This window comes from Lactuca saligna, chromosome 1 (genome assembly GCF_052625555.1).
Source record: "Lactuca saligna cultivar CGN05327 chromosome 1, ASM5262555v1, whole genome shotgun sequence".
Taxonomy (NCBI): Eukaryota; Viridiplantae; Streptophyta; class Magnoliopsida; order Asterales; family Asteraceae; genus Lactuca; species Lactuca saligna.
In genome coordinates this window covers 181501595-181573683 of record NC_136417.1, presented here as the reverse complement: position 1 = coordinate 181573683, position 72089 = coordinate 181501595, and the positions used below count along the sequence as shown (strand labels likewise).

The 72089-nt window shown below is 37.2% G+C and overlaps 3 protein-coding genes across 4 annotated transcripts; 1 reads left to right on the top strand and 2 right to left on the bottom strand.

Moving 5' to 3' along the window:
• Positions 1–17246: 17246 nt before the first annotated feature.
• LOC145014236 (uncharacterized) lies at positions 17247–17681 on the bottom strand. Its single transcript, XM_078972616.1, has one exon. The coding sequence runs from the start codon at positions 17679–17681 to the stop codon at positions 17247–17249; it is 435 nt and encodes a 144-aa protein (XP_078828742.1).
• A 598-nt stretch (positions 17682–18279) lies between these two features.
• Positions 18280–19218, bottom strand: LOC145014226 (uncharacterized). The gene has a single exon (XM_078972605.1). It carries the CDS (start codon positions 19216–19218, stop codon positions 18280–18282), a length of 939 nt encoding a protein of 312 aa, XP_078828731.1.
• Positions 19219–33148: 13930 nt separating this feature from the next.
• Positions 33149–36001, top strand: LOC145046488 (cysteine-rich receptor-like protein kinase 10). 2 transcript variants are annotated; one of them, XM_078994775.1, is made up of 7 exons: positions 33149–34150; positions 34258–34368; positions 34445–34587; positions 34675–34885; positions 34990–35230; positions 35316–35466; positions 35599–36001. In XM_078994775.1, the coding sequence occupies exons 1-7, from the start codon at positions 33343–33345 to the stop codon at positions 35890–35892; spliced, it is 1959 nt and encodes a 652-aa protein (XP_078850901.1). In that variant the 5' UTR covers positions 33149–33342; the 3' UTR covers positions 35893–36001. The 2 variants fall into 2 exon arrangements, with proteins under 2 accessions (XP_078850901.1, XP_078850908.1); XM_078994782.1 differs by having other exon boundaries at positions 33150–34150; positions 34993–35230.
• The last annotated feature ends 36088 nt before the right edge of the window (positions 36002–72089 follow it).

The window sequence follows — 72089 nt, the reverse complement described above, 5'->3', positions numbered from 1 at the left end:
AGTTGTCATAATGCTGCGACGCCTGAAGAACGTCGTTACAGGCATATTATGTTTAGTATGGTTATAAAACTCATCGGATATACAATTATTATGGTATTATGCTTTGATGAACGAGTGGCTATTAGAACTATTCTTCATCTAACAAACGCGATCTTGGTATAGCTTTATTATATAAAACTATGACACAACTTTTAAGAACGTCGTTTTCTTGCGATTTTCGGTCTTAGAGACTGCCAGTCATGTTAGGAAAATAAGGGTTTTTCCTGTATACAAACCAAACAACTAATAGGAAGATAAGGGATTTTCCTGGTGCAATTATTTACAACTTAAGACACGAACATTCATATGCATTCCATACTTTTATAAGAAAATAAGGGTTTTCTGGGAAGACACAACAAATCATATCTCAACCATTAGGGAAAATATGGGATTTTCTGGATCTAATAAATTCATTTTCAACACAACAAGTCATAACTCTTCACACTTGAAACACTGAGTTTTCTGGAAAACATACGCCCATTTTGGAATGGCATCCAATTTTTCTAAACTACTTATGAACTCACCAACTTAATTGTTGACACTTTTTCTTTGAATTAACTTGTATTCTCAGGGAACCGCTAAGCAGGTTTGGGAATCAACTTTTGGGATTAACGCACTAGCGTTAATTACTTCTTTTGAATGATGCTTATGTATTTAACTTTTGAACATGTAATGAATACAATTATGTAAACATCTTGGAAACTTTAATATATATATATATATATATATATATATATATATATATATATATATATATATATATATATATATATATATGGTGGTGTGTACCTTCCTTTCTATGAACTGTTATGATACTGAATATGATGTCCTCCGCCCCCGAACGTTTCCGCCGTTCTGGTTTGGGGGTGTGACAAGGCCCTAGGAGCTTGCTTCAGTCCATATACAGGTTTATCCAATCTGTACACATAGTTAGCGTGCTCTTTGTCTTCAAAGCCTGGGGGCTGTTTGAGAAACACTTCTTCTTCTAATACACCATGAAGAAATGTTATTATGACATCCATCTGGTAGACAATGAAGTTCATGTATGAAGCATATGCAAGGAACAGTCTTATTGCTTCAATGCGGGAAAATGGAGCAAAATTCTGCCCGTAATCAATAGATTCAATTTGAGTGAACCCCTGAGCAACAAGTCTTGCTTTGTTGCGGGTAATAACACCATCTTTATCAACCTTGTTTCGATAGACCCAACGTGTTCATGTGATGGTCTTTCCTGATGGTCTGGGAACAAGAGTCCAAACCTTGTGCATTTTGAACTCATTCAGCTCGTCTTGCATGGCTTTAATCCAGTCAGCATGTTGAAGTGTTGAGTTTATCTTGTCAGGTAAGATCATTGAGATAAAGTTAACATACATGCAAAAATTATTAGATACACGAGATCTGGTTTGGACACCATCATGAAGATTTCCAATAATTTGATCAACAGGGAGTTCTCGATGTTCTGGAGCTGATTCAAATGAGTTTGATGCTGAAGAGTTATCAATGAAAGGAACATCAGTTACAGGAGAGTCTTCAAATTCAAGGGTTTCATCGGCATCTGACAAAAAATTTGTTGTGCTGACTGCAGTGCCTTGTTTGATAGGACTTAAGTCTGGAACGATGAGATCAGGAATGACAGCTTCTTCTTCAGTATGTGAGACTTCATCAGATGGACAGGAGAGAAGCTCATGAAAAATAGAAGGGGAATGAGCTACTTTTTCATCAGTGTAGGATTCTTCATCAAACTTTACATGAATGGATTCCTCAATGCATTGCCTGTTCACATGAAAAACACGAAAAGCCTTTGAAATAGATGAATATCCAACAAAAATACCTTTGTCAGCCTTAGTCTCAAATTTTGATCTGGGGTCGCGCTGATTAAGAATATAACAAATGCATCCAAACACGTGAAAGAAGGATACGTCCGGCTTTCAACCTTTCAGCATCTCATATGGTGTCTTCTTGTGAACCCTGTGAATTAGAGAGCAATTCTGGGTATAACATGTTGTATTCACAGCTTCAGCCCAGAACGACATATGAAGACCAGCATGAATGATTAAGGTCCTTCCTGCCTTAATCAGTGTTCGATTTCTTCGTTCAACAACTCCATTTTGTTGAGGCGTGCGAGGAGCTGAAAAATTCTGCCCAATATCTTTAAAATCACAAAAGTCTTCAAGAGTCGAATTTCGGAACTCAGTGCCATGATCACTCCTTAGCTACTTAACTTTGAGACCAGTCAGCGTCTGGTTTTGTCGAATCAGTGAGATAATTTCATGTGCAGCTTGACCTCTCTTCTTCAAGAAAGCCACCCACGTAAATCGGGTAAACTCAACCACAACCACCAACGTATACTTATTTCCTCCTTGGGAACGAACAGGAATAGGTCCAAACAAGTCCATGTGTAGTAAATGAAGAGGAACAGATATGCTAGAACATGACTTGGGTTTAAATGATGACTTGGTTTGCTTTCCTTGTTCACACGCGGAGCACATCTTGTCTTTGACAAAGCTGAGTTTTGGGAGACCTCTAACTAAATCTTGATTGGATATTTTAGATAGATTCTTAAAGTTCAAGTGAGAGAACCTTTTGTGCCAAATCCAGCTGAGATTGGTTTGAGACTTGGTAAAGAAACATTGCATCAGTGCCTTGTCGCTTGAGAACATGTCAAGAACATATATATCATCTTTTCTACTTGCTGAGAGTACAATGTTCTTGTCAGTGTTGATGACTCTTCGTTCCTTCTTTGTAAAATGAACTTCATAATCAGCATCACACAATTGGATGATTGAGATAAGATTGTGTTTGAGACCCTTTACATATGAAACATTCTCAAACACCACATTATTGCACTTGATGTTCCCATATCCTTTATTAAACCCCTTTCCATTGTCTCCCTGTGTTATTGGAGGACCAGTTTTCTTGACATAGTCTTCCAGGAGAGACTTGGATCTTGTCATATGTCTTGAGCAACCGCTGTCTAAGTACCAAAGATGCTCTTGACCCTGCAGTGCTGAGAAACTAGTTAGAACACACTGACCCATTGTAAGATGGGTCATTCACAAAGTTATTTGACAATATATTATAATACTCTTTAGGAAGACAGTTCAAAGAATTTGATTTAAGAGTCCATGTTTCATTTCAAATTTTGATGTTGTCAGCTCTTAACGATGTTTTATCAAACTTGCATTCACTGATATTGTGAGAGGTGTCACCACATCTGTAACAAACTCTAGTACCAAAGTTTTTCTTGGTGAGCAGATTTCTAGATTTAACACATTTGGATTTGAAAGATTCACCAAGTGAACTTTGAGTCCTTTTATTTGACACTGAATTACAACTGACTTCAGTGTCAGAAGAGCTATAATCAGTGATGGATAAGGAGCTGACATCCGTATCAGATTTAGACCTATGCACTGAAACACTGCAATCAGGATAATATTTAAGTTGTTCATTAACAGCATGAAACACTCCATTTGAGATAGGAAATGCGATAATATTTTCAGTGAGAGGAGTTGGTCTCTCAAGATGTCAAGGGTAAGAAGTAGGATCAATTTCGGTAATTTCAATATTAGACTCAGTAACACCATTAGAATCAGTAACACAGTATTTATCAATGAGACTCTGATTAACAAAAGTGTTGCTGATAAATTTGTTTTTGCAACTATCTTTCAATTCATTCATGGAATAAAATTCAGATTCTTTTTCTTGAGATTTAAAAACTTTTTTAGCATTAGCAAAATTTCACCCAAGGATTTTCTCACATGAATGAGGTATTTGAGCAGAAATGACATAATTAGCATTTTTTTGAGATTTAGCCCAAATTTTTAGCACAGTTTGTTCTTTGTTCAAGAGGTCTTTAACTTTATCGATTTCAGTAGATAGCGAGGACTTTGATAAACTAGTAACTCTTATATTTTCCTGTGACAACTGCCAATTCAGGTCATTCTTGGACTCATGCATCTTTATAATAACCATTCATGCACAACATTCCATGACCTAGTAGTATAAATTAGGTCAAAAATCTTGCATAAACTAGGATCCAACTAAGGTCTAGGACTAATATACTTGATACTTACAATTCTAGTAAGTTGCTTAGCTATAATAGGAAATGCCAATACTATAATTAGAATAAAGCTTCAAGCTTTGTTATAATTGAAATAGGGTATAAAACTCTAAAAATAAATTAAAACATTCTAATTATACTTCAACATGTTGTTGAATATCAAACAATATTCCAAAAACCCTAAAGAGCCAAAAATCCAAAGTTATAAATTATAAAGCTTAAAAACTTTATAAAATTTGGCTATAAACTTCCTAATATCAAATTTTATTAATCAGATTATGGATTATACCAATGAACTAGAAATATAAATTACAAGTATTAATCATAAATTATTTGTTGAAAACAAGATTTTTAAATAAATCAAATTGCTTAATAAACATTTTATAAAAATGAATGTTTTTATATAAAATATAGGAGGGAAGTATATAAAGTTTAAAATTTAGGAGAGAGGAGGCCAAAATGCATGCAAAAACCGGCCATCACCTCTCCCCATGCCCTCTCTCTTCCCCAAAACACAATCATTAAGCTTAAATCCTTACTCCACCTCTTCCCTCTTCACTCTCTCACTTCACTCTCTTCACACACTTCACTCTCTTCTTCCCTCTCTCTAAACTCACGAAAATCCTCTCATTTCTCTGCAAAATTTCGAGATTGTGAAGCCCTTGAAGTGTTCTTACTTCTCTCAAGGTCAAAACCAAGGTAAACAACAACATCTTCTTCCATAGTTTCATGGTTAAACCTCTTTTTCTTCTTAGTCTTCTCTACTTTTCGGATTCTATGCCTTTCCATGGCTAGAAATCTTTATTCTCCCCTTGTGGTTTGTAGATTCTCACCATAACACAATGCATGTGTTAGAGATGGTGAAAATCCGGGATCAAACCCATGCAAGGAGTGGAAAAGATGCACATATGATCATGTGACATCAAAACCTAATATTTCATGTTCTTCTCCATTTCTTTTGTGTTCATGCATGAGCAAAAGCATTTAAACCATTTCTAGTACATCTTGGATGCTCATTCATTCCATGCATGTGTTAGAAATCGGGCCTTACCAAAGACATGCATGATGTTCTTGTTGAAATACCCTAATAATGCACACAAGCAAACATGCAATCTGCCAGATTACTTTGTTCGACTTTGAACAGTCATAACTCATTCATTTCTTAACCAAATTGTGATATTCTTTTTGTATTGGTTAGTTCCACGAGTTGCCTTTCAAAGCCAACTGGTCTCACTGTAAAATATTAAATATCCGATTTTTAGCAGATTTTACAAAAAGGTTGCGCATACAGCTCTTTTTCTGTGATCACTATTTTTATCTTGCTTAAACAATGGCCTTAAACCCAACCATAAATCTGAGGAAAAATACCTTAGAAACTTAACATATCTAGTGAATTATGGTTGAAATTTCGTGGCTTAAAACCTCACTGAATGGGCTACACAAATTCATGAACTTCAGCCACATTTACACTTCATGCATTATTGCATGCAACTTTTCTTAAATTGTTTGAAATCATTATCCTCATTTCTCTTCTAAATACATTTTTTTTACATTTTTACTTTTGAAAGCCCTTGCATGCATGAGATAATCTGGAAAATTTCAAGAGCTTTTGTTATTTTTTTGATTTATTAGAATTATTGCTAAAACCAAGGGCATAAATCATATAAAATACTTCCAGAGGTCAATAAATCCTAAATAAATTCATTGATGATCCTTTTGGGAAATAATGACCCCTCACCAAATTCCAGCAATTTTTGTTACTGTTTCATATGATTTCTAATTTTCTTTTATTGACGACATGATAAATTACAAAACCACTTTATAGGATGTGAAAATTATATCTAACAATTTTCGCATACCTTACCTGTGATGGGTGACTCCATAAAATAATTTCAAGATTTTCTATCATGTTTTACTATTTTTCCCAATTATTGGTAATTATAATGGTCTAAAAATGGGAGAAATAGTTATGATTATCCAAAATTCATGAAAATTTACCTGGATATAATACTATAGAGTAGGAGGTTATATAAAAATTTTGAATATTTTTCTGTACTGTAAACTATTTTTCTCTTATTTTCTAAAGTTAATTGCACTAAAATACACTTAAATATACATAAATACCCAAAACCAGTTTATACATTATGAAAACCACTTTTGATATTTTTCCCAGGATATTTATACTGTAAATGATTTTACAAAAATTTATGGTGATTTATTTTAACTATTTAATATTATTTCTTTAATTAATGACTATTTAAAGGAATAAAGCAAGGAAAAATAGAAATACCCACTGAAAAATATCTTTTATATTTTTCCCAGCTTATTTATGTATAATAACAATTAAATAAAAAGTTTGGGTAATTTTGGAAACTGTTTTCTATTTATTTCAAGTTTTATTGAAATAAATGCTCAAAAATCATAAAATATAATTAAACAGCTTGGAAATCCATTTTTATAATTTCCCAGCTTAGTATTGTTTAATAACAGTTAAATAAAAAGTTTGAGAATTTTTATCCCTCGAATGCTATTTTCGTGAATTTATGTTATAATAAGGACTTAAAAATTTGGAAAGTTTATATTCCAAGGTTGTAATTAATCGCCCGATATATAGAATTTCATTACTTCAGAAAAACTGTAACTAATTGATATAAAATCCAATACTAAAACATAAATTGGCATTTCCCTATATGTAGAGTTTAGTATATTAGCATTAGATATCGACATGGAAACTCACTAGTGCGTGTGTTTGATGTCGTAGGATCCCGGTAGTAAGACGTTGGTGCATCCCGAAGTACCGCTTGTGTCTACACAAAACATCGTGAGTATTCACGCACTCCCCTATTTTCAGTTTTTATGTTTTGGGGTGGAAAAGCATGTCCAGAAAAACTACTGTTTGCATGTTGTATTTAAATTGAATTGTATCAAACATGATTGCTATTGTATTGCTATGTTTCTTTATGTATGTCTATGCAACACGGAACATGAGAACTTATCGTACTAAGGCCCTTCCCTTATCTCTAACCATTAACTCTTTGAGCCAATGGTCGTTATGTATAGCGCTATTAGGAATTGACAACTCCTCACTCGCGCAAATCGCTGGAGTGCATGATACCATATTCATCTATGGAACGATAAGCATAGATCTCGATAGGGCTTCAGTCATAGGTTTGGTTGAGACTCATTGTTTGCTCATACACATACAAACGCGTTTCCCGTTCTAGCAATAAACTTGTATACCTTAATAGCAATCAACTTTGTTTTATCATTAAAGCAATGTACTTGTACTTACGAAAAGCATTATTGTACCCTCGATTTATAAACTTGTGATACTCATCAACTATTTTCATAGTTGACGCTCGTTTTACATGCTTTTTCAGGAAGTAATTAGTAAGTGGATGTAAAGATTCATCATCATAGAGCATGCTGCATCGTGTTGAAGCTATTATGAAGCTATATTTTGAATAATGTTATTTTGAAAAACTTGTATTTTGTTTCTTTTGAAGCTATGGGTTGTAAACTTTTAAATACTGCTATGGTGATGTATCTTTATCTTTTGCATTGAAACCGTTATCGCTATCATACCATGCGTTTCCGCTTTAGCGGGGTGTGACAGAAGTGGTATCAGAGCTAAAGTTATAGAGAACATCGGTTTTTCTTTAAGAAACACAACCTATAACTAAAACTTACAAAGAAATTCTTTTTACATCAAACATATTACTAGTATAATTAGGTCGGGAGTTGTATTATTGGACCTTGATTAAACATAGCCTGATCACCTATGTTTAATTAAGAAAAGATTTATACAAAGCTTGAGCTAATTATAATGGGAATATGTTCAACAAAAATATTTGAGAAAACTTTATTTCAAAATTTCAAAAGGTTAATTTTGGTGTGTGTAAGAATTGCATATTATAGGCATGCATTGTCATTTATTTCATATCTCATTGAAACTATGTCACAGTCCACTATGTCAACATCGTCATCTTCCCGCGCTACCGCCTCAGCCGATGAATCCGGCTACGTCACTGTTATCCCTCGACGTAATCCCCCCGCCTCGGTAGAAGAAGACCCATCAGAGGATACGGAAGATACTGGGAACTCAGTGGAGATCAGCAATGACAACGCCCCGAGTCAACGACGCGAGGCATCACCGACATCGGTGTTGCCACAGCCACCGCTCTATGGACTTCGCATTCGGAGGACAGCGAGGAAGAGTGTTCCCATTCCAGGAAGGATACCCGCCAGCACAGCAGGACATGGCACGACAGGACCTAGCGGAGAAGAACCCAGCGATGCAGGACCGAGAGCACCCTCACCTCAGCAAGTCATAGGGATACCTGTCAGACAGCTAGGTATGACCCCAGAGGAGTCCCAGAGGATGCATTTGATGGCAGCGGATCTGTGCCACAGCCTCGCTGTAATAGCCAGGAAACAGGAGGTATTGAACGAACTGATGACAGGGATGGAAATCTTGTATCAGCATTCGATGGAGACTGCTAATAGTGCTAGTGCTGCTAGACGAGAGGCAGGTCATGCGATGACATCATATTATGTGCTTGGTGGGCTATTACTGATTGTGATGTGATAAGGATGGGAGCATCGACAAAGGAAAGCTCTAGTAGCAAGAGGAAGCCAACAGATCAGGGAGAGAAGAAGTATGGAGGCAAGTCAGGGAGGAAGCAGAAAGTCTCAAGAAACTTTATGGTAAGAGCCCAGGAGCAAGAACCAATGAAAACTCAAGGACAAGAAGTGCAGGAGCAAAAGCAGTACTCAGGGCCGCTTCCGAAGTGCAATAAGTGTAACTTCCATCACAAGGGAGCTTGCCCGGTGTGCCAAAACTGTAACCAAACAGGCCACTACTCGAAGTATTGTAAGGTGAATAAGGAGGGAAAAAGGACATGTTACGAGTGCGGGAGTAATGATCATCTCCGTAGAGCATGTCCTAAACTGAACAATGGACCTGGTAACAATGGACAAGGCCAAGCCAGGCAAAACTTTCAAGGAAATCAAGTTGGACAGCCAAGAGGTGTAGCCTTTGTGATTGGTGCAGAAGAAGCTCGTCAGAACCCTGAAGTGATAACAGGTACGTTCCTCCTGAACAACCATTTTGCATCAGTAATATTCGATGCGGGAGCAGATAGGAGTTTTGTTTCTTTAGCATTTAGACCGTTAATTGGCTTGAAATCGGTAAAGATGAGGAATGCTTATGCTATTGAACTTGCTGATGGGTATGAAATTAGGGCTAGTGATATAATTCCTGGTTGTACTTTGAATTTAGCTGATAAACTCTTTAGCATTGAGCTAATTCCTATAGAGCTAGGTAGTTTTGATGTGATAGTAGGGATGGATTGGTTATCCAAAAATAGAGCGGGCATTGGTTGTTATGAGAAAGTCATCAGAGTGCCTCTCCCTAATGGAGAAACCCTTATCATACACGGTGAGAAGCCAGGAAGAAGTTTAAACACAGTATCAAGCATGAAGGTTCACAAGTACCTGAAGAAGAATTGTATTGCATTCATGGCCCACGTGCTAGAAAGAGAACCTGAAGCTAAGCAACTCAAGGAGATTCCAGTGGTTCAAAACTATCCCGAAGTATTTCCGGAGGAATTGCCCGGTCTACCCCCTTATAGACAGGTCGAATTTCGGATAGACTTAATTCCCGGAGCGGCACCGGTAGCAAAAGCACCATATCGCCTTGCACCATCCGAGATGCAAGAACTATCCAGACAACTTCAAGAACTTCTAGACAAAGGGTTTATTCGACCAAGTTCTTCACCGTGGGGAGCCCCAGTGTTATTCGTCAAAAAGAAAGATGGTTCGTTCCGAATGTGCATTGATTACAGAGAATTGAACAAGTTGACAATCAAGAATCGATATCCCCTCCCTAGAATAGATGACTTGTTCGATCAGTTGCAGGGCGCTTCCTACTTCTCAAAAATCGACCTTCGGTCAGGGTATCATCAGCTAAGAATTCACAAAGAGGACATTCACAAAACAGCATTTAGAACCCGTTATGGACATTATGAGTTCTTAGTCATGCCTTTTGGACTAACGAACGCACCCGCTGTATTCATGGATTTGATGAATAGGGTCTGTAGACCATACCTAGACAGGTTTGTAATCGTATTTATCGATGACATACTTGTTTACTCGCGGACCAAAGAAGATCACAATAGACATCTAAAGCTAGTGTTGGAGCTGTTGAAGGAACAAAAATTGTATGCCAAGTTCACTAAGTGTGAATTTTGGATTCGGGAAGTACATTTTCTTGGTCATGTGATCGGTGAAAGAGGAATCCATGTAGATCCAGCTAAGATAGAGGCAATCAAGTAATGGGAGGCCCCCAAAACCCCGACAGAAATACGACAATTCCTAGGATTAGTTGGGTACTACAGACGCTTCATTGAGAATTTCTCTAGGATTGCTCAACCATTAACATCTTTGACCCAAAAGGATAGAAAATTTCTCGGGGAAGAGAAACACGAAGAGGCGTTTCAAATCCTGAAAAACAAACTGTGCAATGCACCAATTCTGGCTTTACCAGAAGGATTAGAGAACTTTGTGGTGTATTGTGATGCGTCTCATCAAGGATTAGGATGTGTGCTAATGCAAAGAGATAAGGTCATTGCATATGCTTCCAGACAACTCAAACCGCACGAGAAGAATTATACCACCCATGATCTAGAACTAGGAGCAATAGTTTTCGCCCTTAAGATATGGAGGCATTATTTGTACGGAACCAAGTGCACCATTTATACCGATCACAAAAGCCTTCAACATATCCTGGATCAGAAAATGTTAAACATGCAGCAAAGAAGATGGGTAGAGTTGTTTAGTGATTATGATTGTGAGATACGATATCACCCAGGGAAGGCTAACGTAGTAGCCGATGCTCTTAGTAGGAAAGAAAGAGTGAAACCTTCCCATGTGAGAGCTTTGGGAATGGTAATTCAGACAAGCTTGAAATCTCAAATCATTAATGCCCAGGAGAAAGCGTTATGCAAGGAAAATCTTCCAGGCGAAACTTTACATGGTTTGGAAGAAAGATTTGAAACCAAACCTGATGGAGTTCGTTATTTTAAAGACAGGGTCTGGATTCCAAGGGTTAACAACCTGAGAGACATGGTACTAGAGGAGTCTCATCGATCTAAATACTCCATCCACCCTGGAGCAGATAAGATGTACAAGGATCTTAAAGAGTACTATTGGTGGCCTGGAATGAAAAAGGATATTGCCTTGTACGTTGGGAAGTGTTTGACATGCTCAATAGTCAAAGCTGAACATCAGAAACCATCCGGGTTGTTGCAACAACCTGAAATTCCCCAATGGAAATGGGAGCAAATATCTATGGACTTTGTTACCAAACTTCCTAGAACTGCTAAAGGTCATGACTCAATTTGGGTCATAGTGGATCGACTGACGAAATCTGCACACTTTCTCCCCATTCGAGAAGATTTCAAGATGGAAAAATTGGCCCAAATCTACATCGACAAAATTGTTTCTCTGCATGGTGTACCCTTATCTATCATTTCTGATAGAGATAGTCGTTTTACATCTCGATTTTGGTGGATGTTACAGAGGGCACTAGGAACCAAGATAGATTTGAGCACAGCTTACCACCCTCAGACAGATGGGCAAACAGAAAGAACAATACAAACATTGGAAGACATGCTACGAGCGTGTGTCATTGAGTTCAAAGGAAATTGGGATACTCATTTACCCTAATTGAGTTTTCCTACAATAACAGTTACCACACGAGTATCCAATGTGCTCCATATGAAGCATTGTATGGACGCAAGTGTCGTTCGCCCTTATGCTGGACAGAAATCGGAGACAGACAGTTGACTAGAGTCGAACTTATCCAGGAAACATCCGACAAGATTGCTATCATCAAGGATAAGCTTAAAGCTGCTAGAGATCGTTAGAAAAGTTAAGCGGATAATCGTCGAAAACCATTAGAATTCCAAGTAGGAGACAAGGTACTTTTAAAAGTGTCGCCTTGGAAAGGGCATGTGCGTTTTGGTAAGAAAGGAAAACTAAGCCCGAGATATGTTGGACCCTTTGAAATCCTTGAAAGGATTGGTCCAGTAGCGTATAAACTCCAATTGCCCCAAGAGTTAAGCGCCATTCACGACACATTCCACGTCTCCAACCTTAAGAAATGTCTAACCGACGAAACATTGATAGTACCCCTGGAGGAAATTAAGATCAATGATAAGCTGAGCTTCATTGAGGAACCGATAGAAATCCTTGACAGGGAGGTAAAACAACTTAAGCGGAGTAAGATCCCGATTGTGAAAGTTCGATGGAACTCAAAACGCGGGCCGGAGTACACCTGGGAGTGCGAGGACTTCATAAAGGAAAAGTATTCGCAACTTTTCCCTTGCGATGACAAGCGATGACATAGAATGAATTTCGGGACGAAATTCTTTTTAAGTGGGGGATACTGTGACAACTGCCAATTCAGGTCATTCTTGGACTCATGCATCTTTATAATAACCATTCATGCACAACATTCCATGACCTAGTAGTATAAATTAGGTCAAAAATCTTGCATAAACTAGGATCCAACTAAGGTCTAGGACTAATATACTTGATACTTACAATTCTAGTAAGTTGCTTAGCTACAATAGGAAATGCCAAAACTATAATTAGAATAAAGCTTCAAGCTTTGTTATAATTGAAATAGGGTATAAAACTCTAAAAATAAATTAAAACATTCTAATTATACTTCAACATGTTGTTGAATATCAAACAATATTCCAAAAACCCTAAAGAGCCAAAAATCCAAAGTTATAAATTATAAAGCTTAAAAACTTTATAAAATTTGGCTATAAACTTCCTAATATCAAATTTTATTAATCAGATTATGGATTATACCAATGAACTAGAAATATAAATTACAAGTATTAATCATAAATTATTTGTTGAAAACAAGATTTTTAAATAAATCAAATTGCTTAATAAACATTTTATAAAAATGAATGTTTTTATATAAAATATAGGAGGGAAGTATATAAAGTTTAAAATTTAGGAGAGAGGAGGCCAAAATGCATGCAAAAACCGGCCATCACCTCTCCCCATGCCCTCTCTCTTCCCCAAAACACAATCATTAAGCTTAAATCCTTACTCCACCTCTTCCCTCTTCACTCTCTCACTTCACTCTCTTCACACACTTCACTCTCTTCTTCCCTCTCTCTAAACTCACGAAAATCCTCTCATTTCTCTGCAAAATTTCGAGATTGTGAAGCCCTTGAAGTGTTCTTACTTCTCTCAAGGTCAAAACCAAGGTAAACAACAACATCTTCTTCCATAGTTTCATGGTTAAACCTCTTTTTCTTCTTAGTCTTCTCTACTTTTCGGATTCTATGCCTTTCCATGGCTAGAAATCTTTATTCTCCCCTTGTGGTTTGTAGATTCTCACCATAACACAATGCATGTGTTAGAGATGGTGAAAATCCGGGATCAAACCCATGCAAGGAGTGGAAAAGATGCACATATGATCATGTGACATCAAAACCTAATATTTCATGTTCTTCTCCATTTCTTTTGTGTTCATGCATGAGCAAAAGCATTTAAACCATTTCTAGTACATCTTGGATGCTCATTCATTCCATGCATGTGTTAGAAATCGGGCCTTACCAAAGACATGCATGATGTTCTTGTTGAAATACCCTAATAATGCACACAAGCAAACATGCAATCTGCCAGATTACTTTGTTCGACTTTGAACAGTCATAACTCATTCATTTCTTAACCAAATTGTGATATTCTTTTTGTATTGGTTAGTTCCACGAGTTGCCTTTCAAAGCCAACTGGTCTCACTGTAAAATATTAAATATCCGATTTTTAGCAGATTTTACAAAAAGGTTGCGCATACAGCTCTTTTTCTGTGATCACTATTTTTATCTTGCTTAAACAATGGCCTTAAACCCAACCATAAATCTGAGGAAAAATACCTTAGAAACTTAACATATCTAGCAAATTATGGTTGAAATTTCGTGGCTTAAAACCTCACTGAATGGGCTACAAAAATTCATGAACTTCAGCCACATTTACACTTCATGCATTATTGCATGCAACTTTTCTTAAATTGTTTGAAATCATTATCCTCATTTCTCTTCTGAATACATTTTTTTACATTTTTCCTTTTGAAAGCCCTTGCATGCATGAGATAATCTAGAAAATTTCAAGAGCTTTTGTTATTTCTTTGATTTATTAGAATTATTGCTAAAACCAAGGGTATAAATCATATAAAATACTTCCAGAGGTCAATAAATCCTAAATAAATTCATGGATGATCCTTATGGGAAATAATGACCCCTCACCAAATTCCAGCAATTTTTGTTACTGTTTCATATGATTTCTAATTTTCTTTTATTGACGACATGATAAATTACAAAACCACTTTATAGGATGTGAAAATTGTATCTAACAATTTTCGCATACCTTACCTGTGATGGGTGACTCCAAAAAATAATTTCAAGATTTTCCATCATGTTTTACTATTTTTCCCAATTTTTGGTAATTATAATGGTCTAAAAATGGGAGAAATATTTCTGATTATCCAAAATTCATGAAAATTTACCAGGATGTAATATTATAGAGTAGGAGGTTACATAAAAATTTTGAATATTTTTCTCTACTGTAAACTATTTTTCTCTTATTTTCTAAAGTTAATTGCACTAAAATACACTTAAATATACATAAATACCCAAAACTAGTTTATACATTATGAAAACCACTTTTGATATTTTTCCCAGGATATTTATACTGTAAATGATGTTACAAAGATTTATGGTGATTTATTTTAACTGTTTAATATTATTTCTTTAATTAATGACTATTTAAAGGAATAAAGCAAGGAAAAATAGAAATACCCACTGAAAAATATCTTTTATATTCTTCCCAGCCTATTTATGTATAATAACAATTAAATAAAAAGTTTGGGTAATTTTGGAAACTATTTTCTATTTATTTCAATTTTTATTGAAATAAATGCTCAAAAATCATAAAATATAATTAAATAGCTTGGAAATCCATTTTTATAATTTTCCCAGCTTAGTATTGTGTAATAACAGTTAAATAAAAAGTTTGAGAATTTTTATCCCTCGAATGCTATTTTCGTGAATTTATGTTGTAATAAGGACTTAAAAATTTGGAAAGTTTATATTCCAAGGTTGTAATTAATCGCCCGATATATAGAATTTCATTACTTCAGAAAAAGTGTAACTAATTGATATAAAATCCAATACTAAAACATAAATTGGCATTTCCCTATATGTAGAGTTTAGTATATTAGCATTAGATATCGACATGGAAACTCACTAGTGCGTGTGTTTGATGTCGTAGGATCCCGATAGTAAGACGTTGGTGCATCCCGAAGTACCGCTTGTGTCTACACAAAACATCGTGAGTATTCACGCACTCCCCTATTTTCGATTTTTATGTTTTGGGGTGGAAAAGCATGTCCAGAAAAAACTACTGTTTGCATGTTGTATTTAAATTGAATTGTATCAAACATGATTGCTATTGTATTGCTATGTTTCTTTATGTATGTCTATGCAACATGGAACATGAGAACTTATCGTACTAAGGCCCTTCCCTTATCTCTAACCATTAACTCTTTGAGCCAATGGTTGTTATGGATAGCGCTATTAGGAATTGACAACTCCTCACTCGCCCGAATCGCTGGAGTACATGATACCATATTCATCTATGGAACGATAAGCATAGATCTCGATAGGGCTTCAGTCATAGGTTTGGTTGAGACTCATTGTTTGCTCATACACATACAAACGCGTTTCCCGTTCTAGCAATAAACTTGTATACCTTAATAGCAATCAACTTTGTTTTATCATTAAAGCAATGTACTTGTACTTACGAAAAGCATTATTGTACCCTCGATTTATAAACTTGTGATACTCACCAACTATTTTCATAGTTGACGCTCGTTTTACATGCTTTTTCAGGAAGTAATTAGTAAGTGGATGTAAAGATTCATCATCATAGAGCATGCTGCATCGTGTTGAAGCTATTATGAAGCTATATTTTGAACAATGTTATTTTAAAAAACTTGTATTTTGTTTCTTTTGAAGCTATGGGTTGTAAACTTTTAAATACTGCTATGGTGATGTATCTTTATCTTTTGCATTGAAACCGTTATCGCTGTCATACCTTGCGTTTCCGCTTTAGCGGGGTGTGACATTTCCTGAGTGGTGTCAATAATGTTATTTTTCAAGGATAGTTCAGTTTTAAGAAGATCAATTTGATTCTGCATATCTCTTACGATTTGATTCTTCTTAGAATTAAGAACACCTAAACACTCAAACATTTGGATTTTTTCATTCATTGAATAGGAAACAAAATTTTAAACCGGATACATTGAAGGGGAATCAGTGTTGTGCTTCCTGGATTTTTCAACTGCATCAGACATATCAGCATCAAACGAACTTTTGTTGACTTCACATTCATCATTATCTTCTATCATAGCCATCAGACATTTAACTTCATCATCTGATGACTCCTCATCAGTCTTCCAGTTTTCTTCTTCACCGACAAGAACTTTATGTTCCAAGTTTTCTGCTTTCAACTTCTCAACCAACTTGTTGTACTTCTGCTTCCAGTATTCCTCCGAGCTTTAGGTTCTTCTTTGCTTGCATTATTTTGAAAAATGATCAGTGCTACCATAGTTAAAGCACTGAGCATTGCCTTTCTTTTCGGTAACATGTTTCTTGATGGCATCTAATTTTTTATAAGATTTCCCATCCATCCTCTTCTGAAACTTTGAGAAATTACGCCCTGATTTCTCAAAAGTCTTCACAATGAAAGCAACACTAGCAACTACCTTTTCCATATCATCAGTCTCACTTTTAGAAGAATCAGTGTCTGAATGGTTTTCAGTGTCTGACTCTGACACTTGCTTTTTGTTTGAAAATAATGCCACTGATGACTCACGCTGAGCATCCTTCATCACCTCCTTTCTCTAGAGCATGGATTCCTCATAGTATCGAAGGTTTCCATAGAGACTTTGTAAATCCATTGTGCTGATCTTCTCACTATTTTTCAGCACATCAACATAATTCTCCCAACCTGCACCCAGAGAATCCAAAAACTTCTGCACTAGAACAGTTCGATGCTTCAACTAATCTAGTCTCCGCAGATCATTAACAAGAGTATTAAACCTATTGAAGGTTTGAGTCAGGGTTTCACCTTTCTTTGCAAAGAAATGTTCATACCTTCTGTTTAGATCATTTATCTGAGTGGCCTTGACTTCCTCGGTGCCTTCAAAAGGCACAGTCAGCATGTCCATCATTTCTTTTGCTGAGATGTAGTTCTGAACCAGCCCAAAGACATTATATGGCAAAGCATAGCTGATTGCAGCCCAAGCACGTACATCTAAACCACTATTTCTTTTATCATCTGTTGTCCATTTCTCCCTAGGTGTCTTCTTCATGTCACCCTCAGGAGCATTGTTTTTCAAGGGTTGATACATCGGAACATATGGACAATCATTCACGATATCCAACATGTCTTCATCTATAGATTCCAATGCATAGAGAGCTTTGATTTTCCACATAGCAAAATTGGTTTCATCAAATGGAGGAATTTTAGCAGAAGAATGATTTGATGAATTTAAAGAAGAAGACGATGAAGCCATTTGTTTGATAAGAGAACACTTCTTTGATACCAATTTATAGTTCCTAAGATCAAACAAATTATCAACCAATGACTATAAACAAGAACAAGGAGGAGTCACAAAGATAAACTTTCACTAAGAATGATAATCTCACAAAGAGATTATCGAATGCACAAAGCGGCTATTAGGGTTTGTGAAAGATGCCCTTTTACAAACTTGTACAAAAGGTTATATAGAACTAGTCTAGGCAGTCCCTACAAATCAGGGATATACCAACTAACTAATAGACGAAAACTATGGGAAGTAGATAAGTACCAAATCTGTTACAAAAATTCTGAATATGAAACTATATACTGAGTAATTAATACGCTGATGCTGACGCTGAGTCATACGCTGACGCTGAGTGATCACTCTCAAACATCATCATATTATAAGGTTCGACCTTACATTTTGCGAAATGATTCTTGCCTCCACAGTAATAGCAGTCGAATCCTGAGTCTCCTCCAACTTACACTTCCTTCTTTGACTCTTTATATTTTCACCCCATCTTCGGTTCCTCCTTGATCTTTTCGGTGCTGTAACTACCCTGCCAGTTTCGGTTCTTGTTGGCTGGGAATTTCTTCTTAATAAATTTTCTGGGGTTAAACACCATCACAGCATATTCCTCACCAGTAAGATCATAATTTCCAAAATCATATCCCTCTTCTTCTTCAACCGAACTGTTTCCTTTAGAGACAAGAGCTAAAGAACCCATAATAGAAACCACATTCGTTTTCTTATACAATACACTCTCATGGGATTTCAAAATACCCACTAGTTTTGCCAGAGAATATGACTTGAACTGTTCATGAGCTTTAACTGTTGATACAACAGCCATCCATTCGGGTCTTAGGCCATTCATGAAAGTAACATTTGGTTCAATAACTTTGCTTTCAATCGCATGCTTTATCATTTTACTTAAAAGATGATTGAAGTGATCAAAAGTTTGAACAAGTTTCTCTTCAGGCTTCTGCTTAAAGTCACCAAATTCAGACAGCATGAGAGTTTGGATTGAATGTTCCAAATCTTCATCAGTGGAATACAATTCTTTTAATCTATCCCATATCTCTTTAGCTGTGGCACAAGAACTTACCAAACGAAACGTATCCGACTGCAGCGCAAACCTTATCATTCTCAGGGCTTTGATGTTGCATTGAAACTTTTCCTTCTCATCCTGAGGAATATCTTTGACATCGTTGACAAGCTGATTGTACTCTTTCTGTGTTTTGACAATCTTAGAGGTGCTTGAGTGAGCGAATGGGCCTATAGTAATCTCTTCCCAGATCAGGTATCCATTATCCTCCAATCCAATAACGTAATCTTCATAGTTATGCATCCAAACTTCATAGTCCTGTGTATACACGATTGGTATCCTTGTCGTAGAACCAATGCTATTGGAGATGTTGATCGGATTGCTTTGTGAATAATCCATGGACATTGTATTGACTTTAGATCGATAACCTATAAAAGATCAGACTTGTAATATATCGTTAGGGTTAGATCAACAATTAATGAGATACGTCAATATGGAGTGACGACTCAATTAATATTAATCTATGCGGAATATAAAACCGTAATAACTTCATCGACAGAAGAGATATGTATGAATTACACAGTCTCCTACTCTGATACCAATTGATAAGAATTAAAGTCTAGATCGATTAGATCTTTCACAGGTATGATTATGGAAATCAAACAAGTCAATAGCAGTAGAAGAATGAACACAAAACAGAATCAAATGTATGCTTATGATTCAAAACAAAGTCACGCCTCAGCAGAGCTCGATGAAGAACTTCCGCTGTAGAGGTGAGCTAGGGTTTACAAATCTTAGAGAAAATAAACAATGAAAGCGATAACATCTAAGACTGGATGCATGCAGCTTATATACTAAACCCTAGTACAAAAACATGCACGATTGGACAGGCCCAATACCGGCAATCAAAATTGGGCTAAGGATCGAGCCCATGACGCAGTCAATTAATCTCTACAGGGGCTTCGGGGGATGTGGGGTGAAAAGTAGCAAAATTTCTAACAAAAATTGGGATATCTCTTAGGCCTTATATAGGGCCAAGGTTCGGATCCGAAGCAAGGAGGGAGAGGCAGGTGGCAGCGAAGTTGCGACGCTCGGTACACGCGACAGCTGGAGCGAGGGGTCTTAGATGTCGCCTAGGACGCCGAAAGGCGCGTCGGATGCCTAATTGACATCGGCTTTGGACTAATCAGCGACGAACACGAGTGGGACAGCTGTGCGAGGGTGAGTCACTGCATCGGACACGGGGTGAGCTCGCATGAAGGGTGATGTGGCCGAACCTTATCCATGCAAAATTCTCGAAAATTGTGCCTAAATCTTCGAAAATCCATAACATTTGCATACGGGCTCCATTTTTGACGTTCTTTATATGCACGTGTAGCTAAAATTATGTTCTACAACTTGCGTTTAGACTTCGTCGGATAATTTTGAATTTAATTTTAATATTATTATTTTTAACAGACAAGGACGGGAAAATCCGTTAAAAATTCATAACTTCTTCATCCGACATCGGTTTTTGTCAGAATTTTTACCGTTGTACTACTAATGACAAGGACTTCAATTATCGTTTAGGTTGTGTTGGCTAAAGATCACTCAATCTAAAATTCGAGTTTTTAGCTGTCTACTATTATGTTGAAATTTAGAAATATCATAACTTCCTCATACAAAGTCAGATTTTGGCGTTCTTTTTATCGAACTTCTCAGTTTAACCAATACCACGACATTCATTTAGATTACCATGGCTAAAAAGTAGTTTATCAAAAACTCACTTTTTACGTCATTCGGCGTCGTGCCGGTTTTGTCGCGGATCTTTGATTGCTTATAACATATTCGTTATAACTCGGATTTCGATGAGGTTTTCGCCTAAATGTTTCTAACGAGAGTATCTACAACTTTAAATATGATGTCAGGTCTACTGGTTGTAAGATACATCAAAGACCCAATCATTTGACGATAGAGTGTCACATCAGCTTCTGGTTTCTCCAATGAGGGTATAAGTTTAGTTCCAAAGGCCATAGGCACTTTCACTTTGGAGTCTCCCATCATCCCAAATTTAGCTAATAGTGTCTTGGTGTATGCCTCATGATTAATAAAAATGCCTTTGGGTCCCTATCTAATGTTCAATCCAAGAAAAAAGTTAATTAGACCAATTGAGCTCATCTCAAATTTACTTTCCATCAACTTTCTGAATTCAGCTGTTAAGCTAGGATTCATGGAGCCAAAGATGATGTCATCAACATAAATTTGGACTATCATAAGGTGGTTACCTTCTCGCTTATGAAAGAAGGTTGGGTCAACCAAACCTTGTTTGAATTTCGACATTTTTGAGAAACAAGTGAGAGTTTCATACCATGCTCTTGGAGCCTGTTTGAGGCCATATACAGTGATGTCAAGGACATAACAATGATCTGGATACTTCTCATTCACGAAGCCTGGCGGTTCGTCAACATATATAGTTTCTTCATGTTCACCGTTGAGGAAGGCACATTTGACGTCCATCTGATAGACTTCAAAGTTCTTTTGAGTTGCATATGCAAGAAAGATACGAACAGACTCTAATCTTGCAACTGGAGCGAATATCTCTTCATAATCAATTCCCTCTTTCTGACAATATCCTTTGACCACCAGCCTCACTTTGTTACGAATGACATTCCCCTCCTTGTCCATCTTGTTCCAAAAAACCCATTTGAGACCGACAACCGAAGAATCCTTTGGAGTTGGAATAAGACACCATAATTTGTTTCTTTCAAACTCATTTAATTCATCTTGCATGGCTTGAACCCAGTCTGAATGATCAAGTGCAGAGTTAACAGTCTTCGGTTCAACTTTGGAAACAAAGGAGTTGAACATGAAAAACTCGACTTTAGAAAAGAGTGCAACCTGTTTTGTTTTGATTTGAGAACGAGTTAACACTTTTTCTGAAGATTCCCCAATAATTTGAGTTTGACGGTGATCTTTGGACCATTTGATAAGTGGAGGAAAATTTGGATCATAGATAGGATCAAATTTAACATTTATTTCTTCCTCTAGCTCAGATGGAATGTCATCATCACCAACATTGGTGTTCTCCCCCTCGAAGAATAACTCCTGTTCACGACCAGGATTGTTATCCCCTTCTTTGGTTGGAATTTCAATAGAGCTTGAAGAATATGTTGATGAGTTCTCCCCCTGGAGATTGATGAGTATGAACTTGTTGATGAGGTAATTGATGAGTATGAACTTGTTGATGTTGTGTACTAGTTGATGAGGAAATTGATGAGTATGAACTTGTTGAAATTGTAGATATCTTAACACCAATGGAGAAGTCAAAGTTTTGGAAAGATATGGTAAGTTCTCCTTCACCCTACTTTATATGATTTACTAATTATGTTTGTATTTTATTCATTTGTTTAGATTAATTCATTATTACTTGCTCTTTTTCAGAAATCTAGCAAATGGTTGGAGTGGAATAATGTTGTTGAGGATTGTCCCTGGTGATTTTATAGAAGTATGTTGTGCACTTAAGAAGGTATTATGAACAACTATGTTTTGATCCAATTAAATAAATTATTTAGGTTGCTTATATTTTCCGATTACGGTTCTACATTGACTATTCCTATCATACTGGAACAACCATCCATCAATCCATTACAACTAACACAATAGAAGGCCGAACGAAGAGAAATTGTAGCTGCAACAAGTAAAAAAGAAAAGCAACACCAATTTATATTGGTATAACTTCCAACTACGACTGAAAAAAATAAAACCAAAAAAAATTTCAAATATATTTTAGGAAAACAACTATATTACATTATCTAAACCTTTTATTGTTGAATCTTAATCCCTAAAAGATCTAGAGAAGAAGAGAGGAGGGTTTTAATATCATGAAGCTTTCACCCATGAAAAAATCAAGTGCGATACTTGTGTAAATTTTATCAGGAGCAAGATATTTGAGTTCCATGATAATTAACATCTTCAAATATCAAATATGAAGAGTTTAATTACCTTTTTTTTTTATCAAAAATAAAATAGATTGAACGCAATAAACAAGGTTCTTAGAGTTAACATCATGTAGCCTTTCCTACTCTAGCTAGCAATGATATGTTCATTTCATTCGTCTCTCTCCACTCTGTGTATTATGTGGTGGGTTCCTAATGATGCGTTTTGGGTAAGAAACAAAGGGTATAAATATTGGAATTTCATAAGATAAAGAATGTAACATTCAATACTAGCTTCGATGTATAAATTGCAGACATACATATAATGAAAAACATGAAAAATAGTCATGAATCATAAAGAATCGGAATATTACCTAACACCTATAGACCAGTACAAGCCAATGAACTATGAACCCTACTTGATGCTTACAAAAGTTTTTCCTTCCAACTGTCTCAACTGCATTTTTATTAACCAACTACCAAAAAACAATATATTTTAAGGATTGGAGAATAATAAAGGTTAAAGGAGTGCAATGTATCAACATACAAATCAATTCAACTCCACCATATGTATTAGAAGAGAAGCAACATATACATCAAAGAGAAGAAATAAACTTAGTAACTTATTCATTTAAGGCTGCAAACTAGAAGCAAAGGAATTTTATGATAGACAAGAAAGGGTAATTTGGTAATTTGGTCTACAAGCATAATATAAATTCTATTACAAACAGGGTTAATCTTGTCTCTTGTGTAAACATTTTGGTTATATACTCTAAAACTTTTCATTGTGGAAGGATTTAGAAGTAAGAGTTAGGGTTTGTGCCTGCTCAATTATGTATCCATAATCCATGGAGAGCAATGTCCTGTAGAAAAAACAAATTATGCACTTGTAGAATGACCATTATGCCCCTATATTGTATATTTTTAGTGATCTGTGTTGTTTCTTCTCTTTTGGGACTTACACAAATACATAGTTGCACGTGATACTTTCCTTGGACAGATGGGTACAGCATTGTGGGGCTCAATGGCAACATCATATCACCTTCCATTGTTGATGGGCCTTTCCATCACTATGAGAAAATATCCTTCCAATTATTTTTCATCTCACAAGAGGTAAAAAATTAAAAATATTTTAATTACATGAAAACATATCCATACAACTACATAAGAAAAAATCAATGAAAATACATTGATATTATAATATTAATGCTATGAATTAATCCATATTTTTTGTTCTCCATATACAGAAAGTGAGGCATATCAAGTATTTATAGTGGATATTAAAGAAAAAAATATAGTCTATTGATAAACCTTGAGATATGGGCACATGTGCAACACATATTAACCCAAGATCCACTGGATGTATGTGACATATTTAGAAAACTTGCATGATTTCTTTGTTTTCTAAACCAATTCTTTTTCCATGCATTATGTTCATGTTATCAAGTCATTATGAAGTTTATATTTTTATTTATAAAGCTGAACACATTTAGAGGACTCACCTTAAAAGGATCTCCAAAATCTGCTAAAATATATGGTGGGCAGTGATGGGATAGGTATGCATATCTCTATGTTTCTATTTGGATTTGCTAGCATTACACATAGTTTTTGGTAATTATGATAATATATGATTATACAACTTTTTTAGTATTTGATTGGCTAGCATTACACATACTTTGCTTCAAATGTTGGATGATGGAAGGTTGACTTATGGTGATCACTTAGAGAGAGGTATTGAATAATACTATTATTTCCAACTTATTCTTAATATTGTCTCCATGCTGTCAAAGATCAGGCACCTGCTCTCTCTAGGCTCACTTTCAATTTTTTTTAATAATTCAATCAATTTCCATTACACTGAATCATTAGTCACTTCAAATGTTATTCTTTTACAGGTTTTTTGAATTGGACCTAAACTTGCATGCAGATAAAGGAATAGTGGATGCTCCAAATGTAGGAAAAACATGTTTTATGTGTTATTAGTGTTGACATGTACTATTGTTTGACATGTAATGTGACGTAACTTGATTGACATTTAAATGAAATTCAATGTTTTTGTATATATTTCCTTTTCTAATATGTGTATTGTAAATGTACGCCTTAAATGTTTATCATCACTAGCATCTGAAGTTTATGACACACAAATTTGTGTCATCTTCATTTATGACATAGAATTTAATGATACACAATACGAGTCGTAAACTCGCATCGTAAGGTTACGACATACAAATGCATGTCTTCCATTATGACAACAGCTTCATTGACACGCATTGTGTGTCATAAAGGAACGTCGTAAATGTGTGTCATAAATTCACGTTGTAAGTTTACGGCACGCAAAAGCCTATCGTCTTTCATTATGATACGGCGTTCCCTGACGTGCATTTGCGTGTCGTCTGAGAATTTTATGACATGTATTGTGTGTCGTTAAATGGTATTTTTGTAGTAGTGTATGGTTATATAATCTTATAGATATAAATTTAACTTTATATGTTTATTTACTGAAATATCAGATAATATATGGATTATGTATTTTAATAATGACATTCAATTTTCCATCCATCCCGGGGCCACTATGTTGTATTTTCCATCCATCCCGGGGCCACTAAGTTCTATTTGGATCCGAAAAGAAACTATTGGTGGCCTTGTATGAAGAGAGACATAGAGTGGGTAGTAGAGAAGTGCCTGACCTGTCGTTGAGTCAAGGTAGTGCACCAGCATCCTGATGGTCCATTCCAGTCTTTGGAGATTCCCCAGTGGAAGTGGGAGCAAATCTCGATGGACTTTATCACCAAATTGCCGAGGACGGCGCACGGAGTTGACGCGATCTGGGTGATTATGGATCGGTTGACGAAGAGCGCTCACTTCGTTGCTATTAGTGAGTGCTCTTCTACTGAGAGACTAGCAGAGATTTATATGTGAGAGGTGGTAACTCGGCATTTGGTGCCGACATCCATAGTTTCAGATCGAGATGTGCGTTTTACTTCCAGATTCTAGAAGAAGTCCCATGAGGAGTTAGGAACACGATTGCATTTTAGTACCGCCTACCATCCACAAACAGACAGACAGAGTGAACGTACGATTCGGACACTTGAGGGCATGCTTCAGGCATGCGTTATGGATTTTAGTGGGAGTTGGAACTCGTACCTACCTTTGGCTGAGTTTTCCTATAGGAACAACCACCACTCGAGCATCGATATGCCACTCTTTGAGCTTCTTTACGGGAGGAGGTGTTGTAATCCCATATGATAGGGAGAGGTGGGGCAGAGAGTTATGGGTGGAATAGAGATTGTGTCAAAGATGATCAAGCAGATTCAGCAGGTCAGACAGAGGTTGCAAATGGCTCAAAGTCGTCAGAAGACTTACGCGGACAGACGACAATCCGAGCTTGAGTTCCAAGTTGAAGACTCTATGCTTCTAAAAGATTCCCCATCGAAAGAAGTGATCCGGTTTAGGAAGTGGGGCAAGTTGGGGACTTGATATATAGCACCTTTAAGGGTGATTTCCAGGGTTGGCAAGGTAGCATATCAGTTGGAGCTGCCTGAGAAGTTGAGCCAGATCTATAGCACCTTCCACGTGTCCCAGTTGTAGAACTGTGTGGCTGATTAGATGGTGGTAGTACCATTAGAGTACATTTAAGTGGATCATGTGTGCCTGAATTACATCGAGAGACTGAGGAACAAGGAAGTGCCTCTTGTTCAGGACCAGTGGTAGTACCGTAAGGGGTCTGATTTGACTTGGGAACCAAATTCGGAGATGCGGGAGTAGTATCCCGAGTTATTTGCGAAGCAAGACTTCGAGGGTGAATTGAAACATCCCAAAATTCAGGTATATTCCTTTGATCCTTTTCTTTCCTCAAGTTGTCAAAATTTTTCCTTGAAAGAAAAGTGTGGTTTTTGAGTACGTTGGGCGTAAGGGAGAGTACGATGCACGTACTCATGAGTGTGTTCTTGAGGCGGAGTCTACCCAGTACATTGGGTGTACCATAGTGTATGCTGGGCGTGCTAGGTCCAGATGGAAACCCTAATTATGGGGGTGAGCTCTATATAAGAAAAGTTTTGGCCTCACTTTTAGAAACCATTTCCAGAGAGAGAGAGAGCCCTAAGTGTGACGAACCCTCGTTCTAGACCTTGTGTGTGTGTGTTTGAGCTTGATAGTGTTCTTCTGTGCCTTTAAAGAGAATAACGTGTCATTAAAGAAGATAGAGTTGGTGTGTAAGCCTTAGATCTATGCTTTTTAGAGGTTGGAGCATGAGTTGGAGGTAAAAAGCTCAAAACTTTCTCAATCTTTTTAATTTGTGCATTATGGGTCATTTCTAGGGTTTTTGTCCCAAAGGTGGAGACTTTATGAGAAAATGGAGTTCCATATACCTTGATCTGTCCTTATTCAGTGTATTAAGTTTTATACATCCATAAAAATTTGATCTTGGACGTTAAGAGTGAACCATGTAGGAGATATGATCTCTATAGTGAAGAAAGTGGTGTGTTTTGGTTGATGATGACCTTTACATCCATGAAAAGGCGTAAAGTCCTCAACTTTATGGATTAGGAGGCTATTAGGGGTGCAAATCTATATTTTGAGCCAAGGCCTTAACTGATTAAGACCCTAAATGAGTTAATAGTGAAACGGGGACATATGTTGAGCGTAAATCCCAATACGTGGGGCGTAGGGTGAAATTAGTCGTTATCTGCATAGTGGTCGAGTACGCCCAGCGTAGGGATCGAGTACACGTCGCATACTCCATAGGGTTAAATTTCGTTGACTTTTAGAGTTTAGTCAACAAGTGGACTTTTGGACCATTGGAGGGGTCGAATGGTCTTTTACCCTTCTAAGAGAGCATAGAAGGGATTAATCTAGCCTTTGAGAGCCATTATTTATTAGAGATAATTTATGTGTATGATTAGGCGGAGGCTAGATCAATTTTTTGAGTTCAAGATCATTCGAGTTTACTGAGATTAGTCTTCTCACTATACATTACCCAGGGTTGTATCTATATGTGTACCGGAAGGCCATTGTTTGAGATTATGTGTATATATACATATATATATATATATATATATATATATATATATATATATATATATATATATATATATATATATGCTATGTGCCATTCAGACCGGACCAGAGGGTCCAACGAGCTAGATCGGGCCACATGGTCCAACGAGCTACGAGACTGGGGGTCCTACAGAGACACACTGACCAAAGGGTCGTACAAAGTATAGTGTCGAGTGGCGAATTGTTGTATGTGGTAATTTGGGGAACTCACTAAGCATTCGTGCTTACCGTGTTATGTGTTAAGTGTTTCAGGTACCCCGGATGATCGCATGAAGGCACCGGTGTGATTGTACACACACTCGGGATTTGGAGTTATATTTATGGATCTTAGATTTGAACAATGTTTTTGAAAACTTATATTGAGTTTTTGAGAATTAGTGTTGAGACATGTGTTCTTATTAATATTAAAAATGAAAATTTTGGTTTGAAAAATCATGTTGTTACAAGAGGTTTCACTAGAACCATTCTTTTTTCACAAGGGTTATCCTCATTAATCCTATAAATCATAAAATCCATGAAAGATATTTTAGTTTTTATATTTATTGAGAAATTCATCTGGCAGGAGAAACGGCTTGTGGTCTTCCTCTTGATGATGTGGTTGTTGAAGCATGACATTTATGTGGAGTTGTTGGAATAGTGGGTGTGGCACTCTTGGTTTATATGTTTCCAGGTCAGCCAAAATCAAATTGTTTGGGTCCAAAAACAATAGAGCTTGGTATTGAAATTGTAAGTAGATTGGTTTATCTACTACATACTGCATTTGTGAGCTTGGATTTTCTTTTTAAAGTTCAGTAGGTTGCATTTGTTTCAGCATGGCAAAGTTGGTGTAGTTGTACTCAACATCCAACTTCTGGATTTGGTGGTATCCTATGTGTTGAATTGTATAATCTTTTCCATTAAACTATAAATGTTTTCTGTAACAGGCAATAGATTTTGAAGTTTATAAAATTGTATTGAATTATGTAGAACTAAATTTAGGTAATTTGAACTCTATGAATCATGATTTTTTTTTTTTTTTTGCTTTTGTGTTTCTAAAGAGAGATGCTGCTTCTTATATGCCTTTTGTGTATCCCTGGCCAATTTATTTTCTCTATTACTACTGCAAGTACTATTGGATTAGCATCTAAGCCCGTAAATATATTGGGTATGTACTTGGCCCAGTTGTGCATGGTCCTTTTAGGTTGCATTCACCAAAGCAACTTGATAGGATGATTTATGGAGGGAGAGAGAGAGAGAGAGGGAGAGAGAGAGGTTATTATGGTATATTAATATATTATAGGAATAATATATTAAAGGAGAAATCATATAGTTTAATTAATATTAGTCAATAATTATTTAAGAATTGATTTTGTGACTAAAAGAGATTAATTAAACAAAGGGGACTGAAATTGTCAATTGTGTGATATTTGGTTTTGGGTTGTGAACTCTCTTGGATATAAGGGTGACGAAATTAGGAGTGGAAGCCCACTCAAATTTCATCCAAGGAGGCCTTAATCCAAAAGGTTCTCAAGCTGCTTTGGGCCTAAGTCATCCAATTCGGATTTTGACTAAAACCCTAGCAGCACAAGTATATAAGGACCCTTATGGCTAGAAAAATCGGCCACTTGATCCCTTGGAAGCTTGGAGCCGATTTTTATCCTTTCTCCCTCTCTCCTAAACATCATCCTCTTTGCTTTGGTGTTTGTAAGCCATTAGAGGTGTTACACTTGTGACACTAAGCTTCTTGAAGATCAAGGATTCTTGAAACTATTGAAATGTATCATCTAAACTTGTTTTGTTGTATGTTTCAATTTTAATGTATGCTAGAATAGGGTATTCAAGTCTTGGATGAATTGCATGTACAATAGAGAAAGCTGGATTCATGTTTAGGGTTTTGCAAGAGCACATATGATTGTTCTTTTGTATAAAACCCATAAAGTACCACATATAGAATTAACTCAAGAAAATGAACTTCAAAACTCCAAGAAGCGTAAAAAGAGTTTGACACGAGAAATGCCATTGTCAAAAAATAGAAGGAGCACTATGAATAAGATAAACCAGTTCTAGTTTTTGGTTTCTAACTTTTTTGTTTTCATTAGCATAATTTGTAGATTTGTTTTGATTGCATGGATTTTTTAGTATTTAATTGGGGAACATATGTATGGATTACTATGGTTTGATTTATTATTTGTATAAATATCCTTTTATCATAACACATTGTCGATATATGATAACTATAGTTAGAAAAATTGTGTCTTTAAAATACTTTTGGCTACGGTTTAAATAATTGTCTATGATCATAGTACAAACAATAGTCACCCTTTACAATGTTTGTGTGTCTAAACGATAAAATAGGTACACTAATAATAAAAATTTGTAGTAATAAATTGAAGACAAAACTATAAAATTGGTCCTCGTGGTTTGCGAAAAACTTTGGATAAGGTCCAAAATGTTTTCAACCTGCATGGAAGGTCGAAAATCAAAAACTTACTTTGATTTTGGTCCAAAAAATCTAAAAAAAACTATTATGCCCTTTTGTTTTGTTTTTTTACATTTCTTTTAATTTCTTTCTTATTTTATTAATATTAAAAATAATATAAACTGCCTCCACACCACACCACACACACACACACACTCACACACTCTCTCTCTCTCTCTCTCTCTCTCTCTCGTCTTGTTACTTCTTGTAGAAAATCAAACAATTACTCCCGATACCCAACTACACTTCAGTAAATGACCACGATACCCAACTACACTTCAGTAAAACGATTACCCATGCAATCGATCCTCCAGGTGTGTGTGAACATCGTTATCTGAAAGAATTAGGTCATTTCTTTTCTTCTCACTCTAAGTCGATCGCATGTTTTGATGGGTTTAAAAAAGTTGTGAAGAACAAAGGATTATGGGTGTAAATCATTGAAGGGTATTCTCTCTTTTTTTATCTAGAGTTTCAGGTGAAGATGGTGAAGAATAAAGGTATAAATGGTGATTCTTATCTGGTAGGGGATCAGCTTAGATGTGTAGCTTTGGAACACCAAACGTCCAAATCATCATCAGTCTAGCATAAAGAATGAGGGATGAGTTCAACTGTTTGGGGATTTCAACATATATTTCAAATTTTTGAATATAAGCTTTCATTCCCATCCATGATTGTTTGTTCTTGATGGTGGGCAAAAAAATTCAACACCAAGTTTTTTTGGGGGTCTCTTTGTGCGTACAATCTGGTTGGAAAGAAGATAGGGATAAATCGGTTACAGTTTTTTTTTTTTTTTGGATCATTCATTCTCACAGGTAGAAGCCACGAAACACTCTCCCCCTCCCCCTTTTATTCGTTATTTTTTTTTATTATTTTGAGAACTCATTGGGTTATTGGCTTACTCCTCCGATATCACTTGAATACGGAGAGCTGTAGCCTTAACCTTGCACCAAATTGTTAGTGAATCTAATGGAAACTATGTTTGCGAACTGATTGAAACTTCATGTTTTCCTTATAGGTTTTGAGGAGATTCAACGATATATATATATATATATATATATATATATATATATATATATATATATATATATATATATATATATATATATATATATAAGAGAGAGAGAGAGAGATAGAGAGAGAGATGGTGAGTGAGAGAGAGAGAGAGAGAAAGTGTGTGTGTCTTGTGTGGGGGTTTATATTATTTTTAATATTAATTAAGTAAAAAGAAATGATAAAAAAAAAACAAAAGGGCATAATAGTCTTTTCAAGATTTTTTGGACCAAAATTCCAAGAAGTTTTTGATTTTGAATCTTCCATGCAGGTTGAAAACGTTTTGGACCCTATCTAAAGTTTTTTGCAAACCACAAGGACTAATTTAGTAGTTTTGTCTAAATTGAATATTGATCAAAATTACAAACATCATTGTGTCTATAAATCAATTATGATTATATTTTTAATTGATTTATATGTCAAAATGATATAAAATAGTCATAGTTATAAATTTTTATGTGTTTGAATGATAGCATCGGTGATAATAAGTAATATAAATATGGTCGTAAGCTAATATTAAATAGATAATTATAATAAAATATTTGTCTTTATAGTATTTATGATTATGTTTCACTTAATTGTCTATTTATATACGATAGATTCTTTTTGTGACTAATTATTAGCAAATCATCACTTATAAAATTAATTACACGTGACCATTTAGTAACATGGTCATGTTTACCGTAACTGCATGTCAGCAAAATATACACAATAGTTTTTAATAAACTTACAATTGTGTGACAACTTCTTAGCAAAACGCCAAATTGAAACAACATGTATGTAGCCGGTTGGTGATATACAGTCACTATAATTATTAAATAAATGTGTCTACTGACAGTTTAACGCCACAATATTGGATAAAATGATTTATTTTAACAAAACAATTTTTTACCCAATAGCCACACTTATAAAATACGGTCACATTTTTCCATATTATACGGACACTATATTTTAAAGTGACCATAAAATTTATACGATAACGTCACCTTCCATTACTCTTTCTGTGAAAAAATAAAATATCACTATATGCATATGATCATACTTTTTATGATGTGTCTCTGTATGTCATTTTTGTTTTGTACTAGTATGCAATAACATAAATATTTTGATAATACAAAAGCTTAATTAAATCATTCATCAGAGGTGTTTAAATAGAGGAGAAGAAAAGTTAGTAAAAGGAAACAAAAGATAAAGACTAACCAGGTACTTATAAACTAGGGATACCTGGAGGATAGGGAGACTCGGACCACATACAAGAAAGGTCGGTTTTCTTTAATTTTTTTCATAATTCCTTAATTAGTGACATTTTGTTTGTCTCTAACAATAAATATCTATTGACCACTTTGTTGGTCACTATAGTCACTATTTACGTAACCAAAATCAGTAAAATTTTGTTGTCACTTAAATATTCACGTCGCTAATTGTATAAAATAACGACAACATCCATTGATAATTACTGGCTACATTTAGTTTCGAAATATGACCAATATATTTTAGTCACCAATCTAGTTTTATCCAACTCCGTACTTTAGAATTATGTTTGTATCTCATGTAACTAATGGTCATATTGTTACATATCCCTAAATTTTATTAAGCAAAATTGCGCTCCCTTTTTCTTAATTAATGTTTTGTTCAAATTTAATATATTAATGTAATAGCAAATCTAATATTTTCAAAGTTATTAATACAAAAGGCTAGTATTCTGCGGTATGATTAAAGTGTAAATGGACCACGTCTTTTTTTGTTTGTCCTTGCATTGGCGTTGGTTTTAATGGTGGTGTAGCTACGTTAAATGATATATAGGTTGACTACCAGGTCTGATTTGAAGGCTTCCGCTCCACTCCTTTTCTCTCATTGTCCTCCACATTTTTGTTTCATCTCTACAGTTGCATACAAATCACGTAATATCGCCATGAGGGGATCACACATTTACTTCATCGACTTCCTACACTTTGAATTTTCAACGTTACTTATGATTCAGAAGTCAAAGTTGTTGACAAATGAGTTGCCTTTTATACAGCTACACACATTATTTCCCACAAACAAACACTAATGGCTTCCATGAATTGGGTATTAGCTATAACTGAGTTTTTCATTCTTGCAAATCTTTCTCGTCTCACCATTACCCATGCAGATTCACTGTGCGGAAAGCAGGGAAACTTTACCCTAAATAGTGCGTATGAAAAGAACCTCAATGATGCGTTATTGGCTTTAGCAGAAGCACCCACCGGAAATGGTGTCTTTTCAAGATTTTCAAATTCAACACAAGACAATGAGTCGAACTCGAACACAGCTTATGCCCTCGCAATATGCCCCGGGATCTTTCAAAATGACACGTGTCTTGGCTGTGTGAGAGCTGCACCCAACCGGCTAAAACTGGAATGTCCAAACCAAAAGAAAGCCACAGCTTGGTTTTTCCGTACCTGTATTCTCAGCTACTCTAATAGCAGCTTAAACACAGTTGATGGCGATGATGAAGACGTTATATCATTTCCAGAAAATTATATCCCGAATTGGGATTTTGTCGTTGAGACCCTAATGAACTTGTTGAAAAAGTTACGGGTTACAGCAGTTACTGATGGTTACATTCAAACGTTTTACACTGGAAGTGAGAATTTACCGAGTTCTAGGGGGGATATTAAAGCGACTATGCAATGCATTCCCACTATATCTCATAATAAATGTGAAGAGTGCTTGGGTAACGCTACTGAGTATCTACTAGCATCGTATAATGGAAGTACTGACGGATTAGTTTACTACCGATACTCATGTTTGATAAGATACATAATATATATTGTTAACGTAGTGGATGTATCACCACCAATGCCACCAACAAATTCTCCACGAATTCCACCAACAGGTTCATTTTAACTTTTATTGTTACTATTTTTTTTTAAAAGAAGTTTTAGATATTAGTTATTGATGAGCAAAAGGTTGGTTATTGGTATTTGATATAAATCCATGAAGGGAAAAAGAGATCAAAGGTCATTATTCCAGTAGTAGCAGTGGCAGCTGTCACATTGGCTATCTCGACTTTCTTTATCTGCCTTAAGGTTCGCAGGATCGGGAGTAGAAAAGGTAAATAAGATTTAACTAGTAGAATATCATTATATAGAATCACCCATCAAGGAGTCCAATAACAATCTTTGTGTAGAGGAAGAGGAAGAACTGTTTGAAGGATCAGATGATGACACTGGCGAAATTATTTACTTCAGACTAAACACAATTCAAGCAGCTACTCGTAATTTCTCGGATGCAAATAAACTTGGAGAAGGTGGTTTTGGTTCTGTTTATTGGGTAATAACCACAAATATATCAATACACATTGGTCTCTTTTTTTTTTTGTTACTTTACATTTCTCAATCATTTTTTTTTTTGTCTCAGGGAACGCTCTCCGATGGCAAAAAGATAGCTGTGAAAAGACTTTCACAAAACTCAAGTCAAGGAATGAAGGAATTCAAAACAGAAGTAAAACTAATAATAACGCTACAACATAAAAATTTGGTGAAGCTTTTGGGTTGCTGTATGAAAGGGAAGGAAAGGCTCCTTGTTTATGAATACATGTCTAACAGTAGCCTTGATAAGTATCTTTTTGGTTTGTTATCCAACCCTTTCGGCATTTCTCTATTTTTTTCTTATAAACCTTGTTAACGTTATGTATTTAATTATGAGTAACTTATTAGCGTACTTGTATGATAGAAGATCCTAAAAAAGCAAAAGAACTGGATTGGGCTAAGCGTGTCAACATAGTGAATGGAATAGCAAAGGGTCTTCGGTATCTTCATGAGGACTCTCGCCTCAAGATCATACATAGAGACCTCAAAGCTAGCAATGTTCTATTAGATGACGATATTAACCCAAAAATATCAGATTTTGGCACTGCGAGAATTTTTGGATCTAATCAAATGGAAGCTAACACTAACAGAGTTGTTGGAACCTAGTAAGCCAGATATACAGTTTATAGAAATTAATATATTCAGTTATTTAGGTTAACTGTATTAAAGTTTGTTGTGAACCTTGGACAGTGGATACATGGCACCTGAGTATGCAATGGAGGGGTTGTTCTCAATTAAATCTGATGTGTATAGTTTTGGTGTACTTCTGCTTGAAATTATTTCTGGGAAAAGGAACTGCAGGTTGTTTTATGAAGAACATGATCAAAACCTTCTCTACTATGTAAGCCAAAATTTTCTCATTAATGTCTTCAATTTTTCATTTCAGTTAGATCATTTTCTATTTAAAAATTCTCACTTGTTCAAGAATTGGCTAATTTCTAACGATTAGACCATGTTACTTTGACAATTGAAGGCATGGATGTTATGGGAAGAAGGAAAAGGAGAGCAACTGATAGATGAAAATCTGAATGATGATTGTCCTGTCGATGAGGGTCTCAAATGGATGCGTATTGCTCTACTATGCGTTGAAGAAGATCCAAACGATCGTCCCACCATGTCTTCGGTTGCATTTATGCTTGAAGGTGAATGGAAATCCCTCTCTGATCCTAAACCTCCCATGTCTTTCAGCCAACTTATCACCTTTGATAACTTTTCTTCAACTTGGAATGGCGATGAATTTGGCTTTTATTCAGCTAATGAAACTTAGGCAGGGAAAGCTTCAGAAAGTAGAGGCATCGGTGATCGGGTTGTGTAATGAATATATTGCCCTTTTATTCTTTTGTGTAGATATAGAATGTTGTGTGTTCAGCATGCATTACATAGATTCATCTCATACCAAAAAAAATAAAAATAAAAAAAAAAATAAAAAAAAAAAAAACAAAAATACTCCTGAACTAATGTCCTAGCTATAGGTATAGATTTGTATTTCAATTATTGTATCCTACTTTGTCCATAGTATCTATTGGGCCACATTTGTCTCTGTTAAGCCACGTGTCCAATTGGTTACAATTATTTGGATCATAACAACTACAACATTTTTGTTAGTTTTCTGCCACAAAATTAGTATGTAACATCCATAAATTTTACAAAAATTTTAAACTTTTTCAAAAATCCAAAAAATCGTTATTTATTAAAGAAATGTTTTCAAAATAGTTTCATATCAGAGTATCTTAGAAATCAAAATCATAAAATGTGTAGAGGTAAACGATCAAGCATTCGTCTTCCTGCGATTATCCGAAGTACCTGAAAAAAAATCCAAAACTCTAAGCCCAAAACTTAGTAAGTTCCCCAAAATACCAATATCGTACAAACCATAACCATATCACACTACAAGAAAAATATCATTTTATGACGTGCAAACCACGACAGTCATTGATTTATGTTACCCAAAATAGAGTGACATTAAAAACAGTGTCACCTCTTAAAAATATTTATGAATTTAGGCCACACATTATTGTGTGCCCTTAAATTAGTGTCATAAGAAAAAAAAAATGAAAAACACGGAGGGCACTGTATGTTAAATGCTTGTCCTCTAGAAGTGTACATTTATAATTTTAATGAACACGCATTTAGTGGATAGGGGAAAACGAAATCCCCCAAAAAAATTAAAACCCCGCCTGTTGCGTCTCCTCCTTTCTCCTTCTCCTTCGTGTGTTCTCCTCCTTCTTCGTGTGTTTTCCCTTTTGTTTATCTCAAACCCTGCTTGAATTTCACCATAAGATTTGTCCTTTCCACCAGTTGATGACCTTCACTCTCTCTTTCTCCTTTTCTCTACAAACCCCAATCCGCCTCCACCAATACTAAGTCCATTTTGTTTATCCTTAAGGAAAAACGCAACCAAGCTCGTATCTCAGATCAAGTACTCCGGCGTGGAGTTAACCACGACATGTCGGATACAGCTCGATATTCTCTCCAGAGCTCTCCGCAACGGCTTTGAACTTGCTGGAAGATCCCTCGTCTCCAGCCGTTGGAACTTCTACAAGAACTTATAGTTGTCGCGGAAGATGGAGAAGGTCTAGAAGAAGATATTGAGGTTCTTACGAATCCATCTTCGGGCTCAAGTCCTTGCTGGCGTGTATCACGTCAGATTCGAGACAACCGAGTGGTTTGATTGACTTGAGGGCTCCGCTCGGAGGTTGGAGTAGCGGATTGGGTCCATGAAAATCGGAGGAGGTGGTGAAGGATGGTGGGTGGAGGAGGCGATGAATAAGATGAACTACGAGGAGGAATATGAGGGTGGTTTGGAAAAGGTTGGAGTGGAGCTCTTGATGAGATCCTAGATGCAGATACATGTATGATAGTATAAAAGACAAGGTATTCTTGTATTCTCTTAATTTTGATTGCTTTTTGTCTCATGATTATGGTTACATCACTAACTTTAATGTTTTTTTGGAAGTTTTGTTTAATTATCTTGAAGATAAAATCATGAATTATTCAAAAGCCATGGTTGAATCTCTGCTTTATGAGGAACCTATTGATCTATCGATTGCTTCCCAAGTAATTCCTATATATATTTTATTAGAATTATTCTTTTCTTTTTTATCATCTTTGAAGAGCTTCAACAACATAAATTACATCTCATATTTCCCTATCAGAAAAGTATTTTTGATGTTGGCATGATTTGCTGTGAAGAAGAAGGGCATTTAAAGGAAAAACCAATCATGCTTCAAAGCAGGTAATATTTGTTGAATCTTTATGCTCTTTTCAAACATGTTTTCCCTTACTGTTGTCCTATATTACTTATTTGAACAGTGTTGAGCATTCTGGAGGTCAACGTGTACACCTTGACTTAAAGAAACTGGATCGGTTTTCCCTTTTCCCAGGCCAGGTAGATAGTTAAAATGGAAACTGACAAAAAAAACATTTAACTTAAACATAATCCGACAAGTGATAGGTATTGAAGGACAGAATCAAAGTGGGCACTATTTAATCGCAACAAAAATTGTTGATTATGTACCGTTATCTGTCCTTGATGATGAAAATATTCGTCAAAAGAATAGACAAGTTATGGATGAAGATAAAAAGCCTGCTGATTTATCTGATATAGCATCAGATTTATCATTGGTGTGTAAAGCTTGTTCTTTATTTTACTAAAGTACCCCTTTAAGTTTAGTATCTGGTTTCTCTCTGATTCTATCCATGTCATGTTTGAGCATATTATTGCTTCAGGCCCTTACACCACGACTGATAACTTATTCTTTGAGCCACTATCTGATCTTCTTGCATATGCAAAAAGAAAGTAGCCTAAGTTGCTTATACTGGTGAGAATTTACAATTTTAACCATGTAACTGTTCAAAAACCAAAATCACTCTAAAATAACAATCATTGTATTTAACTCGTTAACAATTAGGGCCTTTCATTGATTCGGAGCACCCCGAGATCAAGAAAGGAGCTTTAAACAGGACTTATGATGATTTATTCCGTCTTGAAATCCCTAGGAGGGTATAATCTTCTAAACTGTTCCTTTATTTTTTCCTGTAACACTTTTACGAAAACCTTAGATGACAAAAATTGAAGAAATCGTCTATATAAAGGGAACAAAAGTGTAAATTACTCTAAGCATTGTATGAATAAGAAGTTTTAGAACTGTATCTTTTGATTGTGCAGCCTGCTTTTGTCACACCCCAAAACCAAGAACGGCAGAAACGTTCTGGGGCGGAGGACGTCATGTACAGTATCACAACAATGAAAAGTAGTAAACAAGCAACAACATCATCCATTGCATTAATAATATAATTATTATACAAGTGTTCTGTCAAATTTTGATAAACACTAAAGCATAAATCAAAATGAAAGATGAGTCTTGAATGAGCTCCATCTTCCTTTCTCCTTGCATCGGTACCTGTCTATAATGACCTGAGGATACAAGTAATTTTGAAAGCGAGTATCAGCTTTGAAGCTGGTGAGATCATAAGTATTTTAGTGTCTTAATTTGTATGTAAGAAGTTGTAAGTTTATAAACCGTAAGTATAAAAATGTTTGTAAAACAACTGTAAACGTTTGAAAAACTCGAGAAATCCCTATGATTCCTACTATTATATAAGGGTGCTTCTACCAAGACTTAACTGTTCTCAATATAGTCTTCTACTAAGACTTAACTGTTCTAAATGTTCATTTCATGTAAAAGTGTGTAATTTTCCCAAGTGTAACTATCATTTAATAAAATATAGTTTTTACATTTAAAGTTTATGTGAAAAGATCACTAAATATATGTATAGGGAAAATTAATGTAGTACTAAAATGTAACGCTATAAGAACTACTGTTGTACTAACTACCTTAAACCAGATTTATATTATGGTATTATGTGATTAATTTCACCATATTATTGACTGGTAACAACGACACACGAATGGTCGTAAAAACGGAATGACGTTTGGCACCCGCAGACCTGCAGGTCCGGCTGTAACTAGCAGCAAGGTGTAGGATAGTTAATCCAGTATAGATCTATACGCAAACTCACGCTCTCCCTCCAAGAGACTTTGGCTGCAACTCGGGCCATGACATTTAAGGCATGCTTCGATAGAGTGGATCACAATTTTGTTAACGTATTCATGTATATGTACTTATGTAAGCGTAATCATGTAAAAGTATATGAACATAGGCCTTTGCTACCCAAAGGCACTGAACTGACTGAAAGGAACTAGTAAGTCCATATATGTATACATGATATATAACCAATGTTTAAACGACCTTTGGATGGTACTCAATATCCCACCATACCATATCTCAAGCGCGAAAAGGAAATAGGGTGGATAGCCTTCCTAAGTCCTTTAAACATTGCTTATATAATTATACATATATAGGCATGCTTATAACATGATCTCTATGTAAACGTATCAATGTAAATGTAAAGTAATGTACTGAAATGTTCTCTGTGTGCTAGCTGCAATGTACGTGCTCTCTACCTAGCAAGTATAGACTCATGAATGAACTGACTCATTGTAAGATATCGTGTTCTAGTAATGGTTCCAGTATCTTCCTAAACTACCAATATGGGAGTTTACTAGTAATGTAATTGGGACGTATGAACATGGATGTGTACCCTTGCTACTCAAGGGAATTGAATGAACTGGAAGAACCTTTACGACTATATATGTACATATGATATATAACTAATATTTAAATGACCTTCGGACGGGTACCCGATATCCCACCAGACCACATCTCAATCGCGAAAAGGAAATATGGTGGATAGCCTTCCTAAGTCTTTTAAACATTCATCATATAAATATACATATATAGGCATGCAATTTATAATATAAAAGCATAAAATAAGTTTTGTAAAAACCTTTGAACATAAATATTTTCTAAGAAAAGATCAACTTGATGTCGATCTATATAAGGGTATTGAAGACATGGGTTTCATAAAACGGTTTAGTATAAAGAAACATTTGTTTGAAACACAATTGTAAATAAGTTTGAAATGTAATATACAGAGTAAAATGTACAGTGTAATAAGGAGTTTTAAACATATAAAGTGTGTATGAAAATCATTTGAAGGAAACTGTTTGGTAAAATAGCTAATGAGTAGCCAATCATTTGAATGTTGCTTACTAATCACATGTGATTGATATAGTAACTAGCATAATTATACTTGTATCCCCCCATAAAACATTTAAAAACAGTTAAAACATTGATTAAGGGGTATGAACTCACCTGTAGTAAGTGGATCGGAAGGAAGTGTCGGATAAGTGCTTGGTGTCAAGTGAAGAATTAGACACGCACAAAGACCCTAATAACATATAAGGATATATGTATATACACAATTAGTCTTTAAACAACTAATAAACAAAGTTAAGACACTCTATGACATGGTAAACACTTTATACAAGTGTTATAAGTCTCAAAGGTTGCATGTAAGTGTTGTAGGGAAAGGACCTCATTTGAGGAGTTTACGGCCTCATGGATTTTTCCTTTTGGGTTGAAAAACTATAAATGCATATGGAAGGGTGTATGGCCATGATTTCAAGTCCCTAACACAATTAGGTAAGTGTATGTGCTAGTTTATAAGCCTAAGGAAGGAAAATAACGCATATGGACATACTTTTCAGTGTTTACGGTTTTGGGAGATCCCCAAACCGTAAACACTTATATTTGTGGGTATTTGATGTTTTTCAAGGCTTGAAAACAACAAAGGAAGGATTAAACATGTCAAGCAGGGTTTATACATCAAACTAGGGATTAGATAAGGACTTAGGCACACTTTGGTGCATTTTATGGTGTTTACGGCCCAAGCAACTTCTTGGACCATGAACACCGTTAAACATGTGTTCTTGGCATAAATTCTTGATGTTTAAATGTAATACTAGATTAAAATCACTCAAGGATGGAAGCACTTACTAGTAGAAGGCTTGATTTGAGCTAAAAGGCCAAGAACACTTAGTGTGTGTTCTTGGTGTTCTTGGTGTTTTGGAAAATCTAAATAAAAACCGGAAATGAATGGATGAATAGATGCACAAACACTAGATTAAGTTTTTTACTAACTTGAAATGGTTAGAACACCTACAAGTTTGAAGATTTGGAATTAAATCTTGGATGATACCGGAGAGAGTCATACATAGGGGAGTAAACACAAATAACTAACTTTTTCGGGAGTAAAGTCATACATAGGTATGAGTTCACGTTTTTTGGGTGATTTTTCAACCCAAACATAAAAGTTTGGTCGGGAATTTCTAAGACGCAAAGTGTTTGCGGTTTTTAAAATTCAAAACCCAAGACGACACTTTCTTTCACCCGTTTGTTTAAAAATAGTATTAAAATAATCAAACGAACCTTATATTTCTTGAAAATAAGAAATAATGACTTTAACATATGATACGAAGTGGTTGACTTTTAGGGTTTGACTGAATGGAAATTTTGGGTTGTCACATCATCCCCCCTGTTGAAGGGAATTTCATCCCAAAATTAGAATTTAGGTAAGGAAGTAGGTATGAATGATTGAGTCGTGAGGAGGAAACTTCCTAATCGATTGGTTCTAGCGCACCTAAGTGAAATCGGGTTCTTGGTTGGCATTCCAACGAACCTTCAGTAACTGGCGACGACGTTGCTTTGTCCGCTTGACCTCTCGGTCGAGGGTCACGACGGTTCTAATACGAAGGCGACGATCTCGATGAGTGGACTTACAAGATTCCTAACGGAAAGGTATGGTTTCACGATCGAGACGCGAAGAATAGAATGTACGTTACTGAGTTTGCGGAGTAGGTCTAGTCTGTGAGATATAGGACCGATTCTGGTAAGAATCTCGGAAGTCTTGTCTACCTTGGATTTAGCTTTCAACGCTTTACGAAGCGTATTACGCCATTCCTGGAGTGGGACTTCCTAAAGAACTTGGTCACTCACTTGGAATCCCCAAGGTTTCTTTTTCTTATTTAACTTTGCAGTCAAGGGCCACCCCTTGTTGGGTCAGAGTCGTAAAGGTTTCTGAAATTTGTGAGGGGTTCTGAATGAACTATGACAGTAGGTCGGTAAGACCTAGAATTTGGTGAATTTTTGTCGGTGTCTCCGGTGTCGACAATTGCTCAACGGTTTTTACAATTTGTAAGAGTACTCGAAATTTCCCACATCACTAACAGTGTGTCATAGAAATTTGACTCTTCAATTTCAAACTCGTGCCTAGAGAACTTCGCGAAAAGATCCTCTGAAGGTAATATTTCCAGGGGCTCCTTCTTACTACGAGGGTAGATAAGTAAGTCATTATATGGAGAAATGACAAACCGATCCAAGTAAGGAAGACGTACCCTATTCATTTAGCTCATGAAAACTATGGGCGTATTGGTCCTATCCGAAGGGTATCACTACGGACTCGAAGTGTCCGCATCGAGTTTGGAAGGTAGTCTTACGGACATCCTTCCCCAACACTCGAACTGGCGATATTCAGATCTCAGATCCATTCCTGGAAGTAGTTTCTTTCCTTGCGTTTGCTTAACCATTTCATCTACGCGAGGCAGAGATAACGATTTCTAATGAAAATATTGACGGAGTCCTCGATATCCGAGGCACATATGATGCAATCCGTCGTTCTCTGGGAGAATAAGATTGGGGTTCTCCAGGGTGACAAGCCTAGTGTTCTAGTTCTCTTTATGTGTAGTTCGTTAAGTTGTCTGTACTGTGTTGGTATCTCCGTAGGTGTTTAGACTATAAGGAGATCTGTTTACAAGGGTCCTACTGGGTTCTAATTTTGTTCACATGACGTTGTGCTTACTCGTAGAATTAGGCAGTTCTCCATCCTGAAGTTCATATTAGAATTCATACATGGTTTCACAATCACAATTTCGTGTATACGAGTCGTATGTAATTAAGATTGAAAAGGTAGTCAAATAACTGATTCTTCTTTAAGCTCACATCCCATCGGGGAAAAGAAGTTAAATTGGAATCATCAATACTAAACCTGTAGAACCTTGATTATATATTACTCTTATGCATACATTCCTCAGTGATATATCAACCGCATGAATCCCTGGATTAAACTTGATGTACTGCAGGAGTGGTACTTCGGGGGTTTGTTTGGAAGGAAAGGAACTATGAGGTACTCCTGGCATGAGTACTTCGGTGTTCTGATATGACGGTTTCGCTAAAAAGACGTTCACTGATAAGGAGACGTACGTATGAAGCTGTTTTTGTGAGGGATTCTGGTTGACCCTAGATGTACTTCGATTGCTTAAGAAAAGAGTAAGAGTATGTTCTCGAAAGGTTGAACTACATCCCTATGATGCAGTCCTAGTACAAAATGGAGGTGAGTTTGTAGAATGGTATCAAGACGTTTGTCGTTCAAGCCGAGGTATCGTGGGTTGGTGAATAACAAGATCCAACCACTGAAAGAGACTTGGACATGTCTCCGGAGCTAAATTACTACAGTCCAATGACTTGACTAAAGCATGATTCTGATAGACTCGAATGAAAGTATGATAAAAGTACTTGAATGAAGAATGACTCAGAAGTTAGCCGACTGTCAAAATCTTTGATATTCATGACATAAAAGTTCGGGAAAAATGACCTTGTAAAGGTCTTACATCATATTCAGAGAAGATAGTTCTTGACAACATAAGGACGTAACCAAAAGTACTTACAGTACAAGATAATTTCATAGAAAATGCCACATCGGGCATAGATAGAAAACGATTCCTTTTAATAAGGAAAATAAAGTAAAGCGTTTACTACTGGCAATGGTCATCCCTCTGTTGAACTCTCAGTTCAGCCAGTTGATGTTCCACATCAAGTAAGTGTCTTTCGTACACCCTTTGGCGTACTCGAAGCTCTATGACTTCGGCTCGTGATTCATCCAGTGCTTGCAACAGGGTTTCATGGTTTCTCTCTGATCTCTCACGAGCATATTCTAGACAAATGGTGTGGAGGGTATGCATTCTAGCATCGGTGACAACTTTGGTAATCTGGTATAGGGCTGTCCTGCCTTGAGTCTCATTTCGGGCCACCCTGCGGACCATGATTGGCAAGATTCTGTATGTTGAGCCCCCATTTCTCAGGTCGTAAAACCTTCGGTCGCCATTAAATGGCATGGGCTGATCTTGTCCTTGGCTCCATGTTTCCAGGCATTCCACCCACTCTGGGGTTGGGCCATGAAAAGCCGGACGGGGGTTAGGAATTGGAACGGGAGCTGCCTGGGGTAGGTTCTCAACTTCGGGTTTGAAGTTAGCATCGTCCGAAAGATCTTCATCATGGTGATCATTCACAGGGATTGGATGATCATTCTCTGGTTCTTCTTCAAACCATCCAGTAATGACTACGTTCGAAAGGTACTGGTTGTCGTGGGGATGGAGTCCAACCATGTTATCTACGTGAGAATTGGGGTAAGAAAATAATTATTAGATGAACTATCTAGATAATTATTTAGAAAATCTTCATTAGTTACATCGCTATTTGTGAAGTGCATACCAGTTATATTTAATCGAAACAGGATAGGCCTTTGAATAAGTAACCTTAACTCCAAATTCACACAGAATCGGAGTAAAGTAAAATTTTCACAGATTCTAAGTCTATAACATCCTAATTACATATAGCTTTAGTGTATCCACTTAGAAACTATCAACTTGGTAATGAAGATCCCATTTTAGTTCTCAAGTATAAAGTACTTATAGTAACACCAAATACTCTTATACTATTTTAAATTTAATGTTATGTTCTATTGTTCTCATTGTGGTAGGGTTGGTAAGATTTTAGACTTATTGCAACCACACAACTACACTTAGGCATATGCTAGTCAACCCTCGGATAATATAGTTGATCAAGCTATATCTTCGCAGTTTTGATTATATGTCTCTAAGTCCACCTATGTTGCCCAACAATCGTAATTCTTTTGTATTGTCCTAGTGACACTGATTTTAGCATGAATGCAGGCACGTATACTTAATTAAATATTTTATTATTTAAAGTATAAACTCTTGGTAAGAGTATTTTTAAACCCTTATGTATTTATAGTTAGTATATCTATTATGGGTTGATATACTTAATTCACTATAAACAATGCTCTCATACCAATCTGTCACACCCCAAAACCAAGAACGGCGGAAACGTTATGGGGCGGAGGACTTCATATACAGTATCACAACAATGAAAAGTTGTAAAAAAGCAACAACATCATCCATTGCATTAATAATGTAATTATTATAAAAGTGTTCTTTCAAATTTTGATAAACAATAAAGCAGAAATCAAAATGAAAGATGAGTCTTGAACGAGCTCCATCTTCCTTTCTCCTTGCATCGGTACCTGTCTATAATGACCTGAGGATACAAGTAATTTTGAAAGCAAGTATCAACTTTGAAGCTGGTGAGATCATAAGTATTTCAGTGTCTTAATTTGTATGTAAGAAGTTGTAAGTTTATGAACCGTAAGTATAAAAATGTTTGTAAAACAACTGAAACGTTTGAAAAACTCTAGAAATCCCTATGATTCCTACTATTATATAAGGGTATCTTCTACCAAGACTTAACTGTTCTTAATGTAGCCTTCTACCGAGACTTAACTGTTCTAAAATTTCATTTTCATGTAAAAGTGTGTAATTTTCCCAAGTGTAACTATCATTTAATAAAATACAGTTTTTACATTCAAAGTTTAAGTGAAAAGATCACTAAATATATGTACAGGGAAAATTAATTTAGTACTAAAATGTAGCACTATAGGAACTACTGCTGTACTAACTACCTTAAACCGGATTTATATTAAGGTATTATGTGATTAATTGCACCATACTATTGACTAGTAAGAACGACATACGAATGGTCATAAAAACGGAATGACGTTTGGCAGCTGCAGACTTGCACGTCCGGCTGTAGCTAGCAGCAAGGTGTAGGATAGTCAATCCAGTGTACATCTATACTAAACTCACGCTCTCCCTCCAAGAGAATCTAGCTACAACACGGGACATGACCATTAAGGCGTGCTCTGATACAGTGGATCACAATTTTGTTAATGTATTCATGTATATGTACTTATGTAAGCGTAATCATGTAAAAGTATATGAACGTATGCCTTTGCTACCCAAAGGCAATGAACTGACTGAAAGAAACTATTATGTCCATATATGTATACATGATATATAGCCTTCCTAAGTCCTTTAAACGTTGCTTATATAATTATACATATATAGGCATGCTTATAACAAGATCTGTATGTAAATGTATCAATGTAAATATAAAGTAATGTACTGAAATGTTCTGCGTGTGCTAGCTGTAATGTACATTCTCTCTACCTAGCAAGTATAGACTCATGAATGAACTGACTCATTGTAAGATATCGCGTTCTAGTAATGGTTCTAGTATCTTCCTAAACTACCCATATGGTAGTTTACTAGTAATCTAATTGGGACGTATGAACATGCATGTATACACTTGCTACTCAAGGGCATTGAATGAACTGGAAGAACCTTTATGACTATATATGTACATATGATATATAACTAATATTTAAATGACCTTCGGACGGGTAGCCGATATCCCACCAGACCACATCTCAAGCACGAAAAGGAAATAGGGTGGATATCCTTCCTAAGTCTTTTAAACATTCATCATATAAATATACATATATAGGCATGCAATTTATAATATAAAAGCATAAAATAAGTTTTGTAAAAACCTTTGAACATAAATATTTTCTAAGAAAAGATCAACTTGATGTCGATCTATATAAGGGTATTGAAGACATGGGTTTCATAAAACGGTTTAGTATAAAGAAACATTTGTTTGAAACACAATTGTAAATAAGTTTGAAATGTAATATACAGAGTAAAATGTACAGTGTAATAAGGAGTTTTAAACATATAAAGTGTTTATGAAAATCATTTGAAGGAAACTGTTTGGTAAAATGGCTAATGAGTAGCCAATCATTTGAATGCTGCTTAGTAACATGTGATTGATATAGTAACTAGCATAATTCTACTTGTATCCCCCCCATAAAACATTTAAAAACAGTTAAAACATTGATTAAGGGGTATGAACTCACCTGTAGTAAGTGGATCGGAAGGAAGTATCGGATAAGTGCTTGGTGTCACGTGAAGACTTAGACACGCACAAAGATCCTAATAACATATAAGGATATATGTATATACACAATTAGTATTTAAACAACTAATAAACAAAGTTAAGACACTCTAGGACATGTTAAACACTTTATACAAGTGTTATAAGTCTCAAGGGTTGCATCTAAGTGTTCTTGGGAAAGGCTAGTGTGCTAAGGGTAAACTCTCTTGGAGTTTACGTTTTGGTGGTCAAGATTTTGGGAGTTTATCGTAGTAAAATCTAGGGTTTACGGTAGTAAACTCTAGTTTTAAAGTCCAAGTGTTGTTTTGTGGTTTAGCAAGCCTTTGAAGCATTACTACTAAGTGGTTTGGCCTTTGGAATGGACTAGGGCAACAAAACACCTCATTTGAGGAGTTTACGGCCTCATGGCTTTTTCCTTTGGGTTCGAAAATCATAAATCCATATGGAAGGGTGTATGGCCATGATTTCAAGTCCCTAACACAATTAGGTAAGTGTATTTGCTAGTTTATAAGCCTAGGGAAGGAAAATAACCCATATGGTCATACTTTTGGGTGTTTACGGTTTTGGGAGATCCCCAAACCGTAAAAACTTATATTTGTCGGTATTTGATCTTTTTCAAGGATTGAACACAACAAAGGAAGGTTTAAACATGTCAAGGAGGGTTTATACATTAAACTAAGGCTTAGATAAGAACTTAGGCACACTTTGGTGCATTTTATGGTGTTTACGGCCCAAGCATCTTCTTGGACCATTAACACCTTTAAACATGTGTTTTTGGCATAAATTCTTGATGCTTAAATGTAATACTAGCTTAAAATCACTCAAGGATGGAAGCACTTACTAGTAGAAGGCTTGATTTGAGCTAAAAGGCCAAGAACACTTAGTGTGTGTTCTTGGTGTTCTTTGTGTTTTGGAAAATCTAAATAAAAACCGGAAATGAATGGATGAATAGATGCACAAACACTAGATTAAGTGTTTTACTAACTTGAAATGGTTAGAACACTTACAAGTTTGAGGATTTGGAATTAAATCTTGGATGATACTTGAGAGAATTTTTGGAGTTTACACTTTTGACTATTGGGGAGTAAACACAAATGACTAGCTTTTTGGGGAGTAAACTCATACATAGGTATGAGTTCACGGGTTTTGGGTGATTTTTCAACCCAAACATAAAAGTTTGGTCGGGAATTTCTAAGACGCGAAGTGTTTGCGGTTTTTAAAATTCAAAACCCGAGACGACACTTTCTTTCACCCGTTCGTTTAAAAATAATATTAAAATAATCAAACGAACCTTATATTTCTTGAAAATAATAAATAATGACTTTAACTTATGATACGAAGTAGTTGACTTTTAGGGTTTGACTGAATGGAAATTTCGGGTTGTCACAACTTTGGATATGAATATAACTGATCAAGATCGACAGATAACTTGCATTACAAATCCAGGAATGATCTCAGCAAATAAACTAAGTGTTGTTATTTGGATGATATTTATAAATGTGAGTTGAAATTTTTTAATAATTGAGTGAAAAAAATATAGGAGAAAGTAGGATACTGTAGTTTTGATGTCCGGAAACAACTTAGTATGGATGTGGTTTCACATGGGATCAAGAATCGCATGAACACACTAACAAAACAATCTACTGAGTCAACACAAGCATATTTTCAAAATTTAAATAATAATTTTTTTCTTAATTTAATATTTTTACGTTTGTGATAAAACTTTTATCCTTTGTACCTACCCGCGAAAGAAACTCATGTGGACTTGTGGCTTGCTCTAGAAGCCCTTCAAACGCCTAGTGTTCCAGACATTATCATTGTCCCTTCAAACCTGACGCACTTTGTGAAGGTTTCTAATGGATTAGATCTTTTAAATGGTTGTGTGAAGATTTTATTGATATATTATTGAGATATTTGTAGGTTTTGATCTTGGAGGGGACAAGTGAAGGACGTGCAGAAGTGAAATGCATGTGTGTGATCCAGGATGATTGGCGAGAGGTGAAGGAGGTGGTCACATTTTCCTTTTTGAGAATACTTTGTATTGCAACTTTAACTGATCTGCAACTCAACATGTTGGGTAGTGTTTTATCCCTGCTAGCAATCCTTACAACTTGTGTTACTCAGATTGTATCCTTGACTTAAATATTTTGAATCATAAGGGTATTTATGTCTTTTTCACATGTGAGAGATCCAAATCAAATGCTTGTCCCACCTTTTTCAGGTGAGGCAAAAGATTGTAATTTTGTCCCATTGACAAGCTTTTTAGGCCTTTTTTAATGGTGAAAATCACAAGGGTATTTATATCTTTTTGGGTAGGACAAAAAGTTATAATATTTTTGATTTTTCACATTGACATTTTATATGTTATGTCATGTGTGACCCATAAGTTGAATCATAACAGATCTATCTCAGATGAAAAATACAATCCAAAAGGTATACAACGTTTCATCTGTGGGGTTTTCTACGCATCAAATACATTATAAAACTAGGTAGCGGAAAAATCGAAACAACAATATACCTAAGTGTACATGCAACCTATGGATCTATGGCTTCATGCTAATTACATCAACCCTAGAAAACATAAAAACAATGAAGAAAGCATACCTCTTATGTATCCCTTGATCTTTGTTGGGTATATGGTGTTGCGTCTTGGGCTCGTCTTTTAGCCCTATTTTGTATCCGGTATGGGCCTGTCCATTTGTGATTTGTTTGTTAGGGTTTGAGTATTAATAGATGCTTGCATGCATCTTTTTATGTAGTTTTTTTTGGAAGTAGATTTTACGTCCTGTTTAGAAGATATCTTTTGTAACCCTAGAATCCTCTACAGCAGAAGTTCTTAATCGAGCTCTGCTGAGGATTGAGTAATCTAATCATTCGACTCATTCAGATCCATACTTGTGTTTTATCTCATTGTTTTTACGTTCATTATTTACCGGTTACAAAGATCTAATCGATCAAAGAGTTTTTAAATCTCATCAATTGGTATCAGAGCAGGAGGCTATGTAATTCATACACATCTCTTCTGTGAAAGAAGTCATTAGGGTTTATTCCACATTAACTAATATTTATTGAGCCTTCACTCCATAATTGACATATCTCAATACTTATTTGTTTTGCCCTAATATTATATATTACAAGTCTGATCTTTTAAACAGGTTAAACCATCAAGCATGGACGATTCTCAATCTAATCCTATCAACATCTCAAACAATATTGGATCAACAACAAAGATTCCTATTCTTTACGCTCAAGATTTACGAAGTTTGGGCGCATCACTTTGAAGACTACGTCATCAGATCTGAAGACAATGGGTATCTTATATGGGAAGCTATTGTGTCAGGACCATTCGCTCACTCAGGAACATCTAGAATTATTAAAACTCAGAAAGAGTATAATGATCTGTTAAAAGATGTTAAAGATGTGGCACAAGACGAAAAGGAAACGTTTCAGTGCAACATTAAAGCATTGAGACTGATCCGATTCGCTCTTCAATATGATACATTTAGGTTGGTAAGTTCCTGCAGTACCGCTAAAGAAATCTGGGATAGGCTGCGAGAGCTATATTCCACAGATGAAGATTTGGAGCATTCTATTTAGACCTTCCTTTTATCTGATTTTGGTGAATTTAAGCAGAATTCTGATGAAATTGTTACTCAGACGTTCAATCGCTTCAATCATCTTCTTAGCAAGATGATCAAACACGATATAGAAAGGAAGCTGATTGAACAAAAAGTCACCTTTTTGAATGGCTTAAGATCTGAATGGAGATCTGTTGTGTCGACAGTCAAAGCTCACGAGCAGTTCAAGTCTTATTCGCTGGCAAAGCTGGGGGGGGGGGGGGAATTTTGAAATCCCAAGGAAAGATTGTCATGCAAGCGAAGAATCTAGTCTCAAGTTTGGGATCCTTGGCCCTCCTATCTAAAAGCAAAAATGTGGTAGAAGATGAAGATCTGAACCTAGAAGACTATGATCTTACCTCTGAAGATTATGTAATGATGGTGTCTAATCCAAAGAGGTTTATCAAGAAGAGATTCCCTACCAATAAGAACCGAAATTGGCAGGGAAGCTATAGTTCTGAAAAGGTTAGGGAGGAGCCGAAGACAGAGGAACCAAAGAAAGAAGAAAAAGTTGAAGGAGATTCAGGTGTGACTTGCTACTACTGTGGAGGAAAGAACTACTATGCCAAAGACTGCGTTCTAAAGAAAATGACAGAGAAGGATGAGGAAAAAGATGAAGAGGCTTTGTTGATGAAAAAGCTGGAAGAGATCAAGAGAAAGAAAGCTACTGCTAACCCTTCAATGAATGCTTTAATTGTGCAGGGTTCCGCAGTGGATGATGAGTTCGGTGGCGTGCAGGTTTGGTCATCTGACTCAGAGGATGATGAGGTCAGGAAACCATCTCATGGAGAGGATTACGTTGTAAGAGGTGAAGAAAGCGGTGGGAAGTGTTTGATGGTGACAGATGTATCTCAAATGAGGGGATACAATACGGATGGTGGGAATGAAGACTCCAAGGAGCTAGAGGACCTATGCTTCACAGCAAAACCTCTCAGTGTGCAGATCAATGAGCTAGATGAATTGATCAAGAAGGTACAATCCTTTTTTGTTTCATTTAAAGTCCCACAAAATTCGTATGAAAAAGAATTAAAAAACTTAAATTCAAAAATCTCAAATCTAGATAGTAGTTTAACTCAAACACGGGTCACCAATTCTAACCTAACTGACCAAATAAGCAGGGTGTCTTCCAAGAGTGAAGAACGGAGGATGTGGATAGAGCTGAAGGAGTTGGAGCTGATTAAATCCAAAGATGAAAACATTTATTTGCAAAGAGACAATTTAAAACTTTTGAAACAGAAAAATGTTTTTTCTTTAATTGCTAAACATCTTTATGCTAACATCACTCAACTTCGTCTGAATTGTGAAATAGGGAAGAAAATTCATCGCGTGATTTTGCCCTTCCTTGAGTCTAAGGAGGATGAAATCGATGCTGAAGCATATAATTGCGAAAGTGTTATATCATATGATGATGTGAATCCCACTTACATGTATGGTCTAGACAAAATAAAATCTTTTATAAAGTCTAAGGACCATAAGGACACGCTGAAAAATCTTTTGGATGAAAACGATAGGCTGAAACTAAGGACCGAAACCATACAAAAATTTGACTCATTGAATGCCAATTTAAGTTCGGAAAATAAAATTGATGTTAAAAACGCATCTGAACTTAATGAGGATGATGATATGAGTGTAATTTCTGTAGAAGATGAAGTCGATTGTTCCGAGTTTGTCAAAAGCGAACAAGAAAACCACAAAAATCTTATTTCCAAAAATTCTGTGGAGTTCACTAGTCTGTCACAAAATAAGTCCCCGATTCTTAAGGAAAAGGTTGTTGTGTACCCAAAGGTGAGAACAACACCAAATCAGGTATATAAAGTCAAAGGAGTATCCGAACATCAAACAGCCGAACTCACTACCATTGTAAACAAAGATAACGCAGATGGCTGCGATGAGTTCTTCTGGTCTGCTCCAATAGATAATGCCGATGAAACAGTTGGTTTATCAGAGCGAACGTCCTGGAAAACAAAAGGAAGATATGTACCAGAGCCACTGAATGTGACAACCCGAAATTTCTTTTGGTCAAACCCTAAAAGTCAACCACTTTGTATCGTGATTTAATATCATTATTTCTTATTTTTAAGAAATATAAAGTTCATTTAAGTATTTTATTATTATATTTAAACGAACGAGTGATAGAAAGTGTCGTCTCGGGTTTATATTTTGAAAACCGCAAACACTTCGCGTATTAGAACCACCCGACTAAACTTTTATGTTTTGGGTTTAGGAATCACACAAAAACCATAAACTCATGCCTATGTATGAGTTTACATCCCAATAAACTAGTCATTGTGTTTACTCCCCAAATAGTGAAAAGAGTAAACTCCCAAAAACTCTCTCAACTGTCATCCAACATTTAATTCCAAAACTCCGATGTTGTAAGTGTTCTAACCATTTCAAGTTAGTAAAACACTTAATCTAGTGTTTGTGCATCTATTCATCCATTCATTTCCGGTTTTTGTTTAGATTTTTCAAAACACAAAGAACACCAAGAACACCCACTAAGTGTTTTTGGCCCTTTTAGCTCGAATGAAGCACCATTATAGTAAGTACTCTCATCCTTAAGTGCTTGTAAGCTAGTTTATCAAACAAACATCAAGTAAATCAGCTAAGAACACCATGATTGAGGTGTTCATGGTCCAAGAAGATGCTTGGACCGCAAACACCATAAAGTCCCTCAAATTTGGCTTAAGTCCCATTTTAAGCCCTAGTTTGAAGCCCTAGACTTACCTTAACATATTTGAACCTTCCATTGATATGTTTAAGCTTTGAAAAACATCAAACACCACAAAATATAGGTTTTTACGGTCTAAGGATGCCCCAAAACCGTAAACACCCAAAAAGGTGTTTAAATGAGTCATATTCCTTTCCTAACCCTAAAGACTAACTTACATGTTTACCTAGTTGTGATAGGGACTTAAAACAATGGTAATACCACTTCCCATAAGGGTTTACGGTAGTAAACCCAAGGGAAAATACCCTTAGGCCGTAAACACCTCAAGGAGGGTGTTTTGTGGTCTTTATCAATTCCAAGAGCTAAACCACTTAGCAAGGTTACTTCTATGGACTTGTTAAATTCCAAAACAACTCATGGATTACAATATTTGGAGTTTGGACCATAAACCCTAGAGTTTACTGGGTAAAGGTCATTCAGACCGTAAACTCCCAAGGAGTTTACCCTTGGACCCTAAACACGCTAGTTATGCCCTACTAGCACTCGGATGCAAACCTTGTGAACTTTAACACTTGAAACAAAGTGTTTTCAGGTTCTAGAGTGTCCCAACTCATATTATTAGTTATAATAAGGCTAATTAGTTATACATATGTTCATTATATGATAACTAGGCTCGTGCGTGTGTACAAGTCTCCGTTGCCACCTAGCACGGTATCAGATACTTCAATCCGATCCACTCACCACAAGTGAGTTCATACCCCTTTAATTAACCTTTGAAATGCTTTTAAACGTTTTAAATACTTTATGGGGGGGGGGGGGATACAAGTTAAATAATTATAGTTATTACATCAATCACATGTGATTACATTAATCACATGCGATTAATAACTAGAAAACCAATGATTTTATCACTGTTTTAACGGTTTATCAAACTGTTTTACTTCAAAATGTTTTACAAACTCTTTTACTTATCAAATGCTTTTATTAAACTTTGTTTTACTTCTTATAAATTGCATGCCCATATATGTATAGATATATAAGAAATGTTTAAAGGGCTTAGGAAGGCCATCCACCCTATTTCCTTTTTCTCGATTTGGATGTGGTCTGGTGGGATTTCGGGTAACCGTCCGAAGGTCGTTTCAATATTAATTATATATCAATTGTACATATATAGATGTAAAAAGTACTTCAATATTCATGCGTATTAGTTACATCATTAGTAAGTTACCATCGGGGTAACACAGGATCATACTACTACAATTTCTAGATCAATGAGTCAGTTCATTTATGAGTCAATACTTATTACTATGAGAACATATAGATTACCTTACTATGAGTACATATACAACTATACTATAAAGAGAACATATACAACTATACTAGAGAAGAACATATACAACTATACTAGAGAAGAACATATACAACGATACTAGAACAAGTAACATTACATTACACATACATGAATACGTTAACAATTGTGATCCACTGTATCGGAGCATGCATTAAATGTCATGGCCCGAGTTGTAGCCAGAATTCTCTTGGAGGGAGAGCATGAGTTTGCGTATAGATCTATACTAGATTGACTATCCTACACCTTGCTGCTAGCTACAGCCGGACCTGCAGGTCAGCGGGTGCCAAACGTCATATCATTTTACGACCTACATTTGTCATTGTTTATCAAGTCGATAGTATGGTACAATTAATCACATGAGGCCTTAATATAAATCCGCTTTAAGGTAGTTAGTACAACAGTAGTTCCTATAATACAACACTACAGTACTACATTAATTTACTCTTTACACATTTAGTGATCTTTTTCACTTAAACATTTATGTATAAACTATATTTTGAGAATGATAGTTACACTTGAGTAAATTACACACTTTTACAGTAAACGAACATACAAAATAGTTAAGCATTGGTAGAAGGCTACTTTAATAGAAAATATAGGTTTTTCTGAGAGATCCAAACTTTTACAAACACTTACAAACGTTTACATACATTTTACAAAATTACACTTGAGACATGTTCAAACGTTTTGATAACAAACACCGACACTAAAATACTTATGAGCTCACCAGCTTTATGTTGATAAACTGTTTCAAAATAACTTGTATTCTCAGGTCATCAGTAGACAGGTACCGAGACCAGCTTTTAAGAAGATGGAGCGCATTCAAGACTCATATTATTATTTTGATTTACATTATTTTTGGTGTCTATAAATGTAAAGAACACACTTGTATTAAAATTATATATTTAATGCAATCGATGATGTTATTTGCTTATTTACTGTTATACTGTGTTGTGATACTTTACATGACGTCCTCCACCCCAGAACGTTTCTGCCATTCATGGTTTTGGGGTGTGACAGATTGGTATCAGAGCATTGTTTATAGTGAATCAACTATATTAACCCATAAAAGATATACTAAAGTTTAAACCCAAATGGGATTAAAACACTCTGACCAAGAGTCTATACATTAAATACTAAAATATTTAATTAAGTATACTAGTATGCATTCATACTAAAAATCAGTGTCACAATGACAAGAACAAAAGTATTACGATTGTTAAATATCACAGGTAAGCTCGGGGATATATCGTCAGTCCTGGGAATGGCATAGCCTGATCAACTATGCTGGTCCGAGGAGTGATTAGCATATGCCCTAGAATGGCTGTGATATGTTAACAAGTCTAAAAACTTACCAACAATACCACACATAGATCAGTAAAGCCTAAAATACTATAGGAGTATTTTGTACTACTACGAACTACTTATATGCTACATTCTTATACCTCTCTTCTCGCGTAGATTTAAATGGCTGGATTCCATCATGGCGACCCGTACTTTCCGAATGAAGGCAACGTTGGATGGCTCGAAGCAGAGTCCGATGATGAGCACCAAATTCCGTTGGATGATCATCAAGCTAAAGGCTTCTCGGATGGATCGGACTCTGAGCCCGAAGTCAACAACCTACCTCCAGTAGGACAAGCCCCGAACAACAACCCTTGACCAGCTTTTCCAGGTCCCACTCCCTTGTGGGTAGATAACTTGAATTGCTGGAGTGACGAACAAGGTCAACCCTTACCATACATTGGGGACCGAAGCTTTTACAACTTTAGCGATGGTGGCTCTGCGGACCGAGCTCTGCCCGTCATTATCCGCAGAATAGCTCGTAATGTTAAGCAGGGTCGAGCAGCCATCGATCGGGTCGTGGAGATTGATGCCAACTCTAGTGTCAACACAGTCCGCATCCGCCGTCTCGAAGAAGACATGGAACGGACCCGGAGAACCAATGAAACCCTACAACAACATCTGGTTGCCTCTCAAGTAGAAGTCATGGAACTTCGAGGTCGTCAAAGGGCTCATGAACGACACCTTCAAGAAGTAATACGTCAAATGAGAGACCTCAGGGTTCTCCCAATGAATACTCATCACCATTAGAAGATGTCTAGTACATCTTTATCTTTTGGGTTAAGGATTCGCCTTTAACATCTGTGCTCTAAGTAGCACTTATTTGTAAATATTCCTAACTTTCAGTACTCTAATTAGGAATCTACGAACCGTCAAACTTTTTGTATGGTATGATGTAAGACCAACTGTTAGGTCGATTTTCATTGAACTCATTACATCAGTAATACCAGTATTATTGACAACTACCTACTCTGTGGGAAGAATCTTTACACTTGTGTTTTCCTACTAATCTTCCTTGTTATGATCGCAAACACTCATTCAATTGTTGGGCTATGGTTAGTTAGTCTATGTGTCAATCTCACCTTACTTACAAATTGATTCTTACCACTTTGCTTCTTTTTATAAACTTATAGCTCAAAGATGCCTCCTCGCAAATCTCCCCGTAATAACCCTACACCTCCACCGCCTCCTCCACCTCCGGTCATCGATACAGCAACCCTAAATGTTGTCGTAGCTGCAGCAGTGACAACTGCCATGGCACAGTATCACTCTACTGATGCCAGCAGAGGTGGAACCCCTGTTAACTCTATTCTGGTTGAAACTGTTGTGCGCTCGAGAGAGTGCTCTTACAAGGATTTCACCAACTGCAAGCCGAAGTCCTTTCATGGGACTGGCGGGGTCATTGCGCTCTCGCAATGGTTCGAGAAGACTGAATCAGTCTTCGAAATTTGTTCATGCCTTGCTGCGAGCAAAGTCAAGTATGCCGCATGCACCTTTCAATGAAAGGCCCTGACGTGGTGGAATGGCCACGTTAAAGCTCTAACTCTCGTTGTAGCCAACGACATAGGTTGGGAAATGATGAAAGACCTCATGATTGAGGAATACTGCCCAAGGGGTGAAATCCATAAATTGGAGCAGGAGCTTTGGAGCCTGACCATGAAGGGCACCAACATTGTCGCTTATACAGCCAGATTTAGTGAACTGGTGGCCCTCTGCTCCAACATGGTTCCCACTGAAGGGAAAAAGATCGAAAGGTACATATGGAGGCTAGTGCCTCCGTATCAAGGGAATGTCCTATCATCAAACCCCGCTACCTTCGACAATGCCAAGCGACTGGCACAGCGACTCATTGACCATGTAGTCAAAACCCCTGCAACAACAACAACCCTAGCCATCCCGGAACCCTCCAAACCCGCTGAAACTAAGCGGAAGTTTTGGGAAAACAAGAAGAAACAACGAGCTGCTAAAAAGCAGCAAGTTGTGGTTGTTCATGCCGCGCTAACCCCTGCTGCTGATACTGCTCCGGTGAGACAGTATACTGGAAGTTTGCCTAAGTGCAACAAATTCAACTTCCACCACAACGGCCCCTACCGTGAAATGCAGTTCTCTAACTACAACAGGAAAGGACACACCGTCCATTTCTGTAAATCCCCGGCGAGGCCGATCACCCAAGTCCCTAGCTCTGGCGCGAGCCCAACCTGCTATGGATGTGGTGAAACAGGCCACTACAAGAGGGACTGCCCCAAAGTGAAGAATGCTGGCGGAGCAGGGATGGTACTGGCAATAGGCCATGGGGAAGCAGTTGCTGACCCGACAGTGGTAACTGGTATGTTCCTCCTCGATAACTCCTATGCATGCATTCTGTTCGATAGTGGAGCGAAGCAAAGCATCGTGAACCATAATTTTGCACGCATACTTAAACAACAACCACATGCACTTAAAGAACAATTCACAGTAGAAATGGCTAATGGAAAAAATAGAAAACACCAATAGCATATACTTAGGATGTACCCTAACTCTAGATAACCATTCATTCCCAATCGACCTTTTGCCGGTCTCGATTAAAAGCTTCGACGTTATCATCGCCATGGATTGGTTGAGCCTTTATCGCGCCGACATCATGTGCTTTGAGAAAGCAGTCCGTCTAAACCTCCCGTCTAACGAAACTCTTATCGTCTACGGCGATAAACCCGATGCGAGTCTCCATATTATATCAAGTATTCAAGCACCGAAATATTTGCGTAAAGAATACCATGCATTCCTTGCTCACATTGTCGACACAAACCTCGAAACGAAAGAACTAAAGAACATTCCAGTAGTGAGCGACTTCCCCGACATTTTCCCAGAAGAGCTACCAGGATTACCTCCACAACGACAGGTCGAGTTCAGAATCGACTTAGTCCTAGGAGCTATCCCAATAGCCAAGTCGCCCTACCGATTAGCACCAGCAGAGATGCAGGAACTATCCGGTCAACTAAACGAACTGCTCAGCAAGGGTTTCATAAGACCAAGCTTCTCACCTTGTAGAGCACCAGTCTTGTTTGTTAAGAAGAAAGACGGATCATTCCGTATGTGTATCGACTACAGGGAACTCAACAAACTGACGATCAAGAATCGATACCCTCTACCGCGCATAGACGATCTATTTGACCAACTGCAAGGGGCGAGTTACTTCTCCAAAATTGATCTGAGATCCGGATATCACTAGTTACGAGTACTAGAGGAGGATGTTCCAAAGACAGCCTTCCGAACTCGTTACGGACACTACGAGTTCGTGGTGATGCCATTCGGATTGACCAATGCGCCCGCAGTTTTCATGGACCTGATGAACAGAGTATGCCGACCTTACTTGGATGAGTTTGACATCGTTTTCATTGATGACATCCTGATCTACTCCCAAAGTAAGGAAGAGCATGGCAATCACCTGCGACAAGTTTCAGGAACTTTACGAACGGAGAAACTCTATGCAAAGTTCTCGAAATGTGAATTTTGGATCCGAAGAGTCGAATTCTTAGGACACGTGGTAAGCGAAGAGGGAATCCACATGGACGCATCCAAAATTAAAGCCATTGAGAACTGGTCAGCACCGAAGACGCCTACATAAATTCATCAATTTCTAGGCCTCGCTGGCTACTACCGCAGATTCATACAGAACTTCTCTGGAATAGCGAAACCTCTTACAACCCTAACCCAGAAAGGCATGGCCTTTGACTGGGAAGAGAAACAAGAAAGAGCGTTCCAAACGCTCAAACGAGCCTGGTGCACCGCACTAATACTATCTCTCCCCGAAGGGATAGAAGACTTCGTAGTCTATTGCGATGCATCGAACCAAGGGCTCGGGTGTGTTCTGATGCAGCGAGGTAAGGTCATCGCCTACGCTTCTAGACAGTTGAAGACACACAAAATTAACTACACGACCCACGATCTTGAAATAGGAGCCGTGGTGTTTGCTCTGAAGATCTGGAGACATTACTTGTACGGGACGAAAAGCACTATATTTACTGACCACAAGAGTTTACAACACATATTCGATCAGAAGGAACTCAACATGAGACAACGACGGTGGGTCGAGCTACTCAGTGACTATGAATGCGATATTCGTTATCATCCAGGTAAAGCCAACGTAGTAGCAAACGCCCTAAGTCGGAAGGAATATTCTGGTCGTAGGGTCAAGTCATTGTCAATAACCATCCATTCACACTTGTCTAAACAAATTCAGGCGGCCGAACTTGAAGCCATGAAACCTAAAAATGTGCCGAGTGAATCCCTCAGAGGAATGGACAAGAATTTAGAAGCCAAGGGTGATGGAGCCTTATATTTCATGGACTGGATCTGGGCACCGAAACACGGTGGTTTACGAGACTTGGTCATGACCGAGGCGCACAACACTCGCTACTCTGTCCACCTAGGTTCAGATAAGATGTATCTGGATCTTAAAAAGCTATACTGGTGGCCTACTATGAAAGCAGAGATTGCTACCTTCGTAAGTAAATGCCTTACTTATGCAAAGGTTAAGGTCGAGTACCAGAAGCCCTCCGGTTTACTGCATGAACCAGAGATTCTAGAATGGAAGTGGGAGCGGATCACTATGGATTTCATAACCAAGTGCCCAAGACAACGGGTTGACTTGATACCATATGGGTCATCATCGATAGATTGACCAAGTCTGCACACCTCCTGCCTATCAAAGAAACCGACAAGATGGAGAAACTTACGAGAACATACATTAGGGAAATTGTACGGCTACATGGTGTGACTATATCCATTATCTGCGATAGAGATAGTAGGTTCACCTCAAGATTCTGGAAATCACTACAACATTCCCTGGGAACAAGGCTAGACATGAGCACATCCTACCATGCACAGACCGACGGACAAAGTGAGAGAACAATCCAAACTTTAGAAGATATGTTGCGTACTTGTGTAATTGACTTTGGAAAAGCATGGGATACCCATTTATCCCTCGTCGAATTTTCCTACAGCAACAGTTATCACACGAGCCTAAAGGCAGCACCAATTGAAGCCCTCTACGACCGAAAGTGCAGATCCCCTCTGTGCTGGGCTGAAGTGGGTGATACCCAATTAGCCAGGGAGCAAGCTTCTGACAGTACTCTCACCAGTCCGGAGATCATTCGGGAAACGATAGAGAAAATCGTTCAGATCCGTGAACGATTGAAAGCCTCTAGAGACTGACAGAAGAGCTACGCTGATAAGCGAAGAAAACCTTAGGAATTTCAGGTGGGAGACCGAGTCCTTCTCAAAGTCTCACCCTGGAAGGGCTTGATACGCTTCGGTAAGCGTGGGAAGCTTAATCTGAGGTACATAGGGTCTTTCAAGATTCTCGCAAGAGTCGGACCCGTAGCTTACAAACTCGACCTACCTGACACACATCGTAACGAACATTCTACATTCCACGTATCTAACTTGAAAAAGTGTCTGTCTGACGAGACTCTTGTAATCCCACTCGACGAGATCGAGATCAACGAGAGCCTCAACTTCGTGGAAGAACCTGTAGAGATTGATATGCAACTATGAACCAAAAGAGGGACTAACATAACTCTGAACAAAACAAGTAAAAATACAACAATAAAACACCTTTGCTTGCATTAGGAACAAGGAACATAACGCCGAACCAAACAAAATAATGCTAGTATCTCAGTTAAATCAGGACTGTTCTTAATGGTACCAAGGAGTGGATGTAGCCTGATCAACTACATTGTCTCCAAAGTATAACTAACACACATTACGATGAGATCGTGATAGCTAGGGAACCTAAAACTATACCCCTATATCACCAAAAGGAGAGCGCTTGCTTAGTCTGTACAATAGTTGTAGTATCCTAGGAATAATGTTAGCATATTTGCATACTCGCGCAGACAACATGGCTGGTTTTCATCACCCTGGAGACCCTTATTTCCCTAATCAGGGGAATAACGGGTGGTTCAAGGAAGAGCCTGGGAAGAGCCTGAGGAAGACCCCGAAGAGGAATCTGACGGGGAACCAGAGGCTGGAGATGAAGGCGAGCCTGCCGAACCCGAAGAAGACGAAGAGTCCGAAGTCATCAACCCCCCTTACCCGATCAGGGTGCCTACTTACCGTGTGGGCCCCACTGGTCCTACCCCTCCCTAGGTATTGATCTTTGGAGATGGAGCAGACAGCAGGGAAAACGACCCCCGTTCGGCATGTCCCGCGAGTTCTTTGACCAGAGGGACGGAGGACCGGCCGACCGAGCCCTACCGGTCATGGTGAGACGATTACGGAACACCGACGATCTTGCTCAGGGCACTGCTGATCAGATACGCCAGCTGTGGACTACGGTCGAGCTTGCGGAACAGGAGACACGTGACATTCCTCGGGAGTTTCACATGAGGCAGGTAAGGTGGGAGTCTCGACTTCAGGACGCAGAACGACCGGTGGCCTGTCTTCAGGGAGAATCCACATCCTCCGCACCACCTCCGGACGCAGATCATCGCGGTTACGGATAGACTTATCTTAGTAGGTCGTTAGGAACTATGCTATGTACCCCGACTCTATGTTTAAGTGACTACACTACTCATAGAGCCGTTATGCTGTCGATCTAGTGTCACTCATGTATGCTCTTACGAGCAAATTTTTCATATATCAAATGCGGATAATATTAGTAAACTTTTACGTGCTTTGTTATGATATTACAAATTGCTAAGTGTTGAGAATCTATGATTGTATGTTAAATGGTAGGAGTGTTTAAGTTCGTACCTTGCATCTAGTTAGTAGGGTCACAACCTCTCAGAAACCCCAAACACTCAACATCTTTCCGTTTCATAACAGAAAGATGCCTCACCGACCTACTCGCGGAAACCCTGGACCAACCCCACCCGAAGTTGGCTCCACTTCATTCCAGGCGGCCGTTTCTGCTGCGGTCACCGCCGCTATGGCACAACTTCACCAAGGGAATAACGGAGGAGGCAACGGGCAAGGGGCCGGGAGTTCGAACAATGGGATGAATCAAGGACTCACCAAAACGTGTACCTACAAGGACTTTACAAATTCCAAACCACGAACTTTTAACGGCACTGGAGGAGTAATCACTCTGAAGCGATGGATCGAGAAGGTGGAATCGGTATTCGAGATATGCGATTGTCCTGAGCAGATGAAAGTGAAGTTTGCGGCCTGCACTTTTGTCGATCAAGCGCTCACCTGGTGGAACCAACATGTGGAAGCCATGACACTCCCTGTAGCCAACTCTATGCCATGGGCGGAGATGAAAGAAATGTTAATGGCTGAATACTGCCCACGAGGTGAGATTCAGAAAATGGAGCAAGAGTTGTGGAACCTCACTATGTAGAATGCGAATATCGATGCCTACATATCGAGATTTAGTGAACTATCTCTGTTGTGCCTGGGTATGATCACCTCGGAAGGAAAGAATATTGAGAGATTCATCTGGGGACTAACATCACCAATCCAAGGAAATGTGATAGCTACAAACCCCAAAACATTTGACAGTGCAAAGAGCTTGGCAAAGAAGCTGTACGACCATAACAACAAGAAGGGTGAGAAGCCAGCGGAGGCTGAAGGAAAGAAGGAAGGTGATGGCAAGAAAGGGAAGAACAACAAGAGGAAGGGGCGTCAGGGCCCTGAGACCTCTAAAAAGCACCAAACAGTGGTAGTTAATGTTGTCACGGCACCGGTTCCAGCCACACCACATGCTCCAGCCTCAGTTGCTTCAAATGCTCCTAGACCTTATTCCGATAATCTTCCCAAGTGCAACAAGTGCAGTTTCCATCACAATGGAGAATGCAAGGAGTTGCAGTGCACCAGTTGTAACCGAAGGGGACACACGACGAAGTACTGCAGGACCTACCCTCCCCAGAACCAACAATAGGTAAACAACAACAACAACAATCGCAACAACAATAACGTCACCACTGGCGGCAACAATGAAGGGCCTAGCCACACCTGCTATGGGTGTGGGAGGACCGGGCATTTTCGCCGAGACTGCCCTAACAACAACAATCCAGGAAACGGAGGAACATGAAGGATGCTGACCATGGGTCAGGGAGAGGTGATTCAGGAACCCGTTGTTGTTACCAGTACGTTTCCCCTAAACCACACTTATGCATGCATCCTATTCGACACCGAAGCGGAGCGAAGTTTCGTAAGCAATAAGTTTAAACATTTATTAAAACAACAACCCCAGAAGCTAAATGAAACCTTTACGGTGGAAATGGCCAATGGGAAAACTGAATCCATCGGGGAAATCTACATCGGATGTACCCTAACCCTCAATCAACACGTCTTTCAAATAGACTTAATGCCTGTATCAATTAGGAGTTTCGATGTGATTATCGACATGGACTGGTTAAGCCCCCACCATGCTAAAATTATGTGTCACGAGAAGGCCGTTCACCTTCGCCTTCCCAATCACGAAACCCTAGTAATTTACAGAGACAAAACCTAGCATGAACCTTTGCCTCATCTCATGCATCAAGGCACAAAAACATCTACGAAAGAACAATTTGGCATTCCTGGCTCACATAGTGGATAAAATCAAGGAAGAGGTTAACGTTCAAGACATTCCCATAGCATGTGAGTTCCCAGACGTGTTTCCAGAAGATCTTCCAGGAGTACCCCCAGAGAGACAAGTGGAGTTCCGAATTGACCTCGTTTCAGGAGCAACTCGTCTCGCTAAATCACCCTATCGGCTAGCTCCTGCTGAAATGCAGGAATTGTCCAGCCAACTCAGTGAACTCTTGGACAAGGCATTCATCCGCCCTAGTTACTCGCCATGGGGAGCTCCAGTCCTCTTTGTCAAAAAGAAGGACGGATCTTTTAGAATGTGCATCGATTACAGAGAGTTAAATAAACTCACTATTCAAAATCGCTACCCACTCCCACGAATCGATGATCTATTTGACCAACTCCAAGGAGCTAGTTATTTTTCTACAATGGATCTACGGTCCGGATACCACCAACTCAAAGTCCAGGAAGAGGATATTCGAAAAACCGCTTTCCAAACTCGCTACAGACATTATGAATTTGTCGTAATGCCCCTCGGTCTAACAAATGCCCCTGCCGCATTTATGGATCTGATGAATCGGATATGTCGACCATTCCTCGACAACTTTGTCATCGTCTTCATTGATGACATTCTTGTTTATTCCCGAAGCGAAGAAGAGCATCGCCAACATCTCCGACAAATCCTAGAAACTCTGCGATCGAAAAAGCTATACGCAAAACTCTCCAAGTGTGAGTTCTAGCTCCAGAGTGTGAACTTCCTAGGTCATGTAGTTAGTCAAGATGAAATTCATGTGGATCCCTCTAAGGTCAAGTTGTTGAAGGATGGGCAATCCTGACAACACCCACGGAAATCCATCAATTCTTGGGTCTATCAGGCTACTATAGGAGATTCATTCAAAACATCTCTAGGATCGCCAAACCACTTACCTCGCTTACACAAAAGGGCGTATGATTCAAATGGACGGACAAACAAGAAGTCGCATTCCGAACCTTGAAACAAGCTCTCTGTAGTGCCCCGGTACTATCACTACCGGAGGGAACAAAAGATTTCGTGGTCTACTATGATGCGTCAAATCAGGGCTTAGGTTGCGTTCTCATGCAGCGTGGAAGGGTGATGGCTTACGCATCACGCCAACTAAAGACGCACGAAGTAAACTATACGACCCATGACCTAGAATTGGGAGCTGTAGTCTTTGACCTAAAGATTTGGAGGCATTACCTTTACGGTACGAAGTGCACCATCTTCACGGACCACAAGAGTCTCCAGCACATGTTGAACCAAAAGCAGCTGAACATGAGGCAACGAAGATGGGTTGAATTACTAAATGATTATGAGTGTGAGATCAAGTACCACCCAGGCAAAGCCAACGTGGTAGCTGACGCATTAAGTCAGAAAGAGTACTCTAATCGTCATACGAAAACTCTCTCAATAACCATCCAATCTCACATAGTCCCTCAAATTGCAGTAGCCCAGTCAGAGGCCATTGTGACAATTGCCAATTCAGGTCATTCTTGGACTCATGCATCTTTATAATAACCATTCATGCATAACATGCCATGACCTAGTAGTATAAATTAGGTTAAAAATCTTGCATAAACTAGGATCCAACTAAGGTCTAGGACTAATATACTTGATACTTACAATTCTAGTAAGTTGCTTAGCTACAATAGGAAATGCCAATACTATAATTAGAATAAAGCTTCAAGCTTTGTTATAATTGAAATAGGGTATAAAACTCTAAAAATAAATTAAAACATTCTAATTATACTTCAACATGTTGTTGAATATCAAACAATATTCCAAAAACCCTAAAGAGCCAAAAGTCCAAAGTTATAAATTATAAAGCTTAAAAACTTTATAAAATTTGGCTATAAACTTCCTAATATCAAATTTTATTAATCAAATTATGGATTATACAAATGAACTAGAAATATAAATTACAAGTATTAATCATAAATTATTTGTTGAAAACAAGATTTTTAAATAAATCAAATTGCTTAATAAACATTTTATAAAAATGAATGTTTTTATATAAAATATAGGAGGGAAGTTTATAAAGTTTAAAATTTAGGAGAGAGGAGGCCAAAATGCATGCAAAAACCAGCCATCACCTCTCCCCATGCCCTCTCTCTTCCCCAAAACACAATCATTAAGCTTAAACCCTTACTCCACCTCTTCCCTCTTCACTCTCTCACTTCACTCTCTTCACACACTTCACTCTCTTCTTCCCTCTCTCTAAACTCACGAAAATCCTCTCATTTCTCTGCAAAATTTCGAGATTGTGAAGCCCTTGAAGTGTTCTTACTTCTCTCAAGGTCAAAACCAAGGTAAACAACAACATCTTCTTCCATAGTTTCATGGTTAAACCACTTTTTCTTCTTAGTCTTCTCTACTTTTCGGATTCTATGCCTTTCCATGGCTAGAAATCTTTATTCTCCCCTTGTGGTTTGTAGATTCTCACCATAACACAATGCATGTGTTAGAGATGGTGAAAATCCGGGATCAAACCCATGCAAGCAGTGGAAAAGATGCACATATGATCATGTGACATCAAAACCTAATATTTCATGTTCTTCCCCATTTCTTTTGTGTTCATGCATGAACAAAAGCATTTAAACCATTTCTAGTACATCTTGGATGCTCATTCATTCCATGCATGTGTTAGAATCAGGCCTTACCAAAGAAATGCATGATGTTCTTGTTGAAATACCCTAATAATGCACATAAGCAAACATGCAATCTGCCAGATTACTTTGTTCGACTTTGAACAGTCATAACTCAGTAATTTCTTAACCAAATCATGATATTCTTTTTGTATTGGTTAGTTCCACGAGTTAACTTTCAAATCCAACTGGTCTCACTGTAAAATATTAAATATCCGATTTTTAGAAGATTTTACAAAAAGGTTGCGCATACAGCTCTTTTTCTGTGATCACTATTTTTATCTTGCTTAAACAATGGCCTTAAACCCAACCATAAATCTGAGGAAAAATAACTTAGAAACTTAACATATCTAGTGAATTATGGTTGAAATTTCGTGGCTTAAAACCTGACTGAATGAGCTACACAAATTCATGAACTTCAGCCACATTTACACTTCATGCATTATTGCATGCAACTTTTCTTATATTGCTTGAAATCATTACCCTCATTTCTCTTCTGAATACATTTTTTTTTACATTTTTCCTTTTAAAACCCTTGCATGCATGAGATAATCTGGAAAATTTCAAGAGCTTTTGTTATTTCTTTGATTTATTAGAATTATTGCTAAAACCAAGGGCATAAATCATATAAAATACTTCCAGAGCTCAATAAATCCTAAATAAATTCATGGTTGATCCTTATGGGGAATAATGACCCTCACCAAATTTCAGCACTTTTTGTTACTGTTTCATATGATTTCTAATTTTCTTTTATTTAGGACATGATAAATTACAAAACCACTTTATAGGATGTGAAAATTGTATCTAAAAATTTTCGCATACCTTACCTGTGATGGGTGACTCCAGAAAATAATTTCAAGATTTTCCATCATGTTTTACTATTTTTCCCAATTTTTGGTAATTATAATGGTCTAAAAATGGGAGAAATAGTTCTGATTATCCAAAATTCATGAAAATTTACCAGGATATAATATTATAGAGTAGGAGGTTACATAAAAATTTTGAATATTTTTCTCTACTGTAAACTATTTTTCTCTTATTTTTTAAAGTTAATTGCACTAAAATACACTTAAATATACATAAATACCCAAAACCAGTTTATACATTATGAAAGCCACTTTTGATATTTTTCCCAGGATATTTATACCATAAATGATGTTACAAAAATTTATGGTGATTTATTTTAACTGTTTAATATTATTTCTTTAATTAATGACTATTTAAAGGAATAAAGCAAGGAAAAATAGAAATACCCACTGAAAAATATCTTTTATATTTTTCCCAGCCTATTTATGTATAATAACAATTAAATAAAAAGTTTGGGTAATTTTGGAAACTGTTTTCTATTTATTTCAATTTTTATTGAAATAAATGCTCAAAAATCATAAAATATAATTAAACAGCTTGGAAATCCATTTTTATAATTTTCCCAGCTTAGTATTGTGTAATAACAGTTAAATAAAAAGTTTGAGAATTTTTATCCCTCGAATGCTATTTTCGTGAATTTATGTTGTAATAAGGACTTAAAAATTTGGAAAGTTTATATTCCAAGGTTGTAATTAATCGCCCGATATATAGAATTTCATTACTTCAGAAAAAGTGTAACTAATTGATATAAAATTCAATACTAAAACATAAATTGGCATTTCCCTATATGTAGAGTTTAGTATATTAGCATTAGATATCGACATGGAAACTCACTAGTGCGTGTGTTTGATGTCGTAGGATCCCGGTAGTAAGACGTTGGTGCATCCCGAAATACCGCTTGTGTCTACACAAAACATCGTGAGTATTCACGCACTCCCCTATTTTCGGTTTTTATGTTTTGGGGTGGAAAAGCATGTCCAGAAAAACTACTGTTTGCATGTTGTATTTAAATTGAATTGTATCAAACATGATTGCTATTGTATTGCTATGTTTCTTTATGTATGTCTATGCAACACGGAACATGAGAACTTATCGTACTAAGGCCCTTCCCTTATCTCTAACCATTAACGCTTTGAGCCAATGGTCGTTATGGATAGCGCTATTAGGAATTGACAACTCCTCACTCGCCTGAATCGCTGGAGTGCATGATACCATATTCATCTATGGAACGAAAAGCATAGATCTCGATAGGGCTTCAGTCATAGGTTTGGTTGAGACTCATTGTTTGCTCATACACATACAAACTCGTTTCTCGTTATAGCAATAAACTTGTATTCATTAATAGCAATCAACTTGTTTATCATTGAAGCAATGTACTTGTATTTACGAAAAGCCTTATTGTACGCTCGATTTTTATAAACTTGTGATACTCACCAAATATTTTCATAGTTGACGCTCGTTTTACATGCTTTTTCAGGAAGTAATTAGTAAGTGGATGTAAAGATTCATCATCATAGAGCATGTTGCATCGTGTTGAAGCTATTATGAAGCTATATTTTGAACAATGTTATTTTGAAAAACTTGTATTTTGTTTCTTTTGAAGCTATGGGTTGTAAACTTTTAAATACTGATATGGTGATGTATCTTTATCTTTTGCAATGAAACCGTTATCGCTGTCATACCTTGCGTTTCCGCCTTAGCGGGGTGTGACAGAAGTGGTATCAGAGCTAAAGCTATACAGAACATCGGTTTTTCTTTAAGAAAACACAACCTATAACTAAAACTTACAAAGAAATTCTTTTTACATCAAACATATTGCTAGTATAATTAGGTCGGGAGTTGTATTATTGGACCTTGATTAAACATAGCCTGATCACCTATGTTTAATTAAGAAAAGATTTATACAAAGCTTGAGCTAATTATAATGGGAATATGTTCAACAAAAATATTTGAGAAAACTTTATTTAAAAATTTCAAAAGGTTAATTTTGTTGTGTGTAAGCATTGCATATTATAGGCATGCATTGTCATTTATTTCATATCTCATTGAAACTATGTCACAGTCCACTATGTCAACATCGTCATCTTCCCGCGCTACCGCCTGAACCGATGAATCCGGCTACGTCACTGTTATCCCTCGACGTAATCCCCCCGCCTCGGTAGAAGAAGACCCATCAGAGGATACGGAAGATACTGGGAACTCGGTGGAGATCAACAATGACAACGCCCCGAGTCAACGATGTGAGGCATCACCTACATCGGTGTTGCCACAGCCACCGCTCTATGGACTTCGCATTCGGAGGACAGCGAGGAAGAGTGTTCCCATTCCAGGAAGGATACCCGCCAGCACAGCAGGACATGGCACGGCAGGACCTAGCGGAGCAGAACCCAGCGATGCAGGACCGAGAGCACCCTTACCTCAGCAAGTCATAGGGATACCTGTCAGACAGCCAGGTATGACCCCGGAGGAGTCCCGGAGATTGCAGTCGATAGCAGCGGGCCTACGTCACAGTCTCGCTGTGATAGCTAGGCATCGAGAAGTTTTGGATGAAGTCTTGGCAGGAATGGAAATCCTGTATCAGCATTCGATGGAGACTGCTGACACTGCTAGTGCTGCTAGACGAGAGGCAGGTCATGCGATGACAGCATATTATGTGCTTGGAGGGCATGTTATGAGTGCGGGAGTACGGATCATCTCCGTAGAGGATGTCCCAAACTGAACAATGGACCTGGTAACAATGGACAAGGCCAAGCCAGACAAAAGTTTCAAGGAAATCAAGTTGGACAGCCAAGAGGTGTAGCCTTTGTAATTGGTGCAGAAGAAGCTCGTCAGAACCCTGAAGTGATAACAGGTACGTTCCTCCTGAACAACCATTTTGCATCAGTAATATTCGATGCGGGAGCAGATAGGAGTTTTGTTTCTTTAGCATTTAGACCGTTAATTGGCTTGAAATCGGTAAAGATGAGGAATGCTTATGCTATTGAACTTGTTGATGGGTATGAAATTAGGGCTAGTGATATAATTCCTGGTTGTACTTTGAATTTAGCTGATAAACTCTTTAGCATTGACCTAATTCCTATAGAGCTAGGTAGTTTTGATGTGATAGTAGGGATGGATTGGTTATCCAAAAATAGAGCGGACATTGGTTGTTATGAGAAAGTCATTAGAGTGCCTCTCCCTAATGGAGAAACCCTTATCATACACGGTGAGAAGCCAGGAAGAGGTTTAAACATAGTATCAAGCGTGAAGGTTCACAAGTACTTGAAAAAGAATTGTATTGCATTCATGGCCCACGTGCTAGAAAGAGAACCTGAAGCTAAGCAACTCAAGGAGATTCCAATGGTTCAAAACTATCCCGAAGTATTTCCGGAGGAATTGCCCGGTATACCCCCTTATAGA

Excerpts from the sequence above, each read along its gene's own strand:
- LOC145014236 (XM_078972616.1), bottom strand. The coding sequence starts at position 17,681 with ATGTGGAAAATCAAAGCTCTCTATGCATTGGAATCTATAGATGAAGAC.
- LOC145014226 (XM_078972605.1), bottom strand. The coding sequence starts at position 19,218 with ATGTCCATGGATTATTCACAAAGCAATCCGATCAACATCTCCAATAGC.
- LOC145046488 (XM_078994775.1), top strand. The coding sequence starts at position 33,343 with ATGGCTTCCATGAATTGGGTATTAGCTATAACTGAGTTTTTCATTCTT. Across the intron at positions 34,151-34,257 it reads TCCACGAATTCCACCAACAG|GGAAAAAGAGATCAAAGGTC; the intron begins GTTCATTTTAAC and ends AAATCCATGAAG. Across the intron at positions 34,369-34,444 it reads CAGGATCGGGAGTAGAAAAG|AGGAAGAGGAAGAACTGTTT; the intron begins GTAAATAAGATT and ends ATCTTTGTGTAG.